The sequence below is a fragment of the Miniopterus natalensis genome, chromosome 6 (genome assembly GCF_054644295.1).
Source record: "Miniopterus natalensis isolate mMinNat1 chromosome 6, mMinNat1.hap1, whole genome shotgun sequence".
NCBI classification, from domain to species: Eukaryota; Metazoa; Chordata; class Mammalia; order Chiroptera; family Miniopteridae; genus Miniopterus; species Miniopterus natalensis.
The window spans coordinates 71,132,422-71,203,798 of NC_142086.1; the positions used below are offsets into that span (position 1 = coordinate 71,132,422).

Here is a 71,377-nt window from a genome sequence, read left to right on the forward strand (position 1 = left end):
GGACCAGTGTCCCAAGAAATATAGCATTTGGATGTCAAAGGGGCAGAGTTGAGAAGGCATCTACCAGCTGTTCTGGGAGGAACAGAGAAGGGAAATATTTGTGGGACATGTAGCAAGGACAAATTTCAATGTGATATGATTGCTGGTCATATGTATATATGATTGTAAATTAAATTATTTTAAAATAATAATATATCAACATGCTAAAAAGAAGTCACAATATACATTTAGATACAAAAATGAAAAGTTAACTGCCCCACCCTGCCTTAGGAACTTGTCTATTCTATATAGGACAGATGTTCTCATTCTTGATTACAAACTATGGAGATCTGAAAAATACAGATGTTTGGTTCCTTCCCCAGAGCTCCTGAACCACAATACCTATGCATCTGAGCAGCTGTATTTTACAAAATCTATAGGTGATTCTATGTGCAGCTAGATTTGAGATGCAATGGTTCATCTCCTTTAATTTGCTACTTATTTATAAAGTTATCAGGTAATTGGGTTTTGCTGAGAGTCTTTATTTTCATTCTAAGATCCTTTAAAATTCTGGGCTCTCATTTTGGTCTCTAAAGGAAATTCACACAAATCCGGGCAAGAATCTACTTGCTCCACAACTGTTTTTGTACAACGTTGGATCTTTTTGGCTCTAAGAGGAAGCATCTTGCAGGAAACATTTGTGAAATGTGGTTATGAAATCATGGTAATAGTAGCAACATTACCATGTTCATAAATCAGGAGGAAAAAAATTACCCATAAGCCCTTCATCCACCCCAATAAATCAAAACTACTTTCATTTTCGCCCGTGACTTTTTTTATCTGCTTAAGCATAAATACATAAACAATGGAAAAGCTGAGGAGACTCTCCAGTGTGTGGTTGCATCTCTCTGGGATTAGACCAAAATAATGAAAGAGCTGGGATTTCCAGATGCTTAAACAATTGCCCCAAATTATTTGGCTTTGAGCTTTCTGAAGAAATAAAAATACTTTTCGAATCTCCACTACCATAAGCTAAATGTGAGTGTTTTATTCTCAACCCAGCTACTTAAAACCCCCAAAGAATGTGTTTTCAAGTTCTTTCAAAGTATGCTTTCCAAAAGTTTCAAATCTATCTTTTATTTCTCTTTTATCAGAAGCTGATGAGTGTCTAAACAGTGATAACATATTGAAGGCTTTTCTTAGAGTGTGCAGCTCTGAGTTGCGATTATTTTAGGCACTTATTTTCAAATCTAAATATTTCTTTAATTTTTCTGCCTATAGGTCCTAAAAGATGAAAGTGACAATATACATTTTTAAACATGTAACTTAAATCTTTTCTTTATTGTTTAAAAGACTCTGTTTCTCATAGTTGGAGTTTGTGCACTGTGTTTGTGTTTTATCTTTAGACTCATGGATGAGTAACTTTATAAAACCCACGAAGCTTCTGAGTAATGGGAGCCTCTGCGACTCCCTCGGGTTCTTTCTGGCACGATGAATATTTCATTGTTTACCATTTGCTTCATGCTTTGGCATGCTCTCTGCCTCCCAATCCAATAAACCTCTGCAGTTTAAGCAGCAGCTTCAGCGGTGAGGGGGCAAGATTGGTTGGGATCTTCTGAAATCAGGCACAGGAACAGTTATCTAAGCTTAGTTTAAGATGAGCCTTTTGGACTCCTAGGCCCATAAAAGAGCATTCGGGAATTGGAGTTGAAATTTTATGAAAGGAACATTGCTTGATCCATGTGGACCTTCAGTGTTTCTGACCTAAAACTGTGACCCTTAGAAAATCAAATACGTTTAAGAATTTATAAGAATGTTCTTGACACAGAATCTAAAAACAATAAATGAGTTCAATTGGACACTGGCTTTATAAATTTACAGGGTACACTTCTTTGGCTACTTGCCCAGTGAAAAGTGGGATTTTTATTCTGGAGTTGCCTTGGGCATTCAATTCAAATGTCTTTAAGTATTAGTGACTTGGATGACTTCTGTCACTGACTTGGATGACTTTAGGCACCTTTCATGCTAGTAATAAGAAAACTCTATTGTCATCTTCTGAATACTGCTCCTCATTAAAAGCACATGCAGCTTGTCCCATGATACCTGAACTGGTCTAACCCATTTCCCCTAAGGCTCTTTTCTGTTTTGTGGGTCAGTGTTGCTGAAGCCACCATGCATGTTGTTGTGATTGCATACTAATGGCCTAGGTGCAGTCAGGATACACGCTTTGTTGTATCCCCCATTCTAGGGTGGGAGGAGTGGGAATCACACCTAGACATAGTTCAGTCCGAGTATGCCATCAGCCTCCCATAGCCCCCTTCATCTCGGGGTGGGGCCATTTTCCAGGGGAACTCGAATCCACCACATAATGCCCACTTCTTTATTCCCACGGGGAACTCATTGTCTTTCCCTATTCTGTTTGATAGCTCTCCATCCACAAAAACAAGGGGAATGTGTATTTGTGCACAGTTCCCTGTGACATACTGCACATGCCTCTGCTGTATTTTGAACATTATAACTGGAGACTTTTATAAGCATTTGACCATCAAGTTTTATTGTTACACAGTAATCACTTGGCCAGAAGCTGTGCACTACATGGTCTGATAGCCCAGTGGAAAGTATTTTCTAGAAATTCCTAACTTAATGATGCCCTTTGTAATAGATGTGACCCAAAAAAATAAGAGACAAAAGATACTAGAATATTCTACTCAGTCATTAAAAATTGGTTCTAGCCTGGCCAGGCGTGGCTCAGTGGTTAAGCATCGACCTAGGATCCAGGCGATCAGGGTTCTATTCCCTGTCAGGGCACATGCCCGGGTTGCGGGCTGCAGCCGATCAATGACTCTCTCATCATTGATGTTTCTGTCTCTCTCTCTCCCTCTCCTTTCCTTTCTCTGAAATCAATAAAGATATACTTAAAAAATTTTTTTAAAATTGGTTCTATTTGTTATCATATGACTAAAATGTTTCTTAGAGCAATGACACTCAAGTTTGCAGATTTCCGCTTGACCTTGTCAGATTTCAAAAGCAGAGGAAGTCTTGGCAAACACATAACTTTACCCCTTCAGGCATGTGATATAATCGTGATAGGAGACAGTATCTTTCTGTTGCTCTGAGCCTCTCTAGAGGCGCCAATGCATAATTGGATTTCTTCTTTTGCATAATTCATTTATTCATTCCTTTACCCCCAGGGACTATTTCTCCTTCTCTCCCCTTGTCATCGATTGTTACCCAAACTTTTCCCCCTTTTGAAGGAACGTTAGGTTCAGCCACTGGACTGGTCCAGGTCGCGGGCCGCAGCGTCAGTCTACGCGTGCCCCCCCAGTCCGCTCCTGTTCACGTGGAGTGGGGTTACACAGGCACTGACCCGGTGGGCTAGCTGGACCGCTGCGAAGGACAGCCGCGGCTGCTGTCAGCCTGGGTTTGCCAGATGAAGTGAAGGCACACGCGACCCATTAGGCCCTTAGGGATTCTGACATAAAGATTTAACGCTACAGGTAGAAATTTCTTGCTTAAGGATCATCCCTGCTTCACCCTGCTCCTAGGACCCACAGTTGCAGGCCTGGTCCCACAACCACTGCATTAGTTAGGAAAAAGAAAGTGGAGGTGACATGGGGAAAACTATATAGTGATACTAGCATTCTCCCCACTCCCTCTCCCCAAGCCGCCCTCCCCCAGAAAAGCAGAGGAATCTACCAAGTGGGGAGCCCTCTATCTTGAGTATGAGCACACACTGTACAAATGTATGCAGACTTCATGCCTTTATCTCCCCCAGTTTTAGGTGGTAAATGTTTAAAGGGCCCCTGCCATTTCTCTATCAAACCACTACTCTGAGGTTGATAAGTGACATGATATGTCCATTTTATGTGATATCTCTTTACCCACTTTTGGACACTATGGGCTGTAAAGTGTGTTCCTTACTCTGAAGAAGTGCAACTCAGTGGTCCAAATTGGTATAGCATCTTCTTCTGAAGTCCTTACATAGTGTTTTAAGCATTTGCATTACCACTGGGTATGAAAGCCCAGTCCAAAGTAAGTGTCTATTTCTGCCAGGACCCATTTATGGCCTCCCAGGGCTACTAGCAGCAGCCCAATATAGTCTTCATGCCAACGATGTTCGGGGGTCTTCTCCCTGGCAATCTGCCCCACAGCCACCTGTTGTCTCTGTCTTTTTTGCTGGCAGATAGAACAGTTCTGGTATGATCAGCCCATTTCTGCATTGCTGCAGCTCCCCCAGATCTACTCCTTTCATGGACCCAGTTGAACACTTCAAGCAAGTGCTCCTAGACATGCCCTTACTGGTTTCAATCTCCTTCCAGTCTGGAACAGAGGTTCTTCTGATGGGCATTGACATGTCCTATTTAATGCACCCCTTGAATTCCCATAATGATTTCCATAGGGCCATGCCTCATATGGATATTCTCTTAAAAATCCATTTTCCATTGACTTTCTGCCTGACATAAGGTAAAGCTACTGGCTACTGTCCAAGAGTCAGAATTCACCCAACTTCAGGACTCTAATTGCTGTTCAGTTCCTCCAGCACTGCAAAGAAAACGTATCTTCCAGCCCACTGAGCTGATTTGTTCTCACCTTCTTTAATTAGACTTTCCCCATCAGTTGGTCACAGTGCACAGCCTTCCAAACTGGTTGCTGCCCATCCACACTAGAACTGCCATCCGCGAACCAAGCGACTCTTTGTTGGTCAGTCAAGAACAGTTCATAAGACACTACCCACGTGTCAGTAGGACCTGGCAGGTCCCAAGGTGGAGGCTAGAGGAAATGAGGCTACCTGCTCAAGATACGATGAAAACCTCCTCGCATTCCCCCAGTAGCATATTCTTGAATGAACCATTTTCATTTTGTCCCAGAGCCCTTCTGGGCATGGGCTTCCTTATTGAAGTGTTTTTCCAACATCACCCAAGATATTATGCACATTTCAGTTTTTAGATTATTTTATGTCTGTCAGTCATAGAATCAGTTTCAATTAATGCCCAGTAATATCAAGCCAATATTTGTGTCTCAAATGACATGTACATACAGCTGCATCTGGCAATTTGGGGCCTCAGATTACAGTGGGCAGCATTCACAAGATGTTGCCATAAGCTCCAGTCTGTGTTAAGTATGAGTTGCAGATGCTTACAAAATCATATCTGAGCATTTATCGTAAGAGTCCAATATTGACTGAGACATTGCTTTTGCTGTTGTTACGACTCCCATTTAAATACATCTTTCTCTCAGCTAGTTTTATTATAGGTGCTAACAATACTCCCAGGTGTGGAATACTTGTCCTTAAATCCAAACAACCCAACAGATGCCAGGCTGCTCGCTTATTTCCCAGGGTAGTAATGACAAGTGTTTATTTTCAGTTCTCTGAGGAATGTCAGGGGTAATTCCTGCCCAGGTTGCACCTGAGAATTTCATGTTTGGGTGGGCTCTGGGATCTTTGCCGGATTTGTCAACCAGCCTCTGTTAGTCATGTGTGTTATCACTGCATTTAAGTCATCCTGGCTTATTCCTCAGTTTCTGATACTATCATGACATTATCAAATAGTGCAAAGCAAATTATGGCGGTATGCTGGTGAATTTAAATAACCCTGTGGCCATGCAGTAAGTGTAAATTGGGATCTTCCCCAAATGAAGGCAAACTGTTGTTGACTCTATTCTGAGACTGTGATCAAGAAAAATGCATTTGTAAGATCAATCACTGAGTACCAATGTCCTCTGGCTTGTACTTTTTGCAGTGTTGAAACCAGATCAAGGACTGATAATATGATAGGTACTACTTTATTTAAGCCTTGGTAATCTACTGTTAGTGTCCATGAGCCATCCACCTTTTAGTGATTACAGGTCAGAATAACCAGGCATTGTATTTTATTTTGTTTCTCATTATTTGCCATTTAATAAATCTATCCAGTAAGCCAATTCTTTGGGAGTTGGTCTATCATGTCAAAATTTATTGGTAATCTTTATCTCCGGGAATTGATGGCCGTGCAGCTGCTGTCTCATCTTAATTTTGAGAGATGAAACAACTAAAGTGCAGAGAGGTTATATAGCTTGATAGGTCACATAGCAAGAGAATGACAAACCCCATCATTCTATTTGAAATCAGGCCTGTTTGACTTCAAGGCCTTCCTCTTAACCTTTAGCAGCATCCTCTCATGTGAACAGATTCTGAACCTTAAAAACTAAAGCTTCTCCCATTCCCTTGGGAATTTCTTACATTATTCCATAAATAATCTTCTTTTTCTCCCTGTGGGATTGGGCAGCCCTCTCAATCTTTCTCAATTTCAGATGTGTGTTGAGGGTCCAGAGTATGCTCTTGGCTCCTCTTTGGACCTCTTGTCTGTATCCACCCAAGGACCTCTGCTGGACAACAGGTGGCAGTTCAAATAGATCAGTGATTCTTAAACTTGTCTGCACATTGGAACCATTTAGGGAGCTTTAAAAATTATAAATGCCCAGGTTCTACCCTAAAGAGCCTGATTTAATTGGTTAATTTCTGTCTTAGTCAGTCTGGGCTGTTATAACAGAATACCATAGACTGGGTAGCTTATAGAGGGTCCAAGATCAAAGTGTCAGCAGATTCAGTGTTTTATAAATGGCCACCTTCTTGCTGTGTCCTCATGTGGCAGAAGGTGTGAGAGAGTTCTCTGAGGCCTCTTTTATGAAGGCACTAATCTCATTTGTGAGGGCTCAACCACCATGACCTTATCACCTCCCAAAGCCCCCACCTACAAATACCATCACATTGTAGAGAGTTCTGGTCAAGATAGCAGAGTAGGTGGATGCTGTACTCACTTCCTCTCATGACCACATCAAAATTACTAAATTATAGAACAATCAACTTGGATAACCATCTGACAACTAGCTGAATGGAAGTTCTATAACTAAGGATATAAAGAAGAAGTCACATTGAGACTGGTAGGAGAGACAAAGACACAAAATGGGCTGACCCCAGACCCACATGTGGTGGTTGAGAATCCAGAGGGATTTCTCAGCTGCAGAGGTCCCTCCTGAGGAGTGAGGGTTCTCAGCCCCATGCTGGGCTTCCCAGGTTAGAACACCAGTGCTGGGAAGAGGAGCCCACAGAACATCTGGCTGTGAAAGTCAGTGGTGATTCCATCTGTCTGGGTGAGATGGAAGACTGCTAGAACCCAAGTGTCTTTTCAGAGAGCCAGCACACCAACTCTTGCTCACAGGCACTCATCTTGGGCTCCGGAGGAAGGACAGAGGGTCAGAGGGTTGCCAGAGACATACAGAGAGAAACTGAGTTTTGTTGCTTCAGGGTAAGGTCTGGAGGCATGGCTGCCATTGTCCCTGTGTTGAGCACCCCCCACACACATCACCAAACCTGATTCTGCATTAGCCTAGTGAGCTCTCCTAGCTCCACCCTGATGAACTCCACTAGCTCCACTTATATGACTCCTTGAGACCCTACCCCACTTGTATGTGGAACCTGAAGAACAAAATAAACGAACAAACTAAACAGAAACAGACTCTGATACAGAGAACAAACTGAGGGTTGCCAGAAGGAAGGTGAGTAAAGACCTGGGTGATAAAAGTGAAGAAATTGCCTGGCCAGCGTGGCTCAGAGGTTGAGTATTGATCCAGGGGATCCAGGAGATTGCAGTTTGATTCCTGGTCAGGTTTCTGTCTTGATTCCCAGCAGGGGGTATGCAGGAGGCAGTCAATCAATGACTGTCATCATTGATGTTTCTATCTCTCTCCCTCTTCCTTCCTCTCTCTGAAATCAATAAAGACATATTTTTTAAAAAATTTTAAGTGAAGGAGTTAACTACAATTTGGTAGTTACAAAATAGTCCCAAGGATATAAAGTACAGCATAGGGATATAGTCAATAATATTGTAATAACTATGTGTGGTGCCAGGTCGGTACTAGAATTATGAGGGGGGGTCGCTTTGTAAATTATATAATTGTCTAACCACTATGCTGCATACCTGGAACAAAAATATATTTAACGAAAGACAAATACCATCACACTGGGGATTAAGTTTCAGCATATGAATTCTGGGGGCACACAAACATTCAGTCTCCAGCACTTGCAGTGAGTTGAGTGCAAAGTACGTTCACTTTCCGGAAGCTATGAACGTAACCTTATTTGTCTCTGCAGGTGTAATTAAGTTAAAGATCTTGAGATGAGATCATCCTGTGTTTTCCCCAGTGGGCCCTAAATCCAATGACAAGTGACGCTTTATAAGAGACACCCGGAAGAGAGACACTGGAGAAGAGGAGAAAGAGAGAGGAGATGGGGGTGCAGATGGCAACCGCACAGCCACAAGCCAGGCAGCACCTGCAGCCCCCCGACGCTGGCCCAGGGGAGGCGCGGCTCCGCGGACCCCGATTTCGAACTTGCCGTCTGGGGCACTGCGAGAGAAGGCATTCCTTCCTGTCACGGGAAACTGGCACGGCTGGGGCATGGCCTGGGCACTGCACATTTTTAAGGCTCCCGTGGTGACTCTAATGTGAAGCCAGGACTGGGAGCCACTGGAACAGGACATTTCAAAAACCTCTCCCCTGGTGTTTTCCCTCAGCTCAGGGCCGAAATGCTTCCTGCAATATCGTGATATCTTAATTATATTTTTATTACCTCTTAGCAGGGTAAATATTTGATGCACTATGGAAACAGCCAGGATCCACAAAGTTGACGGTAAGGCAATAAAAAGCTTTATGTGCAGGTGCAGGTGTCTCTCTTAAGTGCCAGCCCGGCCCGGGAGCTGGTCCCCGGCAGTGTGCGGCTTCTTCGTCTGACCATGAGCGATCCTGCCCCTTTCTTCTCCCGCCCCCCGTCCCCCTCCTGCTGCCTTAGTCCAGGGCCCACCAAGCCCCCGGGAAGACAGATCTGAGGAAGGGGAGGGGGCGTGCCAGGGGCATGCCTGCGGCTGCCCTGTCTGCCAAGCTGAGGGCATGCTGAGGGGCAGGAGGACGTGGTCACCGGGAGCTTTCGGTGTTTTACTCTGTCTCCATGTTGGGGGGCAGGGAGGTACTGTTGCTAACGGACAGTCACCTTTCAATATAAACCTCGATGAAAAAGATGCTGACATTTTATAGTCTCTGAAGCTTATGATTTCTCCACCGTGCCCTTTCTCTTCAGAAATATATATATATAATATATATATGTATATATGTATGTATAGTGTCCCCAAAAATGTATTCACACACTTTGAATAATTATAAAGGCAGTGTTTACTAAAATACACTTAATTTTCAAAACTGAGGTGTTAAAGTGTGTATACATTTTTTTGGGACACCCTGTATGTAAAAACATGCATACTGATGCTGATATATACAACATGGATGACCCTCAAAAACATCATGTGAAGTGAAAGATGCTAACGCAGGTTAGTGGTTGCCTGGGGTTGGAGATGGGAATGGGAATTAACTATGAATGGGCAGGAGAGATCATTTTGGGGTGATAGAATTCTTCCAATGGATGAAAATGTGATGGTTGCACAACTTGGTAAATTTATTAAAAATCGTGGAATTGTACACTTAAAATTATTTAATGGTATGTAAATTACACCTTCATAAGTTTGTAGATATATATATAACCTAATTTAACCCTACTAGTGTCGGAGTACATGCTAAATTTTTATCTTTAGTTTAACACAGTCTTGGCAGAGGCTCCTTTCCTCTGAAGGAGTTGGGCACCATGTACCCATCTAAGTCTGTGAAGTCAAGAGGGCAACATGTGCTAGAGTAACCTGAGGCCCGGGGAGTTTTACTCACTAGGTCTTCAGGTTCGTCCAGGGCCTTTCTCTTGGCAGATAGTTTGGAACACTGGTTTCCTCACCTGTCAGCACCGAGCTGGGATATGTACAAAGGTCCATAGGAAAATCACTTTAACCATATTACTACTATAGACTCTAAACAGGGGATTGGTTTCACTTCCAGTATCAGTCAGGATGGATTGGTTATGCTGCAGTAACAAACAACATCCAAATCTCAGTGACTTAAGACAAAGAAAATTTATTAGACACTCACACTACATGACCTTGAGGGTTGATAGGGGGCTCTGCTTCATATCGTCCTTACTCAGGGAATCAGATTGACAAAGGTTCCACCATCTATGTCACCAGTGCTGTGGCAGGAGAAAGAAAAGTTGAAGAATCACATCCTGGTTCTTAAATGCTTCTACCCAGAAGTCACAAACATCATTTTCACTCATGTCTTATTGGACAAAGCAAGTCACATGACATCACCTAACTTCAAAGGAACTGGGAAATAGAGGGAACAAGAAGTGGGTGGATACCTTGCTGGCATGGCTCAGTGAGCGATCTAGGAAGTCAAGGTTTGATTCCCGGTCAGGGCACATGCCTGGGTTGCGGGCTCGATCCCCAGTTTGGGGCGTGCAGGAGGCAGCCGATCAGTGACTCATCATTGATGTTTCTATCTCTCTCTCCTTCTACCTTCCTCTCTCTGAAATCAATAAAGATTAAAAAAATAAATAAAAAGAAGTGGGTGGTCAATAGTTAATGCCTGCCACACCCCTTCTCCAGAAGAGAAGCAGTGGTAAGGATTCACAGGCTGCCCTCTGCTGGGTGAAAACCTTCCCATTTTGCTGGGGACTGAGTTTTCCTCAGGATGTGGCACTTTCAGTGTTAAAACTGGGAGTTTCATGCCATTTGAGATGGTCAGTCACCCTAGCTGTACATCCTGCCGATGGAGTATTGGAGGATCTCTCTGCCCATAATCACTCTTTCAGAAAATCTGCCCCAAACTCTTTTGGGACTTTTAATTAAAAATTGAGGTTACTACAGAGACTGCCCAAAGAGTTCTCAGTGGGCCCCATCTCTGAGAGGGGACTGGAGTACTTGTCTCCCCTGGCAGGGCCTGGAAACTTCCTTCACTCTGTAAAAGCCATCACAGCTTTAGCCTTTACCACTTGCATGAGGTTTTGGTTGGTGAGAGCCCATCTCTTGGAGCAGGGCAGCCACCTCATGATAGGAGAGGCCACACTGTGAATGGGGGGAATCCTTGAACCACCACCCAAAGGGACAGCCAAATTTGGAGTAAATTTGCATCCAAAAAATGACAAGGCAGTCTTTCCAAATTCTTCAGTAACAATGCTACCAGTTATCACACCATGGTCCAGGTGCATACATGTGCTATTTTATTTAAAAATTTTTTTAATCCCAATATAGCAAACAAGGAAAACCAGACTGGAGAGATAACTTGCCCAAGTTCACAGAGTAGGAAGTAGCAGGGCAAGGATCCAGTCTAGGGCTGCCTCTTAATCCCAAACTCAAATGCTTTGCTGTGCCCATCCCAGACCATGAAATGGGTCTATCCCATTCTGAACGGCTACCTGCAGCTGATGAAACTTGAGCCTCAGTCCTCTCACTTGCACGGGGCCCTTAATGTATTTGCATGGTGATGCATTTTATAAAATTTTCAAAAGTCATAAATGTTTATATACTTTTTCTGAAAGAGGGATTCCCAATTATACACTCTTCAGGCCTCAGCAAACCTGGGTTGACTCCAGATTGCATCAGACATGTCCTCTATTCTCCTCATCAACCTCTCCTTACGCTTCAGGCAACAAAAGGGCATGACTTTCCTCAGGAAAATCTTCCCCGTCTCCCTGTGTAACAACTTTCCCTCATTGTACATTTTCAGAGCTCTACATACCTCTTATTCATGACACCGAAGTTACAATTTTAGCATTGACTTGTGCATTTATGTGATTCAAGTCTTTCTCTTCTTTGAGACTGTCTACTCCATGAAGACAGGGCCCATGTCTTATCTTCTCTTGTCATTGTACTCACAGTGCCTACCAGGGTGCCTGGTACATGGTCAGAGCTCAATAAATGTTGCATAAAATAATATCAGAATATTGTGCATACTATACACATAAACATTTATTTTAGTTAAGTTTATTTTAAAGAATTTGTTGAATCCTTAGAAATAATTGGAGATAACTTGAAATTTTTCAAAATTAAGGCTGAGTGTTACTGCTCCACATTAATATCTAGATATATCTAGATAATATAGGTTAACACACATATACTCTAGTGGGGTCACCATTTCAACCTGGGAAATGAAACCTTAGTGGTCCAAGAATCTTAAAATATCTCATTTTAATACTTGACTTAGCTCCCAGAATTCCTTGAAATACAGATAGAAGAAAGCTCAGTAATTATGTAAGTGTTGGGGGTGGTTGGATTGGCACCAAGTATTAGACCCAAGGGGTCAGACTGGATGTGGGTTCAGCAACCTCAGTACTTGAGTTCTGGCTAGGAAAGAATTCAGAGTCAAGACTCAAACTATAAGAGAACATTTATTTGGAAAATCACAGAGGTAGAAGAAATGGGTGGAGGAAACAATTTACAGAGGTAAAGGAAGGGCCCTTTAAGCTTGGGAGTAAGGAAGGTAATGGTAACTCGCCTGGGGAAAGGAAGAGGGAGAGGGAAAGACGTGGGTGTGAGAGCAAGCTGGGTTCTCTGTCCTAAGGGTTTTAAGGGTGGAGATTTTAGGGGAAGTTCCAGGGGAAGATCTTAATAGATTATTCAGAAGCTTCCCAGGTGTGTCCTTTGAGGATGTAGGTATCCGCTGACTGATTGGTTGGTGCCAGGTCAGGGGATCATTATCCAATGCAGCTGGTCACGAGGTCAGCCATGGGGTCACTTATCTGGTTTTGCTGCTTTTCTGGGCCTGGAGCTGAAATACAACTGAGGCCTCGATATTATCTCCAGGGAGAAAAGGTCATGGGGTCCGAACTGCATGATATGCTAAGGGAGGAAAGGTCACCCTCGGGGTGATGGTCCACTCTACAGTTTTGCTTTGCTAGACACCCTGGGCTTTCTGCCCTGGTGACCTTCTATACCTGGCCGGCCGGTCATCCCTGCTCTGCTCATGTCTGTCTAACTGCCTACCACATAAGGAAGGAGCATGCGCTTTTGTTCTTTCTTCTTTCCCCACTGGAAAGTAGACTTGGTGGTAGAAATGGGAGAGCCGTTGTGATGGTTATTGCCAAACTAATTCACTGGGCTTTGAAGCCAGAACTGTCTGAATCTAGAGCCTAAGCTAAGTTAGGCTTTCAAAAGCCTTTCAAAGGCAACTGCATTTAGAAGAGCTTAGCAAACTCAGAGGTAACCTGCCCTTGGGAAGCAAAAAGGCTTTGGCAATGAACCTACATGGGGATGGATGTTGACTCCAAAATGTATTAATTGAGTGACCACACGCAAATTCCTTCATATCTCTGTTCCTTGTGTTAATGTACAAAACGTCCAAACCTGTACAGAATTTTTATGAGTTTTTTTTAGCCAAATTGACGACATATACTGGGGAGCAAGATCTCAAAATCACCAGAGAATAAGTCATGCAGCTTCTTTTATGCATTTGAAATTAAGGAGGGCCCGGCCGGGCGTGGCTCAGCGGTTGAGCGTTAACCTAGGATCCAGGCGACCAGGTTTGATTCCCGATCAGGCCACATGCCCAGGTTGCGGGCTCGATCAATGACTCTCTCATCACTGATGTTTCTATCTCTCTCTCTCCCTCTCCTTTCCTCTCTCTGAAATCAATAAAGATATATTTAAAAAAAAAAGAAATTAAGGAGGGAACCTAGGAAGATTACACGGAGGTGGAAGAACATAAGGTAGGGATTAGATTACCTGGTAGTTAAGATTAAGTGCTCTCTTGAGGGTGGTCTGCTTTAGAAGGAGGAGTCAAAAGAGGCATTTCAAAGGTGTTTAACCTAGAGGCATAGAAACAATGGACAGGTCTTGCTTAAGGCAAAGATAAGATTTTTCGTAAAGAAGTTATATGCCTGGGGCATGATTACCTACCAGGACTGCCCGGTTAGGAATTTATGATCAAATCACCCTATGAAGTTCCTTTCCATAAGCCCACTCCTCCATCCCCCCCCCCATGCTTTCTTACATGCAGAATGGGAAGGAATAACAGTAATTACCTCATAAGGGGGGGGGAGGTGAGGACCAAGCAAGACAATGTATGTGAAAGAGTTTAGCACTATTGCCAATTGCATTATAAAAAGCAGTAAAAAGTAATGATTATTATTGTTACTGGAGAAATCAGTGGGCCAGGTTTCCCAGACATGAGTGGGAGTGGGATTCTTGGGGTACAACTGAAATAAGCATTTTCAGAAGCCCCCATGGTAGAATGAGTTGTGGTAAAAAACCTTTATTTGCATGGATTTACATTTCTTGGGTTGTAAAGTCCCATGCCCCTTAAACCAGTCCTGAAAGAGGTAAAGCTGGGGTTCCAGTAGAGCCAAAAGGAGGGTCAGTGTCCAGAGCTTCCGTTCCATGTTGGAGATGGGTCCAGTCCAGCATCAGGTTAGTTAAAGTCCATTAGTCCATTGTGTGGAGCCCACATGGCTGTGGGCCACATGGGCACAGGGGAGCACTTTTCTTGCAACAGGAGTCCCAAGAGGGCGAGAGGGCTAAAGGCCAAGAGCCCAGAGAGTGCACTCCTTTGTCTAGGAGTTTAAATACTCAGGTTTCATGCCCTTGCAGTGGCCACTGACTCACTTCTAGGTGTGATGGACAGGTAAGCACCTTCCCATGTCACTCAGACCTTACTGGGCATGCATCTAAACTGCCTTTGTCCAGTCCCTTCCACCATCAATCAGTGGGGAACAGACTTGGAGAGTATTAAATTAGCAAAGCTGTGTAAGTGGCATGCCTATATTATCCAGTCTTCCCTTTACTCCTTTCCTGCCAAATAATAACCAGGTTATTATAACGGTGTCATTATGATTATAATTAGTCAACTGTACAGTGTTGATAGGACCAAAGAGGATTTGAAATAATATATTTAAAATGCTTAGAATAGTCCTTTGCCCAGAGAAGGCACAATGGCTATTATTACCAATACAAAATAGAAATGGACCCCTTTTCCCACTAATAAGACAAATAAATGAATATAAATAAAGATGTTTCAAATTTAGATGGGATGGTGATATTTATCATCAGATATTTGCAGAGCAGGGGCTTTATAAAGTTAAAAAATATAATAATCCTTTCTCTGCTGCTTTAGCTGAGGATTTATTTCCTTGGGCAGGCTTTGCCAAAGACATTTGACCTTGAGATCTCACCCAATTTAAAACCCTGTAGAAAAGTCTTTCACTTGATGTAACATCAATAACAAAAAAACCCCTAAAGTTAGTGGAATTCATAACAGATGATAAAAGAACCATAGGGTGTGGCCTACTGTTAAAAGGGAGATAAAAGGAAACTATTGTGTCTTTCTAGAGAAAAAAATAGAAGAGACTCATTATTTGAGAAACCCAAAATAAACATATATTTTGGAGGACCAAAGACCTGAATTCTGGGTCCTATCACTGCCCTTGCCTTTTAGCTGCCTTTTAATCTCCTGGAGCTAGAGTAGGACTTTGTAGAAGAACTTACAAAGTATGAGGATACATAACTAATAATTGAAATGGTTGTCATCTTAGTTCTTTAAAATAGTTCAAAAGAAACATTTAAGGTTTTCTCAGTTACTTTCTGCAGAAGACTCTAAAGAAGGAAATAATTTTAGTTTGATCAGTTCCTTCTATCTGGATTTCTGTGGCATTCCTTTATTGTTCATTAATATGCACCTCACCACTGCTGACATTAATTATTAACTTTTCCTGGTAATAGCTTTATCACACCACAAGGAGAGAAAGGGGGTTGCAGATTCTGGGACATACAGAATCATGGTGGGTGATTCAGTATAGTTAGAGGTGTATTTTGGGAGTGTTACTAGAGTAATAAGACTACCTTTTCTTGGAATAACACATTACGGTTTTCAATTTACTTTCTTATCCATGAACTCATTTGACTGTGGTCACAGGGTTACAGTATGAGGAACTTGAAAATTTGTGGCCTCAGCACTCTCAGGCCTCTCTTTTCCAAACTGTAAAATGGAGATAACACTACTCTTCTATCACACAGAGTTGTCCTGTGGCTCAAATGAAAACACATATGCATAGGAAAGCATTCTTCCAGAAAGAAGTAGATGGGAGTGCAGGTCTGTCATCGCTCTCTTTTTTAAGAAAATGTTTTTATTGATTTCAGATAGAGGAAGGGAGAGGGAGAGAAAGATAGAAACATCTGTGAGAAACAGCGATCAGTTGCCTCCTGCACGCCCCCTACTAGGGATCGAGCCCACAACCCGGGCATGTGCCCTGACCTGGAACTGAATCAACGGCCTCTTGGCGCATGGGATGGCCCTCAACCAACTGAGCCATGTGGCTGGGCTCTTTTTTTAAAAAAAAATTTTTTTAAGCTGGAGGCAGAGATGAAGAGAGGGGAGTGGTGCCTGTTGGTTGAGTGCCTGCTCTGTTTTAGCTCCCCTGCCCCCAGGAGCCCACTGAGTGGGAGGACAATAAATGGAATAGCTAAGTGACAATAGCGTGGAGAGTGCCCCATCAAGTAGTAAAGCAGGCTCCAGGCAGTACAGAGGAAAGGACAATCATTTTGGAATGGGGGTATATTAATGAAATCTTCAGAGAAGAGGTGAACAGAAAGGTGAGAGGTCTGTCATTCTTTGTGGCCACCTAGCAGCTGAGCCCCTTGCCTCTTTTGAAGACCCACCCCACTTCCTTCCCCTTTGGAGGCACACCCTCCTCTCAAAACTTAAACTTGAAATGCTACTCCCTTTCTGGCTTCCCCTAAGCCGGGCCCTGGCAACCTCCTGCATCTACCTCATGCCTTGGATTGGAAGCAAGAGAAATGGAGGGGCTGGGCCCACGTGGCTCCAGTGGTGAAGTCCAGGCCCAGTGATGGGTCCGCAGGCTGAGGTCCTCACTGAGCCCCTCTGTGGAGTGATTTGGCTGTTGTTCCAGACAGCAGAGTCTCAAATCTGGCTCTCCTGGAGACTCTGTGAACCACCAGATACCTTTTAAACCAGTGCCTCTCACACTGTGAGGCACATACAAATCACCAGCAAGTTGTGTTAGCTGTAGATTGGGACCAAGTAGGTCTGGTGGCCTGCGAGTCTGCATTTCTGACAAGCTCCCAGGTGATGCTGATGCCTTTGGACCATGGACCCCACTTTGTGTAGCAAGTCTTTACTTAATTTGTTTTCAGCTCAAACTAACACCCTGACTGATACAGATTTTGTCATCAAAAATGAGAAGGGAGGATTTGTACATAAAAGAATACCAAAACACACAAAAGGGAAATTTTTCAATTTTTTTGGAATTACAATTATCCATTGTGTTCTACAAAAAAATGCCCAGATGATATTTAATTTTAAAAATTAAGGTAGTTAAAATTGTGTTGAGCAATATTTTATTGTTCTGTAGCAGCCCTAGGGTCAATTGGAGACACAGTGATGTATCATAAAACTGGATTTGGAAATCACTCTATGAGGTAGTTACATTTTCAGGTGCATGATCACAATGGAGGTGTGGGTGTAGGAGACAGGAATGATAACTTCCTGGCTAAATTAGCTTTCCTGGAATCCCTCCCTCATACACTCCCTGTCTCATTAAGAAAATGAAGCAAGGCGATGGCGTCTAGGTAGATAAAGACAGAAGCAGAGGAGACCTCCAAAAACATACTAACATTTGTTGACATTAAAAGCCTAAAGACTAGCATCTAAGTCATCTTGGGTTACCATAACAAAATACCATAGCCTGGGTGCTTTAATCAACAAACATGTATTCCTCACAGTTCTAGGGGATAGGAGATCCACGTGCCGGCAGATCCCATTCTTGGCGAGGGCCCTCTTCCTGGCTGGCAGATGGCTTCCTTCTCAATTATTTACTCCCATGATGGAGAGAGAGCTCGGGTGTCTCATTTTTTTCTTACAAGGACACTAATCACATCTTGGGGGCCCCACCATCATGACCTCATGTAAACTCAATCATCCCCCAAAGGCCCCACCTCTGAATGCCATCATATCAGGGGTTAGGGTTTCAACATAAGAATTTTGGAGGGACATAAACATTCAGTGCATTACAACTAGATAAAAATTTTTCTAGATAAATGGTTTAGCTTCAATGCTGGGAGTCTGTCAGTTCTGGGCAAAGGTCGCTGCTGTCGGTGGTGTGTTTCACTGTAATGAGTGTATACCATGGTGAGCTCTGACTCACAGCAGACCAGGGGGCAACACTTTCCTTTCTTGGTGGAACCTAAAGGACCACACGTTTTGTCAGTTAGAGAAGTAGATGCATTGCAAGACCTAGGATGCCTTGAAAAGTACCATAGACAAAAAATTGGATGCCCTTGCTCTAGAAAACAAACACTGCAAACTCCAAGGTAGCTCAGAACCAGAGGATATATCAAAAGATTTCCACTGGCTAATATCAGTGCCCAAAGAACTTCTTAGTGTTGACTTCATGAAAATTCGTGCCTATATCATACCATTTTTGAGGCAAACACACACACAGAAACAGTTTTCTATAATATAAATGAAGATTCACAGAAAATGGTCAGGCAAAGACATGCCCAACTGAGATGAGTGACCCCAGGAAAGGAGTAAACAACCATCACAGCACATACAAATCCAAGCATCGGCTCCACCAACAGGTGTTCCCTAGAACAAGCCCCATTTGGGCCTTAGAGAGAGAAGACACATCATCTTCATGGACTGAACCAAATGTGTTAGGCAAAACAGTAAATAAATAAATTTAAATAAAAGAATGAGATGGAAAAATAATCATTTTATTCCATTTCTCTCCTTTCCCATTCAGTTGATGCCTTGGCCTCCACTCCCTCAGGCAGAGAGGCTAAAAACAAAGAGTCAAACAAAGTAAAGATAGAGAAGATAGGTCTTGGCCAGGTCTTCCTGATAATTAGTGGGACCCTGGGCTAGAGTACAAACAGATGTCCAAACGTGATATGTCTAAATATTCAAAAGCTGTAAATCAAGCTAACACACTGTTAAAAGATATATAGTCAGTCCTTCTGCTTTGATAAATATTCCTGTAAAATGATGGGCAGAGCCAGGTCAAGCTACAGTTCTGAGAGTCCAACACCGGTGTGGAGCAGCACCAGGAGGGCTGGCTCTGGGTCCATAGGGCACCCTCCTTGTGTTCTTTAACGTAGTGATACTTATTGCTGCTGGCTGTGTCCACGTGGCAAGGGGCTTTGTGCACACATGTGGACCACTCAGCTCCTATGTACAAGCTCTACCCACATCTCTTTAAACAGCTGCCCCTTGGTCTCAGCTTGGCCTGCTGTGTGCACTCCAGGGCTGTGTTCCACCCTTGGAAAGTTGGACTTGGGGAAAGGCCTGTACAGGCCCTGAAAATGGGCTCAGGGCCATCTGGACAGTGAATTGGGGTCTCTCATTCCTGACTTTGGTCTGTAAGTTGAGGGGGTGGTGGTGGACACAGGCTCTGGAAGGGCACATGCCGTGGGCCTCGCTGACTCCCCACCCTGTGGGAGGGTGGTTGGTGAAGGGCCATGGGGGAGCTCTCTGAAGCAAGGGGCCCAGGGCTGGGCTCCCTCTTCCACTGCTCTAAGTACTGTTCTGGGTTTGAGGAGTCCTGGGCTCAGGTTTTGATGAGTTAAGGGATTTCAAGGGTCATTTTGACTACATTATATGTAGAACCAAAGTCAGTGAGTTGGCTTCATTCTTCCCACTTTGTACTGGATATTTAAAAATACGAGCAGCACAGCAGCACCAAGACTTTCTCTTTTATGAGAGATGCCCAGGACTGGGGCAGAGAATGATGGATGAAACCAGATCCACCTTTCATCTCATCATCTCATTTCACTGGAAGAGCTGGCAGAATTGGCAACACTGTGCAAACTGTTCGTTCTTCCTTTCTTGCACAAGTATCATTAAATCTTCGTGTACAAATGATACGATTCCATTGTACTAATTGTTTCTGGTTTGGATTAGTTATTTATAGCTGCATAACAAATCACCCCCAAATTTAGCCGTTTAAAACAACAAACATTTATTTCATAGTTTGTGTGTGTCAGGAATCTGGAAATGGCTTATCAGGGTGTTGTTGCTCATGGTCTTTTATGAGATTACAGCCAAGCTGTCCACCAAGGCTGCAGTCATCAAAAGACTCAACTAAGACTGAAGGATCCAATTCTAAGCCCACTTATATGGTGGTTTTTAGGTTTTTGTTCTCACAGGCTGTTGGATCAAGAGCCTCAGTTCTTTGTGTGTCTCAGTTTCTTGTCATAACACGTGGGCCTCCTGGGAGCCAAAGGAGAATTTCAGGAAGGAGAGAATTTCAAATGAATCAATGGCATATGGAAAAGGGTACCTCAGTCTAGCAGCTGCAAGCTCACTGGAGAGTGGATGGGAAACCATGTCACAAAGTTGGTTCAGAAGCGAATGGGAGGGAGGAAAAGGGAGATAGGGCCAGTAGATCCCAAACCAGGGTCTGCCACAGGTGCTGGGTTGGGCCATCTGGGGAGCTTATAAAAAATATACCAGTTCCTTAGAGTTAATAACACTGTATTGTATATTTGAAAGTTGCTAACAGAGTAGATCTTAAAAGTTCTCATTACAAGAAAAGAAAAAAAATGTAACTGTGTGGTGATGGATATTAACTAGACTCATTGTGATCACTTCACAATACATAGATATACTGAGTCATTATATTATACACCAGGAACTATGTTATATGTCAATTATATCTCAATTTAAAAAATACCTAGGAGACCTCTACCATTTTTATTATTTTTTTGCAAGGAAGCAGAAGTTGAGAGAAATTAAATTACTTGTTCAAATTCCTATAGCTAGGGAAGGGCAGAGCTGGGGTTGAAACTCAGGCTCATCTGGAAGCCAAAGTTCCCTTGAGTAAGGGACATGCTAGCTTGGCTCCCCACAAACCTATATGAACATGAACACTGGCTCTCCACTGATAGCAGGGTGGCCCTCCACAGACAAGCAAACAATCATGCTGAAAAAGCAGGTAAAAACAGTGAACAGTGAGGGCCACCAATAGTCTAAGCAGAGTTTCTGGTACTTTTCTGCACATTGATATCACCTGGGATTTTAAAAAATACTGAAGCCTGCATCTCTATCTATTAAATTGGTCTGGGATAACATTCCAGGCATCCCAATTTAAAAAACTCCCTGAGTGATTTAATTTGCAGCCAAGTTTGGGAACCATACTGGTTTAATCCACTCATCCTTACAGTTTGGGGTGGGGCTGGGAGTCACAAAGCTCTTTAATCCAATGAAGGCTGTGGTCCCCCACCCTAGACACTTTTGTATTTAGATACAAAATGTGGCATAGAGTTTCAGGGCGTTTACAGATCCTAGGCAGCGGATCTGGGAACCCCTTGGAGGGTGGTGTCTGGTGGTCCAGAGGAAAAAACCCCAGATACAGGAGTATCCGACTCCAGTTACTGTGACGTGAGCTCTCTGTCTCCTCCAGAATGGCACTGGCCCTTCTTTACAGAGGCCTGGGCGTTAGTGTCACCAAGCCCAGTTCCCACAGGAGCGAGGCTTCTGACGAGCAGCCGCCGCGCGGCCGCTGTGTGCGACTGTGCGTGCTGGTGTGCACACTGGTGTGCGTGCCGGTGTGCACACTGGTGTGCGTGCCGGTGTGCACACTGGTGTGCGTGCCGGTGTGCACACTGGTGTGCGTGCCGGTGTGCACACTGGTGTGCGTGCCGGTGTGCACACTGGTGTGCGTGCCGGTGTGCACACCGGTGTGCACGCGCGGGTCCCCCGGCGAGCCGGCGTTTCCGTTACGAGGCTGCGGCCGCAGATGCTCCCCGGCGCCCCTCCCGCCCAGTCCCCTCCCCCGCGGCTCCGCTCGCCGCCTTCCTCCCACCCCCGGCAGCGTCGGCCGCCTCCGGCTGCGCGGGGCCGCGCGCGGCGCTCGAGCCCCTCCTGCAGCCGTCCCGGCGCGAGCGGAACGCCGAGCGCGCGGCGTGCGCGGGGCCCCCTCCCCGCCGCCCAGCGACCATGAGCTGCGGCGCGGGGGTCGCGGAGAGCAGGTGAGCGCCGGCGCGGGGCGGCAGGGCGCGGGAAAGCGGTCGGAAGGAGGAAGGGCAGAGCGGGGGGAGGGGGCGGCTGGGCCCCACATCGCCGCGTGCCGGCCGGGCTTTGCCCTGCTGGAGCACCCGGCCCCGGGCTCTGCGCCTGCCTTTGCCCGGGCGGGGCGAGGGCTCCCCGGCTGCCCTGGCATCCCGCTTCGGCCGCACAAACAAAGAGCCCTTCGACGGCCGCACCTCCCCGCGTGGGGTGCGGAGCGCGCGGAGGCGACGCGCCTCCACCCCGACTGCGGCCCCGTAGCCGCGGCCCGGGCTCGGCGGCAGCACCTGGCCGGGGCGGGCGGCCCGGGGGTCGCGCAGGTGCCCGCGCGGGAGGCGGCGGCGCGCGCCCGGGAGGCCCCGTGTCCGACCCGGAGGCGGGCCCACAGGCGGCGCTGCGGCCCGGCTTCCCCGCGGCTTTCCCGCGGCGCGGCGGGGGCGCGGGCGGCCGCAGGTGCGCGCGGTGCGTTCACGTCCGGGGGGAGGAGGGGGGAGGAGGGGTGGCCGCGGGGGTTGGTGGGGCGCGGGCCGCGGAGGGCGGGTCGCGGCGCGGCGCCTCCCTTGCCCCGGGTGGTGAACTCCCGCCCCTCGCGCCGCCTAGGTGACTCCCGGCCTCGGCTCGGCCTCCGCTGTCCTCGCCTGCCCCCGGCGCTCGGACTTCGGGTCCCGCAGTCCCTGCGCTCTCTGTACCCCGGACCCCAGGCGGGTGCTCCGTTTTTTTTTCTGAGCACTCGGCGCTTTGGCCACCGACTTTTTAAATAGCTGGAGTGGAGGGCAGAATTAGTTCCCTCAGCGTCCCCGCTGCCCCATGCGTGGAGCCCCTCACCCCTCCCGGCAACCCCGCACCCCCATGTGTCCTGCCCACAGAACTTTCTGCTTGAAGGACTTCAGCTATTCCTGTTAAAGTGCTTCTGTCATCAGCTCCACAGACCTTTAAAAGCCGCTTTCCACATGAGAATGTTTGTTAGGAACTGGCGTGGGGGTGGCTCTAACAGTGTTGTGGGCTGTCCAGTCCTCCAGAGGTGCCCACTGTCACAGGCAGCTGCCGTTGGAAGTGGTTCAGCAAAAGACACGTGATGAGTGGTTTGTGAAATCGGTCGTTTCAGTAACCCTGCAGTTAAGTGCTTGCAGGAAGTCCACCCAAAGCAGTGCAGAAATGCTGAGCAAAGATTCAGGCTGCAGAGAATTTACTTTTGGGACAGTCACAAACTGCAAAACAAAGTTTCTATAGGAGCAACTAGAGGAAGAAGAGAATGCCAAGGTTTAAAGTGTGCACGCCTCAGTTTTTTTTGTAGATCATTAAACATTTGGCCCAGCTTCTGTCATGGTGGAGGGAGGTGTTTTGTTCTGTTTTCCCTTTTTTTAAAACACTGTTGCAGTCAGGAAGACAGCCTAGAAAAAAAGTCTGTCTCCCCCCCCCCAAATAATAGTTTATTGATATTTAGAGAGAGAGGAAGGGAGGAGAGAGAAATATAGATGTGAGAGCCCAACAACCTTCGGCTGCCTCCTGTAGGCCCCCCTACCTGGATTTGAGCCCGCAATCTAGGCATGTGCCCTTGGCCTGAATTGAACTGGCCACCTCCTGGTGCATGGGACAGCTTCCAACCAACTGAGCCACACTGGCCAGGGCTGTCCTTTTTTTTTCTCCTTGTTGTTAAGAGCATGAGTAAAACCACACTGGAACATGAATGAGTCCACTTTGAACATCAGACACTTCTGAGAGGTTTCACTTAACAGCAAGACTTGTGAATTACTGTTAAAGAGAATGTCTCTAAAGTTTTTCCACAAAAACAATAGAGAGGAAGTGAATTGAAATATGTATGTGAAATTGGCACAGTTGTTTACACAAACAGCTAAGCTCTGTAGGCCACTCAGAATTACCAGCTCTTTTGAGTATTGCTCTTAAGATGTGGACCCTCCTCACCCCTTTCCATCAAAACTTGTTAGTTCACCGTCTCATCTTTTGGCCTCTTCAGGGAGGTTGTTGCTAATGTGTCACTTTCACATTTCATTGTGGCAACAAAGTCCATATAATTTTGTGTCAGACAAGAATGAGGCTCAATTCTTAGTAAATTGTAAAGCACCCTCCTGGTGTTTGCTACTGTTGCTTGTAATTTTTGGTAGCTGCACAATATGCCACTCTCATCACTTAGCCACTCCCACATTTTTTGGTCATTTAAGCTGTTATTTCTTACGTATTAAGGAATAGTCTCTACGTTATATCTAACCATCATATTTTGTCATTTAATTGTTCAATGACCTTTTTTTTTTTTCTTCTTTTTTTTTTCAGTGCAAACTATATGCCAAACAATATGTTGGATGCTGGGGATGTGGAATCCTTAGCTACACACACACACACACACACACACACACTCTCACACTCATACTCATTCACTCATACCCATCAGAGCAGTGCAGTAAAACCTTTAATCCAGTTGTAGGTCAAATGTTGGCTCAAGGAGGGAAGTAGAGAAGTGACCCCTTCGACTGGGCTGAGAGGTGGGAATCCCCCCCACCCCATGCAGCCCCAGCCCAGGCGAGCTCTCCTTGCCCACCCTGGGCACTTAGGATTTCTTTCTCCTTCCCCTTCCTCTTCTTTCTCCCCTCCTGTCCTCTCACTGCTGGAAATGTTCTTGCTGCCTCCCTCCTGCCCGCCAGCCTAGTTCCAGCCCTTTCCCATCTCTTTGGAGTACATTATGCAGAGAGCTCATTGACAGTTACAAGGAGGAGGAAGGGAGTAAGCTCTACCCCCTAATTCCTGTCCCCTTACCCCCGCTGCTGCCCTTTAGGCCATATTCCCCAAGCAATCAGACTTCTCACCTTCTTCCACTACCACCCAGGGGCATTCTGCATTCAGAACCATGACCTACAAAGCTAAAGAAAGCCCTAAATAGTTTTCCTTTCCCATGATGTTGGAAACCCTCTGTGTGTGTGTGTGTACGTGTACATGTGTGTACACGAAGCCATACAGAAAACACAAACATCTTAAGTGTATAACCTAATGAATTATCACAAAGTGAACACACTTGTAATCACCACCCAGTCGAGAAATCGAGCGTGGCACCCTAGAAGCGGCCTCGTATTCTTTTTACTGTCATATTCCTCCTCCCCAAAGGAACCAGAGATTAGTTTTGCTTACTCGTAAACTTTATCAAAATGGAGTCAATCACACAGTATATACCTTTCTGTGTCTGGCTTCTTTGGTGCAACATTGTGTGTGTAAGAGTGATACTTATGGAGCATGTAGCAGTTCTTTCGTTCCCATGGCTTACAGTCTTCCATTATGTGACTGTATCCCATTTAATTCACCTGTTCTATTCTCGATGAGAGCTGGGCCTGGTAGTTGTTTCCAACTTCTGCCTTCACAAATAATGATGTAAGGAATCCTTTAACCTTTTCATACCCTAAGAGCTGCCAGTTTCACCTGGTGTCGCTGGGAAAAGGGAGGAAGAGGTGTAGGTGAAGGAACAAGCCTGGAGAGCCAGCCCTGTGGATTTCCCATCTTGGCTGGAGTTTCGAACTTTCAGAAGTTCGAAAGCTGTGCTCTCATTCAGAGACCCAGACATAGAAGGAAAAAGCCATGGGATGGCTTCTATCATGGGCGAGTTGATTGGAAGTGATCTTTGGGGTGTTTTGAAAAGAAACGGGCGGCGATGGGAACCCAGCCTGGCTTGGGAAGTGTCCCCTAAGGGGATCGGTAGCTGGCAGCTCAGGATGCCTGCATCTTTCCTACCTGCCCCTCCTGCCCCCCACCTTCCCCTTGTCGAGTCCCTGATCTACCCCAGGGCCTGATCCCAGAGGGCTGGGCACTGAGGGAGTCCTGTCCCTGCCAGTATGGAGGTGGCTCTGTTGTTGGCTTCCAGAGCTTGCTTCTGAGTGAAAGCTGTTTCCCTAAGGTATGCTTTAAAGTTACCTAGCCTCCTGAGTGGGAGTTTTCATCTAGTCCACAACTTCTTGAGCAGAGCAGGCTGGCTTATGTGGCCTGGGGGGGAGAGGTTTTCTTTAGGGAAGTGCTGGGGCCCTTTGGACTCAACACAGGCACTGTCTGAACCTGCAGATTGCCAGGGGCCCTACAGGGTCAGGCAGTCCTCACGGAAGATGTGGAAGACAGCAGATTCTGGGACCCAGCACTATTGACTTCCTCCTCTGCTCTCAAGTTTCAGTTATTCCTGGAGACTGCCCAGCCGACTGAGTGGTTACCATCAGTTTGGTTACACAGTTAGGGTTTCTCCACTTCCCTGTCCCTCCTCACCTCCCGCCTTTCCCCCTGACCACACTTGCTTTTCTTGTGATCCTGGTCTTCATCATCCTTTTCCTGCCTCAGATAGACTCCCACCCTTATCCCCCCCCATCCCCTCCCCCGCCAGTTCTTCCCCTCTTGTCCATTCCTGCTTGTTCTCTGTGGCTCAGCTTAAATGTCAGTTCCCCTGGAGCCCTCCTCAATTCCTCAATCTTACACAAGCGCTCTTGTCTTCTCTCAAAGTACTTCTTGTTTCTGATACACGAAGACGTTTCCCCATCAGGCATATAGTTTCTCAAAGGCGCAGACCCGTTCGCTTTGTTTACTGGGCCTAACACACAACCCAAACGTGTCTGTCAAATGAGTGAATTGATGTGTGAGCCAGGAGGCTGTGACGAGTTGTAAGATTGTCTCTGCTTATAACTTGCTAGGTGATCTTGGGTATATATTCACTGGGTCACTCCTAGAGTCCCATCTCCCCGTCTAAAGTAATTAGACCTGGAAGATCTTGTAGGTTCCTTTTGGTGTCAGCTTTTTCTGACAGAGCGTCCTTTTTGGGGAACGGTTGCACTTGAAAAATGCACTATGGCCGTAGCATCATCGTTTCACTGACCTCGTAGTTAGTTACCTGCCTTTGTTCTTAACAGAAGAGCTCAGTTCTTCCCAGTTCATCGTAGCCTATTCTGAGCTAACGTTATAGCTTACATTTGTTTTTATTTTGCTTTTCCAGGATCATACACATTTATTTTCTGATTTGTCTTCCATGAATGTGCCTCTTGGGCACACGGTTCATGTGTCATGTGTTTTGTATCCCCCTCTGCCTAGAATAGCACCCGTTAAATGGTAAATAGTTAGGTGTTTGCTAATTTGGTAAAAGAGATCCGCATTATAGAGAATGTTACTTTCATTGCTGTTATGCTCTGGGGACTATAGCTACTTGGTGATGATACAGGTTAACTCTAGTTTGTGACTAATATAAACTCTTTTCCACTTTCTTTAACCCATTTATTTCTTATGTCTTATTTCCTAGAAGGTGTATAAGGCCTAAATGAAGTAAAATTCTACTTGGTTTACTTCTGGTGAAAAGTTAGTTAGATGAGGTTTGGGGCTCATTGTGGATTTAATTATGCTTGAAAACTTTGTATTAGTTACTGTAATGTAACTGTACTTGAGAATTACCTTCACAGGCAGTAGGAGCTTTAGGAAGAGAGACTGGTAAGTGTTTTTCTCTTACAAAACGTACTGGTGAAAGCTTTGGGCATTGCAATCAGATGGAGCAGGGTTCTTAGATATGTTCCCCAAGAAATTTTGGTCCTTATTTCCTCATCTGTAAAATGGGCATAGTAGTGGTTCACTGCCAGGCACTAGAAAGGTGGTTGTGATGAGCTAATCCACACAAGCCAAGTCCTTGGCTTAGTTTCAGACACACAGTAAATGTTAAGTAAATATTAGCTACGATCATATTGCAGTTTTATTTTCACTTAAAGCATTGTTAGAAATCTTTAACCAGGGCCTGGCTGGGTGTGGCTCAACGGTTAAGCATCGACCTAGGATCCAGTAGATCGCGGTCCGACTCCCGGTCAGGGCACATGCCCGGGTTGCGGGCTCGATCCCCAGTCTGGTGTGTGCAGGAGGCAGCCGGTCAATGACGACTCTCTCATCATTGATGTTTCTCTCTCTCTCTCCCTCTCCCTCCCTCTTACTGAAATCAATAAAGATATATTTAAAAAAATAAAAAACACATCTGTAACTGGGGAATCGTTAGTTACTGAGCCAGGTTTGAGTGCACCTGTTCTGACACTGATACCAATCTGTGTAGGCTGCACAAAGTTAAGCCGGGCGCCGAGATGGGAGAAGAGGCTCCCTCAGAGGTCAGAGTGTCTGAATCCTCGGTCCAGCTCCCTGCTTCACCAGCCTGTGTGGGTTTGGCCAGTTGTTTTAACACCTCTGAGCTTCGGTGTCCTCTGCAATGAGGACGGCAGTGCTTGCCCTGTGTTCCCGGCAGTTACTGGGAGGAGCTGGTGCATTCGTGGTTTGAAAGGGCTTTGAAAGTGCTGACATAAGGTACCTACGCGAGGATTTGGTTTTGCTCTAGGTTTCATCTTGCTGTAGCCATGACTTAATTCCAACCACAATTTTGTTGTTTTACTCATTGGCACCTATTTTAATATAATCCATGTGTTTTTTTCAACAAACATGCAATAAATACCCTCATTTAATATTACCCCCTTAAAGTCTTAAGCCTGTTCTTTAAATCCCATTGTACCTCAGAGATTTTACTGTTCCAAGGTGTAGGATCCCCTCTCCCCCATCGCCCACCTTCTACTAAGGGAAAGATGTAATAAGGTGGGGCCTGGAAGCTGATAGGCATAGAATTATACCTAGTAATAGTGATTGAGTCCTGATCAAAATTAAGGAGTTTTAAGTGCTATTAAGTAAATGTCCATGCCCCTTCCCTACTGATCTCTAGTCCCTAAATTACACTGTGAGCATCTGGAATGGGTGCTCTCTCTCCAGGGCTACTCTGTTTTTTCTTATAACAGGCCACATGGGAAAAACAGAAAGGAAGAGAGTGTGGGGATCTAGCATCCATGGAACGGCAAGGACCCTGGGGGTCCTGCAGGGTCTGCTTCCTCCATCTGGCCGTGCAAGGGGCAGAGCGGCTGTCTTGTGGGTGGGCTCTTCCTCAGGTCTAAGCCTGTCTCCCATCCTCCTAAACTGTCAGGTGTTTTGTGCAGAGAGTTGGCCTTCTGCCCCGCAGCCTCACTAATCTTGTCTTGGACACCACTTACTATCACCTACTTCATGGAGAGAATAAAGGTTTTATACAGAGGTTTCTGGGTTTTAGCAGGAGGTCTAATATCTAAGCAGATGTATACACGTCTGGAAATAGAGATAAGCAGCTGCAGAAAGGGGATTATGAAAATGCCAGTTAAGGGGAAAATGTGCTTTTGTCATTGAGGACACAGGAGCGGATTTTAAGCAGACATATTTTGTAAAATAAGAATGGCTCTAATTCCATGTTCTCATAATTATTTTAAAATTGAAAGGCACAGTGGCTACATTATGACAGGTTCAAATCCAGAGGAAAAAAGATGTAACGCTTGGCTTGCTCTCTTATGCATTTCATTGGGAACCATATTTTTGCCTTTTTTAGTTTCTTGAAGCATTTCCTAATTTTGGGTTCTCCGCCACTCTCTGACCTTTTGAGCAGGAGTTTAGGATTAAAAAACAAGAGGATTTAGGTCTGAAAATGAGAATACAGGTATTTCATAAAATCATAGAACTTGGGAAATACCATAAGCTGGGAAAGTTTACCAGTATAAAATCTTGAGTCAAGGAGGCTTACAAAATCTGGGGGTTCCCACTAACGTGGACAGAGAAGAGAAACAGCAAGTACTCTTTTTGCTGTTTTCTTCCTCAGTTTACTTTTACTAAACTGAGAAAGCAATTGGGATTTGGGGGTGAAGCGGTAGAGGGTGAGGAAATGCATGGTACCTGGCAAGTACCTGGACTTTGACGTCATAATGGACGTCATAATGGGGCCACGTGACTCCTTTTCTTATTTATTAGCTGTGTGACCTTGAGGAACTAAATTAACCTCTTTAGGCCTTAGCCTCTGCATTTGTAAAATAGTCTTCATAGGCTAGAGGGATTATTAAATGAGAAAATAAAGATTTTCAACACCCATAAGTACAGATAACACCATTGTTTTCTTTCTGCCTTTTCATTTACTCAAAGATTCTGGTTCAGTGGACCAGAAAAACTATTTTTAGTGGGTATCTGATAGAGTTTTAATGGTCCTCGGACCACACCTTGAGCAGTGCTGTTCTTTACGGATAAGTAGGAGTTTGGGCATTAAGGGGGAGGATAGGGCTGTCACCATGCACACACAACTCACAACTCCAGGGGGTACCCCTACATCATTGTACACATCCATGGAGAACCCAGAGTTGGGGTACATAACCGACAAGGTCACAGGCAGTGACCCTGGGGGGCTTCACAGAGAGTGGTGTGTGTGTGAGAGTGTGCGATATGTAGGGTGTGCTTGGGACACTGAAGATCTTTCACTCTGAGGCAGCAGGCAGGGTGGGAGACAAGGGAGCGGTGTGGAGGTCCTTGTGTGCCATGCCAGCAGACTTAGGAGGCAGTGAGAAGCCACAGAAGGGTTTATGCAAAGCCACGGTTATAAAATGCTGATGGTCACATGAGGGATGAGCCACGGGAGAGACTGCAGGCAGGTATGATAATTAGAAAGAAATTATATCAGCCAACCAGATGAGAGCCAGTGAGAGAGAGAGAGAGAAAGCTCTTGAACTGAGGCAGAAACTGTATGTTGAGGAGGGGCCGGTTATGAGACGTGTGCAGGAGAGGCTCAGTGACCGCCAGGTCCCAGGCACATGGAACTCAGGGAAGAGGCCTGAGAAGGAGGTAAAGATTTGGGATCTGAAGCCTTGGCGTGAGGGCGAGCACCGAGGCAGTGAGGAGCAGTAAGAGGAGGGTGCACCGTGTGATTTTGGGTGTCAGTCCCCAGGACGCTGGAGCAGATGGAGCCAGGAGATGGAGCTCGTGGAGAGAGGAGAGGCCCCTGAGACAGGGGAGGCGGGAGGCGGGAGCAGACCAGGTGAGGGTCCTGAAAGCCATGGAGGAGATTGTCATCTGCTTCATCTAAAGAGAAAGAGATCACTAAGCCCATTGGGTCTGCCAGGCAGGAGTCATTGGTGGCTCTAGCTAGAATGGTTTCGGTCACACAGGAGAGCAGGAGCCAGATGGCTTTGAATCTAGGAGGGACTGGAGAGTGCGAATGTGGAGGCTAAGCTCCTTTGTGAACAGACTGGAGGAGGGCAGAGAGCTCAGGCAGTGGTGAGGATGGAGCAGGGCAGGGACCTCTTAGTTAAAATGAAGGGCCTCTGAGCCCGTCGTTTCTCAGGCATGCTGATTCTGAGGGGAGAAGCCAGAGAAGCAGGGTGGTTAGACCTGGGAGAGGAGAGGGACCCGGGAGAGGCTCTCAGAGGGAGCCAGGTGGAGGGGCTGGAGGCCGTGCAGGATGGGCGGTTAGGATGGTGTTACTTACAGGAGAATGACCAGGGGAGGCTGATGGCTGGGCGTGGCCGTGGCCGTGCTGTGAACCTGGGAAGGTGTGCTAGCTCCTGTGGGTATACCAGGACAAGGAGTTCAAGGGCGCACTTGATAAGCTCCCTGTGTCTGTGTGGTTTGGAGCCAGGCCGTGGAGACTGAGGGGCAGGAGGAAGATTGAAGGGGAGAGAGTGCTTTAATCTGCAGCATTTCTGGAAAAACATAATACAGTGATCATTTTGAAGGTTTTCACAATTGTGTATAAAATTGGTATCGGTTTCTAAAACTGTTTTTCTTTTCTTATTCTAGTGATGGTCACAGTGCCTCTCCAGAAGAAAAAGGTATGGTGCTCTAAGCCAGAGTTACCGAAAAACGGAAACATTAGCAGTTTTAGAAAATGACTTCTTTATTAGTTTCACTTACTGGCTGCAATCGCTTTGTTACTGTCATGCATTCACTGACTTATAGGAATGCATTAAAATAATCATTAGGATAGGATGACAGGATATGTCTTTTTTTAGAATTTTAAGATTATTTTTCAACAGATATTTAAAAAGGTGAAATGTAAAGAGTTTGGGCCTTTGTAGCTTTTCACAACTTTCATCTCCTTTTAAATTCTGGGACTAATGTTCTTTTTAACTTTATTTTAAATTCAATAAAGTAAGTTTAGTGAAGTATTATCAACTGAAGTCTATAATTTTCCATGTATGACAACTAGGTGTTTACTAGTTGGGTGTGATCGTCAGTTTTATACACTTGATGGAAACAGCAGCACAGTTCTGCCCTGAATCTCGTTCAGATAAGAGCTCTCTTACTGAAGGGATAAACTAAGTCTGCACCTGGGTTTGGTGTGGGACTGCTCAGGGTCAGGTTTACTTTTTGACCTGTGCTGCTTGTTGGAAAGTCTATAGAACGTGTGTGGGGCTCTGTTTCTTGCTTTGGCCTGTTCTTTGTCCCATGCTGTGTGGCTGAGAGCCATTCTGGAGGATGGTCCCGAGGCCACTTGAGGGGTCGTCTGTGTCACTTGACCGCAGACTGACTTGGAAAGTCCTCAGCCCATCCTTGGGCCACTTTCTTAGTTTTGCAAGTTCTGTATCCCTCTTGTGGTTCCTTTTTTTTTTTTTCAGTTCAGAACAATAACCTGCCCAATAGAAGTATTATGATTACAATATAATAAAGGTTTCTGTAACATTTGGCTGGAATGTGCAGTGCATGAGGATGCCAGGCATCTGTCAAGGCTGTGGTCAGACCTGGTGGGCTCTCCTGCTTCGCAGTGCTGACCTGAACCTTCCGCCTGCATAGACATCCCCTGCGTTGCTTTTGCCCCTGTTTCTATCTGCCTGAGATGCCTCTCCCTGCCCTCACATTTGGTCTCCAAGACTTGTTTCAGCTCAACCAGATTCATGAACTTGTGCTGAATCCCTCATCTTCAGTGACTGGTCTCCATTTCTCTCTTGGGCCAGCAAAATACTGGCCTAATTTCGTACTGTATTGTTGTGATTTCTTGCTGTAGTTTGTCTAACACAGCTACTCCTGCCCTCACAGCTGCATTAACCCATAAGCTGTTTTCTGAGGCATGGCGTTTTCCCTCATTTCTGCAGAGTGCCCATCACCCAGTGGACATTAAGTCAGTGTTTATAAAATTGGGGGACAGTGGTCTCTGCCCAAGCCCAGGGGAATTGGTCAACAGTAATTAAGCCCCTGCCGTTCATCAGCCCCGTGTGGATGCCTGTTCCAGGTACAGGGGAAATGGAAGATTGCTGGGGCTGTCTAATTGAGCATAGCATCAATACAGACACGGGCATGGTAACTAAGGAGCAGTCCTTCCCCACACAGGAATGTTCTTGCTTTATTTCACATTGGAGGTAACTTCTGCCACCCCCTTCTCCTCCCCCATCTGTAATTTCTTCATTCCCATGCCCACTCATGCTGGTCTAGACTCCTGTTACTTCAGATCTGAATCTCTGCAGTGGCCTCCTAGTGTGAGGCTCTGAAGTCTAATCCATCCTAAACATTAACCCTCCAGTAGCCACCAACATCTCGGGGTACCACCAGGGCCAGTTTGAAGCTCTTATGTCATCTGTGTCGCCATGTCATCCCCTGCAGGAGAACCATCAGGGATGCCAATTCTTCCTAATTGCAGTCAAGGCCTTCCCTGGTCTGGTCTCAATGTCTCCTGCCAACTTCAGAGCCTTAGCTTCAACCTATTTGTGACATTTCACTAAATTGTTGACAGTCATTTGCCTGGGGAAGAATGTTGATTCCTTGGTATAGGAACACCATTGTCTTCCCTTCAGTTACAAAATCTAAAACTAGGTGCTTTTTTTCCCTGCTTTTTTTTCTGGTGTCAAGTTACTTAATTGCCAGGGATGTTTTTAGGGAGCTACTGAACTGATCAGAGAAGCAATGCAGCTACTTTGGCACAAAATTCACAGGTTATCAAGGAACCAACCAAGTAAATCTCAAGTTTGTTGGCTTTCTGTTCTCCCTCTACTGGAAAATGCTTAAGCTTTCTTGGTCTAAATCTTTTAACCCCTGTGAATATGGCATCATTTGCATTAGTTTGACATGCAGGGCTGCTGTGGGTCTAAAGAGGTGATTCAATTTTTTAGTAGAGGGTGCTTCTATTGGCTTAGTGGCTTTTAACAGAAAAGAATATAATATTTTATTTTATGCTTGTATTTAAACTCTTAAACATTTCTTTCTTTCTCAAAATTTAGATTGCCCTAGCCCAAACTTAGACACTTCAAAGGAATCTAAATCAGGTAAGGGTAAATACTAGTAAATTCCCAAGTGAAATATTTATAAAATAACCTATTCATAGCAAGATAAATTACAGTTGATTTTTCTGAATCACTTCAAACAATGTGAGTGAAAGGTAGTGATTTTCATCTTTTTACTTGAAAGAGTTGAATAAATTTTAAAGTTCTGTGATTACCTATTCTCGTGAAATCAGTTACTTTAAAGTTTGATGATAATGCTGTGCTTAGGCAATTAGGTCATTTTTAGACTGGCCACACTAATCTAATACAGGGTCCTCTGTGAGCCAAGCAAGGTGGTAGACACTTGGCTGGGGTAGTCCTGGGAGGCTTCCCAGAGGAGTGATAAATTGGAGTAACAGGACAAAGATGGGGAAAAGTTGCCTTAGTACAAGAGATGTGCAGGTGTAAAGGCCCTGATGTGGGAAAGTGTACAGTGCTGCTTCCAGAGAATGAAGAAGGTCAGATAACTGGAAAGGAGGCTGGGAGTGGGAGTGGGACAGTAGTAGTGGGGGGTGGGGGCTGGAGAGGAGCCTGGAGGCACGTGGAGGGCACTCAGAGAGGTTGGAGGAGAGCCAGGACAGGCTCCATGGGAGGGTCATGTGGGCAGGGGGAAGTGGGTGGTGTCTTTCCCTCCGGATGCCATGGGCCTGGGGTTGAGCACGCCATTGGGGAAATAAAAGATGCCAAAGTAGTTGTAGAAACAGAAGCTTGATTGCAGTGGGCAGAGGTGCTGAGCTGGGGGTGAGGAAGTGAAGGGAGCATTCTTTTCAGTAGTAGTTGAACAACGTGTGCTTCCATGAAATGGTATCTACATTCCAGAATCCTGCACTGTCGTATCATTGAACTTGTGCCTGGGAACCTTCTAGATGCCCAAGTGCAGGGGCAAGATGGGAGCAGTAGGGAAGGTCAAGGCCGGGCAGGGCTTGGGTGACACCCATATAAAATGATCACCGCCGGAGTGAGAGCTGAGCTCGCATTTAAATGGTTAAAGTTTATTTTGCCCATTTCCAAAGGAGAATAAGCCCCCCTTTATGTGAACCAGACTAGTTTTGGATTTGAGAATTGACTGAAGGAAGAAATCAGTTGAGTTTGGATTTCTTTTCCAATGTGTATAATTACAGTAGTTCCTGCTTTTTATTCGTTGTGTCCCATGGCCTGTGTTTTCATTTAGATGAGGACAGCAGTTCCGAGAGCAGCTCTGAGAGTGACTCTGGTAAGTCACGTGTGTTTCTATTCCTTTAATTCAGGTGCAACATTTAAACCCTTATTTTTAAAGTCACGCACACACCACTCATTGTTTGAGGACATATCAATTTCTAGCATGGTTTTGTAAAGTGCTGAAAAAGTACTTACATGGGAAATAATTCTGGTTGGCAAGCAAAGTGGCAAAACAGGATGCTCTGAAGAAGAAAGGCAGGAAATGGTTGCTGTTGGCGAGAGGCAAACATTTTACCTATTTCCCCATCGGCCTGTGTTTTCTCTTAGCTGTCATCTGAATCTGACTTGGACTTTTTTTTTTTAATAGATAATGAGGAGCCAAAAACAGAAAAAACAAGTAAGTACATCCTTCCTCTGATTTTTTTCCCTTTTGTTATTGAAAGGAAGAAAGAGAAGGTTAGCCTTTCGGAGTTTTTAAGTTGCACGTTGCTTGTTCACAGTCTTTTTTCTGTGCAAAACTAAGTTAGACACGAGGCACCTTCTAAGCACTTTGAACATTGGCGCTCCTACGCTCGGACCACAGGGACTGTGTTCCCCGCACTGACGCTCAGTCTCTGCTTGTGGGGTTCTGCTCTTACGGTTTCCCCAAGGAGAAAAGGTTGAGACCGAATCTGATCTGCAGGGTGGCCGCAGGGGTGCTGGTTTCCTCCCATGGTGGTCACTGCTCACAGATGATCGCAGAGTAAACAGTTTGCTGCCGAAAACGTACCATTTGTGGTCTGCAGTTTCTGGCTTGCTGTTCTGGCTCTTTGTGAGCAACTTGAGTATGAAACCACTTTTAAGGACATAGATTCTAAATATAAAATATGGTTTGCGTCTAAAGTTTCGTGAGTGACTCAGCTTATATTTTCACTGATTTTATTATGCTGTAGGATTTTGTCCCAGTTCTTAGAGTTTGATCTGCCCATGAACACAAATACTATAGAAGGCAGTCAGGGCTTCTTAGTAACACTTAAAATAACTGAAGTCTCTTCACTCGAAGCCCTTTTGTATACAATCTAACTCTCTGCAGTTTCCCAATGGGAATCTCTGAAGGAAATTGTAAGCTCTTTGCAGTCTTCTTGTGTATTGATAAGAACCTGTAATTACCCCTGTTTTACACTCGAGTAGATGTCCATTCTGATACCCAAAAGGGAAGAATGTGAACCAGACGTCCTCCTTGCTGTCCTGTTTATACGTTAATTGATGATTTCACCCTTCAAAATGTGGTAATAAGTCCAGCCTCCATAGATTGGATTGGGGTAGAAATTAAAGCGCAAAATAGACCCAGAGACATTGAAGCATACAACAGACTGACATATAGCAGAAGGAAAGGGGGGCTGGAGAGATTAACCAGAGAATTTACATCCATATGCGCATACCCCATGGGCACCGACAGTAATACGGTGAAAGCCTGGGGAGGGGGCGGGTGGGAGGAGGGTAGAGGAGTGGGGTGGGGAGGGGACACCTGTAAAACTTTCAACAATAAGGACTCCTGCTCAGTTCCTGACTCCGGGTCAGCCTTGGGGGCGAGCAGCGCTCCGGGTGAGCTGGTCAGCGAGGAGGGTGCTTGCGAGCACCAGGCCCTAAGCCCTTCTTGTCTCCGCAGATGGGGAGCTGGGAAAGCCTCGCGGCGAGGGCGCTTCCACTCCGGGTAAGGCCAGGCGCTGGGCTCGCCCTCTTATTTGCTCGATTCACCCCGTTCTCCCCATGCCGTGCTGTCAGGAGGATTTGTGGGTCCAGTTGCAGGATGACGGGAACAGTGGCTGCTGTGTGAGAGCACCCAATAAAGACTTGCCCAAGTGGGGTGCGCTGAAGCTTGAGTCACACTCAAACATTTTCATGCGTTAGACCCACAGTGGGATTCACAAATGGGTTAACGTGCCATGTGCACCTGAGTCAACTCTCAGAGAGGTTTAAATACAAGTTTAGAGTTCCTGTTGGTTGTGAAGCTGAAGGTGTGTTTGAGTAGTAGGTGATTTACCCTGTGATTGACGTGTGCCAACATGAGTGATGATATCTTTTACAGCTAAAGAACGAGGGGATAGAGAATCGCCCAGAGATCATTTTAATTCAGGTATGAACTTAGGTTTTCCAAAACAGTCTTTTAAATATCATTATTGCAGAGGGGCATATATACCTTTGAATTTTATAATCTGGGCATATCACATATATTGTTTAAAATTTTAAATTTGAAAATGCCAATCACATTCATATAAGTAAAACTTTGTCTCTATTATTTAGAATTAATTAAAATTGAACCTCACTGTGAACACTGTCATGCTGAAAATGTAAGTATCTTTTTATTATAAAATATTATTCTCTTATTTAAGAAAACATTTACTTAATCTATTGCTTATATATATTTCATATGTACTTTTTCTCCAGAAACACCACGAGCAAGTAACCCCTAGACTCCTTTCCGGGGGACAGTTTTTGTAAGTAATTGTGAATACAGGAGACTTAGTATCATCGGTAATTTAATTTTCTGCGTAAACATAATCCCAATTAGGGGAGACAGAAGATAGCATAACTAATTTCACACATTGTATGTAATTACTTGGATTATTTTCTTTGGTAATGATGCTTCTTCAGAATGCTACAGAGTTTCTTTAATGCTTTTGAATGAAATTGAAAACATAAATAGTTTTAAGAAGTCCTCTCCTAACCAAACATTAGGACTAAACAGGTGTTCTTATCTTTCCAACGCAGACTGATGGTGGACATGGAGGGAGTTTACGAGTGCACGAAAACTGGTCTGATCTTTGAGGTTAACAGAAAAGTTAACATCAAGTATTGCATTTTGTCCTGGAGCAAATACGCACACCTGGTTGTCAAGCCCTGGGCTGTTGGGGGACCCTTGTTTGATGTTAAATGTGACCCAGCCTGTCTTACGTCCATTCAGTTTCCACATTCCCTCTGCTTGGGTCGTAAGTACTTGTTTGCTGTAATTTTAATGATAGTGTGTATGTGTGCAATATTATAACACCTGGAACACTCATTTACCTTCATATTTTAACAGGCCATGATGCCAATATGACATTCAGAGTCTTACATATAAAAAATTCCAGCGCCTCATTAGAAGGTACTGTGGATCATTCTCCAACCCATGTCAAATGGCACGTGAGCTCTCTTTCTCCTGTGGGACCTGTTATTCAAAGCGAAGAGACATTGTACCACCACGGGGCTGTGATTCTGTACAAAGTCATCGACCATAATCCATCCTTGTCTTTTCGCGTGTACATAGCGACCAATAACGAGTCCTTCATCAAGGTAAAGCCAATAAAAATGAATAATAAACGTTGAGTACTTTGTGTTCAGACATTACACCACATTTAGGCCTGGGTCCTGTTCCTTTTAAGTACCCCCCCTTGGGTCTAATTTGGCACTTACCCCCAGAGGTTATAATGTTAGTGCCTGGGTGTGCCTGAGTCCTCAAATCCACAGAGTATGGTTGCCTGTACATCAAGAAGACAGCAGTTGGGGAAGTGGCTCTCCAGGGGTGGGGTTGGCCCAGGCACGCAGGCCTGGCCTTGGAGAGGGTTGTCTGTTGGACAGCCGAGGCCAGCTGCTTTTCTGCAGCATTGCTACTCAAGATGTGGTCTGGGGACCAGGGGACCAAGACCATCGGCATCCGCTGGGGAACTTGTTAGAATTTTAGCACACTCTCAGCCCCACCCCAGACCTACAGAATCGGAACCTGCGCTTGGCAGGATTCCCAGGGGACTCGTGCTTATTTTAGAGTGTGAGAGGTACCTGTTCCAGAGTACATTGGGGAGACATTTAAAGTCTTTGGGTGAAGTATAGGGTAACTTGAGATTTCCCATTGTCCTATTGCTCCTCAGATAAGATGGGCATCCCAGGTTAACTCATTTGATTCAGAGCAATGTTTTGGATAAAAATTGACCTATGGTTCATGGGCTCAACATTGTGGGTTTTATAGTAGCAAATATTCATGAATCACTTATTGTTGAGGGAAGAGGAGGGGTTTGGATGTTCATAATGGTTCAGTTTTGCAGTATGTAGAATCAGGCTGTGATATTCAGCCCATTTTCTGAACTCCCGAATAGATTAGAATAGTCACTGACTCTCCTTTCCTGCTTTTAGCCATTGTCAGCACACTGGAAATGGCTTAGAGGTGGGTGGAGAACAAATGAACAAAGCAGTGACTCAGAATTATACTTCCAGGTTTTAGATCAGGGTTTGACATAGTTAAAAATATGAGCATTAAAAAAATCCAAAAACAAAAAAAATAAGCATTAGATCTAAAGTGTGCTAATTGATGAGTTCTAGTTAAAGTTACAGAACTTACGTCAAACTATCTACTCCCAATGGTTTAGGCTGTAGTATTTCCTCGACTTTAAAAAGTTATACTGGTTATAATTAGCAATATATATGAAAGTTGAAACACTTCATAGTAAGTAATAGGCTTTTAGGTAAAATCTGCTTCCTGTAATCTCATTAAAGAGAACACGTTCGATTGGGAAGCTCATCTTCAAAATGTATAAAAACAATCCCACCTAACGTATAATTAGCATAGCTTTGGAATAAGTACTTTATATTTTTAAAAGTAAAATTCATTCAAAGAGCATTATTCATGCTTTCTGGGAAGCTGGGTAAGGAGCCCTTGTGTCAGCAAACAGAGAGGAGGTGCCACTAGAACAATAGGGAGCAGGGCACAGTGAAGGTAGGAAGTCCTTCCTGGCTACTCTTTGATGCTTACATTCTTCTTGGCTTGATTTTTTTCCTATGTAGGAAAAGATTTCCTTGAACTTTGCCTGCAGGAAACCTATATTTCATGTCAGTTGTACAGCTGCCTTACCAAGAGAACCTGTGCCAAAGGTTACCTTAACCTCTTTGGGCCATTCGAACAATCCATGCAAAATCAGTGTCCTCTCCAGGGCCGTGCTAGAGAGATTGTTGTGACAGTCAGGATGGAAACAAAGTGCTGGGTAGAAGCAAACTGAGTAAACTGGAACCCAGTCTAATAACATAGTTGCTTTCCATTCCTATGGTGGGCGTGTAATTAGTACAGGTGTCTAATGCTAGTGCTAACTTGATTTTCTCAAATCCTTCAGAAGCAAATCTTTGGTACCCCGCAAGCTACCTGTGTTGCTTTTGGCTGTAGAGCTTTTGCAGAAGGATGTTTGGAGACTTAGGAGCCTGCGGTGCACATCGAAGGTGCCTGGGCCTCTGCAGCATTTTTTTGAGAGCACTGTGGGAGTTATTCGTGCTGTCACTTTGGGGGAGGAAATGAAGATCCTGCAGCCTGGAGCTGCACGCCTGGGTCTCTTATAGCTCTTACAATTGTTGGTGCATTTCACAACCAAAACCTATTTCCATCTTTAGGATATTTCCAAGTCTGTAAAGCACTCCTCTAAGAAATTCATGAAAATCGACAAGCCTCCTGTTTGCCAGAAGTTACTGCAGAATGGGAAGAAATACAGACTGGTCAGTGAACCAGAAGCCGACATCACCCCCGAGGTATATCTTTTAAAAACCAACTTGGAGTAGCAGCAGGGATGTATATTTCTTAGCCATGGTATTTTGAAGGTTTCAAAGGAATCCATTCTGTTCTTATTTTTTATGTCCTATTTATAAGAAAATAGTTATTTTGCTAATCTTGTAGCTTATTCCAAAGATGCTTTGAATTTAAGGATTAGTCTGCAGCCATTTCAAAGATAGACTAGCCAATCACTTTCCCTTTTAAAAGGTTTTAAATTTTCTTGGATGTTTTATTAAATTCTTCAAACAGTGTTGGCATCAAAGGAATGAAAACCTCAAGTTTTATTTGAAGTGACAGAGCATTTAAGGTTAATGGAAAGGAATCGCTAACGGGATTTTGGGCTTTTTTTACTGGAAGGCATTTGAAAGATAGTTATGGGAATATATTACCATTTAGATTTAAACTATTTGCTGTATACACCATGGCATTTGTAAGTGATTTCAGTTTCTTGTAATGGCTGAGTTGTTTTTAAAACTTATTTTCATTATGTGCTCTGAATGTGTGCCATAGCTTACCTAACCTAGAGGTCCGTGTGGAAATTCCTTTGGTGCACCTCTTCCTATTTCTTTTATAGTATGTGAAAAGTTGAAACATGTTTTGATTCTGTTATATTAAAATATGAAGCAAGAAAGAGCTGATTGTAATGGTCTATTTTGCATTTTTTTATTGTATTATCAGGGGCCTGGTCTTCTTGGAAGCAATTAGGTTACCAGCCTTCCATAACTTTTGAATGCAGACTGTCTTGTTCTCTTTCAAAGGGTCTCTTTGCAATCAGTGTCATTTGAGCCTTACAACAATGCAGCTGTGGAGACTAATGTGCAAAGCAGGCAGGTGATCAAGCCACACATCTGGGCAGCAGGAGAGCCGGCCCCGAGCCCCATCTGCCCTTGGCTCCTAATGCCGTGGTCTTATCACTGATTCTGAAAGATTGAAACTCAGCCCTTCTAAGCTGATCAAGCCCTAGACAGTACAATTGACAATCATAAGAAGCAAGTTGCAGCCTTGTCTGGGAGGTGGAATTTGATTTGAAGAGTTTACTTAGGACCGCGATCTTGGCCTTTGCTGCATAATGGAGTCCCTGAGGAGCTCTAAAGAAGCCTGTGGCCTGGTCTCACCTCCAGAGATACTGACTTAATTGCTCCAGGAATGGCCTGGACATAGGGCTTATTAAAGCTCTCAAGGTGACTGTGATGTGCTGCCAAGGTTACCACGGAGAGAGGGAATAATACATAGTGAATGCGTGAATCTGCCTAGAAGGATCCTGGGATGGTCCCAAGAGGTTTTTCTTACAAAGATGGTGGCAGCTAGAGGACTTTAAATAGCCTAGTTTTGTCACTAATTAATTGGGCATGCTCTCTTAACCAAATTTCTGGCATTTAAAATGGGGATAATCTCCCAGGATTACTCAAAGGGTCATATAAGTAGTTTAGGGGCACTCTGAAATTTGTAAAACTCTGTGTAAATCAAAAGTGTTCTTATTAGTTTTATACCATTAATGATTTGTTCAACTGACATTTATGAAAAGTGCCCATTGCCGCCTGGCCGGCGTGGCTCAGCGGTTGAGCATCGACCTATGATCTGTGAGATCGTGGTTCAATTCTAGGTGAGGGCACATGCCCGGGTTGCGGACTCGATCCCCAGTAGGGAGCATTCAGGAGGCAGCCGATCAGTGACTTTTATCATTGATATTTCTATCTCTCTCTCTCCTTTCCTCTCTGAAATCAATAAAGATATATTGAAAAATATATATTTTAAAAAAGAAAAGTGCCTATTGTCAATAGTCCTGGGATAAGAGCTAAAAATTAAAAAGCCAGAAAGTCATGAGCTTTTCCCTCCAAAGATGCCAGTGTAGAGGGAGAATTACTGCATTCCTGAAAAACAGGGGTGGGGAGCCTTTTTTCTGCCAAGGGCTATTTGTATATAACATCATTCTTGGGCCATACAAAATTATTGTATGAAAAAAACTAGATTTATTGAATTTTGATTCCTGCCTGCAGTTGCCTTGGCAGGGCCAGACCAAATAATACAGCCTGCGGGCCGGATATTTCCTACCCCTGCTGTAAAGAAATAACTTTCACATAATGTGGTATCACCATCGAGTTGAGTACAAAGTGCAGTGGGTTTTCAGGAAGGTTCCCATGTGTTGACATTTGTTCTGGGTTTGGAGGGTGAGGGAATCACTGGAAGAGGGCACAGTAGTGCCTAAGTGAGGTGATGGGATGTGCCACTGGGCTCGGCATGGGGATAGTTCCAGGAAAGCAGAACACAGAGGGTTTTGGGAAGAGTGGGGCCAGGGGAGGGCAATATCTACGCTTTATAGGCCCTGGTGACCCTTTGAAGGTTGTGAGGATAAAGCTAGTGATTTGGGATGGAAAGGGAATGGGACCAGTTAAGGCCATTGGTTTATGATGGCAATGCCCAGGCAGTTCAGTGATGCACAGGCAAACTGGAGATACTGTGGGCTGTGTTTCAGACTGCCACAATACGGTAAATATAGCAGTAGAGTGAGTCATAAGTGGTTTGGTTTTCCAATGCATATAAAAGTTATGTTTATACTATGCTGTAGTCAGTATTAAGTGTGTAATAGTATTATGTCTAAAAAAATGTACATACTTAATTAAAAAATATTTTCTTGCTTAAAAAATGCTAACCATCAGTGACTCAAAATGGTTTTTCTGGTGGAGGGCCTTGCCTCAGTGTTGATGGCTGCTGAGTGATCAGGGTGGCAGTTGCTGAAGGTTGGGGGTGCCCGTGACACGTTGTAAAAATAAGACAACAGTGAAGTTTGCCACATAGATTGATTCTTCCTTTCATGAAAGATTTCTCTGTAGCATGCCATTGCAATGCTGTTTGATAGCGCTTTACCCACAGTAGAACTTCTTTCAGAATTGAAGTCAGTCCTCTCAAACCCTACCTCTGCTTTTCCAACTAAATTTATGTAATGTTCTAAGTCCTTTGTTATTTAAACAGTCTTTACAGCATCTTCACCAGGAATAGATTCCTTCTCAAGAAAATACTTTTTTTGCTCATCCAACTCCTCATTCATTAAAGTTTTATCATGAGATTACAACAATTCAGTCACATTTTCTGGCTCTACGTTTAATTCTAGTTCTCTTGCTATTTCCACCACATCTGCAGTTACTTCCTCCACTGAAGTCTTAAACCCTCATAGTCATCCATGAGGGTTGGGATGAACTTCTTCCAAACTCCTGTTAATGTTAATATTTTGATCTCTTACCATGAATCATGAATGTTGTTAATGACATCTAGAATGTTCAATTTTTTCCAGAAAGTTTTTAGTTTATCTTGTCCAGATCTATCAGAAGAATCACTATCTATGCAACTATAACCTTATAAACTTGTATTTCTTAAGTAGTAAGACTTGAAAGTAGAAATTACTCCTTGATCCATGGGCTGTAGAATATACGTTGTGTTAGTAGTCATGGAAACATTAATCTCACTGTATATCTCCATCAGAGCTCTTGAGTGACCAGGTGCATTGTCAGTGAGCAGCAGTGTTTTTGAAGTAATCTTTTTTTCCCTGAGCAGTAGGCCTCAACAGTGGGCTTAAAATATTCAGTAAGCTGTGTTGTAAACAGATGTTCTGATATTTATACTGTGTTGTTCCATTTCTAGAGCACAGGCAGGGTAGAGTTAGCATGACTCTTAAAGACCCTAGGATTTTTAGAATGGTAAATGAACATTGGCTTCAACTTACAGTCACCAGCTGCATTAGCCCCTAACAAGAGAACCAGCCTGTCCTCTGAAGCTTCGAAGCCGGGTATTGACTTCTCTCTAGCCATGAAAGTCCTTTCGTCTACATTGTAATCTATTGTTTAGTGTAGCCACCTTCATTAACTAAGCTAGATCTTCTGGATCACTTGCTGCAGCTTCTACATCAGCTCTTGCTGCTTTACCTTGCATTTTTATGTTATGGAGACGGCTTCTTCCCTTAAACCTCTGCTAGCTTCAGACTTTTCTTCTGCAGCTTCCTTGCCTCTCTCAGCCTTTATAGAGTAGAACAGTCGTCAGGGCCTTGCTCTGGATTAGGCTTTGTCTTAAGGATGTGGCTGGTTTTTGATCTTCTCTCCAGACCACCAGGCTGTTTCACCTTCTTAGCATTCGTGTGTTCACTGAAGTAGCATTAAATTTCCCTGAAGAACTTTCCCTTTACATTCAGAGCTTGGCTAACCATTTGGCGCAAGAGGCCTAGTTTTTGGCCTGTCTCAGCTTTCGACATGCCTTCCTCACTAAGCTTAATCATTTCTAGCTTTTGATTTAAAGAAAGTGAGAGATGTACCACTCTTCCTTTCACTCAAACACTGAGTGGCCGTTGTTGGGTTATTAATTGGCCTAATTTCAATATGGTTGTGTCTCAGGGAGTAGAGTGGCCTGAGGAGAGGGAGAAAAATAGGGAAATAACCAGTTGTTGGAGCAGTCAGAACACACAATATTTACTGATTAAGTTTGTGATGCCCCAAAACAATTACAGTAGCAACATCAAAGATCATGATTGCAGATCACCATTACAAATGTAATAATAATGAAGGAGTCTGAAATACTGTGAGAATTTCCAAAATGTGACACGGAGACACGAAGTGAGCAAATGCTGCTGGGAAAATGGCTCTAGTAGGGTTGCCAAAAACCTTCAGCTTGGAAAGAGCGTAATATCTGGGAAGTGCAATAGAAGAGGTTCGCCTATACTTTAAAAAAAAAAAATGCATTTCTCCCTCTGGGCTCCCTAGGCAGCCTGGAGAGGAACAGAGGAGGTGGAAGGCAGGAGGCGGTCTGTGTAGCGGTTAAGAGCTCACACTTTGGCGTCAGGAGGTGTGGATTCACATTAAGTTCCACCACTTCCTAGATGTGAAGTTGCGCAAGTTAATTTGCTTCTCTGAGGTTCTTTACCTGTAAAATAGCAAAAAGAGGATTTGGTGGGGGAAAGTGGTGTTCAGTGAGGGAGTGTGGATAAAACACGCAGCCTAGTCTGTGCGTGCTGAGCCTGTTCCAGGTTGTAGAATGATCTTAGCAAAACATGGAGAGGAAGTTCAAGAGCGCTTAACGAAAGGGCGTCCAGTGGGTGAGCACACGGTCTAGTTTGGCAACAGGAAACATGAAATCAGGAAGGGGCTCAAAAGTTAGCTTTAGGAAAATGAAGCAGAAAAGGAGTTGGAGTAAGGGGGTGGGTTGGATGGGGGGTGGGCGTGGGCTAGAAGCAAGAGAATAAGGGCGTGTGATTGAGGAGTGGGATTTCCAAGGTCAGGGTGCCAGTGAGCGTTAAGCAAGCGTGAACCCATCTACTTGTCATCATCTGTTATTTTACACTGTATGTTGTCAATTAATGAACACAACTTTTCCATTTTAAAAAGTTCACTTTTTCTTTTTTTTGAAAGGAAATTGAATTTGTGGATGGTTCACTTTTAAAATTGAAAAGTTACGTTGAAGTTTACTTGGAGCAACCAGTGGAGTTTAAATTACTGTTGGTTGAAATGGATTCCGACGAGATTGTATGGAAAGCAAAACTGAGAGAATGTAAGTGTTTCGTATCTTAAATGAAACCTGGTTTGTGGGTGGTGGGGGTGGGAAAGCAAACAGAGTAATTGTCTCGTCATCATAACATTGACAGAGCTGATGAAGGGAAAGGCCCCAGCTCCTGGGACAGAGGTGCGGGCTCTGGTTCTTAGGTTCCCATGTCCAGCCCTTGGCAGTCAGTGGGTGGCTCAGTGAGTGTGCGTGTGTGCGTGGGAGGGGTTGGACGGTGGAGTTGGCTTTTTCTTACCACTCCGAGGTTGAGATCTCAGATATTTTAATGTGAATTAGGGGTATTGTGATATTCTCTTCTGGGACCTGGATGCAGATCTGCATCTTGGCTGACTGTGTGGCTCATTTGCTGATTCTGCCCCTTCGGTCTTCAACTGATGGCTCCCACTCTGGGCGATGACAGCTCTGCTGTGGGCCCCCATACCCTGTTTAATTTTTTGGTGCTGAGAAGCCCTCTGACAACCTAGACCATCCTCTTCTGCTCTGGGACAAGTGGGGGAGGACTGCAGCCCATGGGGATCCCCTCTGGAGAGGGGAATTTCAGGGGACACTAGACAGCTGTCCCTGGCCGCCTCCTCAGGCACATCTGAGCTTGACCTCCAATTCTAGTTGAAGGGAGTTTTTAGAGCAGCAGACATGTGAGTAGTGACCACATTTTGGCACCAAAAGGGAGGCAGAAACAGTGGGTTTGGGAGTGAGGTCACGTGGTCTGTAGCTCCAGCTCTGGAATTAGCCAGCTCCGTGCGGGATTGTGGGCCAGTCTTTCACCACTGTGGCTGTAGCATCCTTACGTGCACATGGCACCGAGCTTCCTCCTGCCGGTGCCACATGTTTGTAACAGAAATTTTCTTTGCATCAATTGCATTTTGGATTATGATACCTTAACTCTCTCCCAGTATCCCACGTAGTCCCGTGTTGACTCCAGTATCCTCAAAAGCAGCGTGAGTGGCCAGTGCCAGCACCGGACATGAGAAGAGCTGTAGCCCACTCTTTTATTTCTTTTGTCCTTCAGAATTTTTATTTGGCCGTGCATGTGTGGTAACATCAAGGACCTGTGAAGTGTTTCCTAAATCTCTCCACCATCTCAACAGCACTGGAGTCCTTTCTCAGCTCATCTCTTTGTGCCCGTTGGGTTATATGTGGGGCCTGTGTTTCCTGTCATGTCTTTAGCCTTTAGAATGAGACCTGATCTAATGATTTTGGAATTCTCAGTCCTAGCTTAAGCACGAGCCTTTTCAATAGATGCGATTGATTCTGATTCTCTAGATTATACCCTTTAAGTTAGCCAGTCTGAAGCAGACCTTATCCAAGCTAAAATTACTTGCTTGTAGAGTCTGGTTGGGATTCTTGTGTTGGGGATCGTATGTTTCTCTTGGTGTTCATTCATTTGTTCAAACAAATGAACCTGAAAGATGTTACTTGTTAATCACAAGTGCTGTAGCAATATTGCTGTTAACACATAGCCACCTGTATAACTGACGCTCTTCTGGGCTAAGAATAGCCTCTCTGTAGTTTTAAAGACCACTTGGTAAGACCTCTCATGATGCTTGATTTTTTAAAAAACTTCTACAATGATACTGCCTTGTAAGATGTATTTCGTCTTTCTTATTATTTTTTTGGCTGAGCTAATGGTTAATTGAGTAGTCACCACTATTAAGGCATCTTCACTAAAGGGACCTATAGAAGGCCTGTGTGAGACGTAAGCACCTCCTAGAGCAGCGGCTGAATTTCACACAAGGAAGGTGGTGTGAATCACAACAAAGTGATCAGAAGGAACCCCAAATGCAGTGGTCTCCAAAGTACAGAAGGAACATACGTGAGACTGTTTTGGTGGAGTACATATAACTACATTTAAAATTAAAAATGTTTGTTTTTATGGCTTCTTTCTCCATGGGGCAAGTGATGCCACTGTTGTATTTACAGTCGTCATAGATTTAAAGAAATACTGAGTAAGTAACGTTTCACCTGACGTGTGGGTATGGCAGAAACCTTGACAGTGGTGTGTAGAGGGCTTGAGTTTGGGAAACACTTGCCTTACAAGACCTGTCAGGAGGAGTGTTCATTATTTATCTAAAAATTCAAGCCCAGTGCATTTGCGCACATACCAAGTGAAACCCTAAACTCATATGTGAACCTCAGAGAGGCTGCCAGGACCCTAGAGCTTCACATACTTTCACAAATTGATTTCTTTAATTCTAATTTCATACTGTCTTTTCTAAGTGATGTTTATTGTGCTTTAACAGGTGACTGGGTTCAACATAACCGGAGTCAGAGCATTTCAAAAAGTAGCACAAGTGGTAAGTGCTGGTAACTGGACATTAAGCGAGTCGTATCCACACTTCCGTTCCTCCCACCCACTGGGATTTTTATTTTTCTGCACAGAGGTGGTCGCATTAAGGCTCTGTAACTCTCTTAATCATCTGAGCAACCTTGGAATCTGTTTTCAATTGGTTTCTATCTGAATGATGATTTTTAAAAAAAAAATGCAGATTGAAGTAATAAACATAATGGAAAGCCAATTTGTTGATTTTTTTTTTTTAAGGTAGCAGGCGACGTAAAATAAGTAGCACCCTACCTGAAGAGGAGGTCTATGATAAGAGAATGAAGCAGGTTGACACTTCAGGTTTGTAACAATATCCTCAGTGGCTATAAATCATTCCCCTGGTCTCCCCCGTCGAAATTCATCCATCACACACACACTCGGGTTGGTCGTCCAGGAGCCACGTCCAGCTGTGCGCGCCTGTGTCCCAGCTCCTCAGGCCTGGATGAGGGTCCTCCTCGGCCTGCCCCAGCCTGCTCTTCCAGCTTGATTCCCCACTCCTCACCTTCACGCAGCAGTCCTGCGGGGGGGGGGGGGGGGGCCCTTACAGTCCTCAGGGGTAGGGTCATAGCCTGTCCACCTGCACATTTCCCATAGCACTGAGCATGGAGCCTGTGTAGAAGACAGTGAGCGTTGCTTGAATGAATGGAATTGTGAATGTCCATGTGTGTGTTCATTGCTTCTTAGCTACTTCTGAGTGGAGCTCCTCCAGCTCAATTATTAGAGGCAGGTCTCAACCTAATTTCTTTCAATGAAAAGGCAGAGACCAAGACGCGGTAGTTGTGAAAATATAGTAGAGATTTAAAACATTTAACAATACTCACTCTAAGGAGCCAGGAGATGGAGTTCTTCATGGCTCAAAATGCAAGTCCAACAAGAATTCACAAATCTAAGTTTAAAAATCCAGACTCGAATTATATGAGGCAAGGTCTCAAGCATTTGGGGACCTCATGTAACTCTCCAAATTAACCCTTTCATCAAAATACCTTTTACTATTACTGTAAGAAGGTGTGAATCTCTAAAAGCAGACAAATTCTATAAAGTGAAATAAGATATTTTACAGTTTATAGAGCAGGAGGCTGTGAGAATGAAATATATGTGATTTCACTGTATATCACTAGAAACGTTTTTATTAAGTCAACACCAAAATAAGTGAGGCTCTGGAATTATGTTTTAAACCTAATTACACTGAGATACAATTTTTTCCAGTGCTATTGAGATACAATATACAGATAAAATTGTATATACTAAAATGTACAACATGATGATTTGGTATACATACACATTGTGAAATATTTACCAGTCAAGTCAGTTAATGCATCCATCACCTCACAGTTACTGTTTATTTTAGTGGCAGGACCACTTAAGATCAGCAGAATTTAAATATACAATGCGGTATTACTAACTGTAGTCACCGTGCTGTACATTAGGTCCTCAGAAATTATCCATTATCCCTGAGTGGCACATAGTTTTGTGTTAAATTGATTTATAGGACACGTTTTTCTTGTTTCATGCAATTATTGGGCTATTTAAAATGAGCTCAAATACCAAGTAGCTAGAAATAGCATCAAAATGGTCAAATACACCTAGAAAAATTAAGGATTTCCAACCTTCTTGGAGTTGACAATGTAGGATGTAAGTAAACAAATTAGTAAAGATTTTTTGTTTGTTCGTTTAGGTATTTCTGTAACATTCTTTGAGATACCCAGTCACTAGCTTGGTAGTTTGAGACTCAGTATATCACTGTTGCTTTTCAAAATAGGATCAGCGCTCAACCTTAACAAAATTACTTTGAGATCTTGTTAAAATTTAGGCCGAGAGTCTCCTACAATGAGTTTTGGGGTGGCCTTGAGAACTTCCATGTGCAGTAGTTTTCACTGGCAGTTCTGGGAGCCAGGAGCAGTCGCCCGTGTGCCAGGAAACCACTAGAGGGCGCGGGCATCTTTACGAGCCCGTTCTTCAGTCTAGAAAGTTAGAGAGGAAACCAGGTACAGATGTGAGATTCACATTAATAAGTTGTCCTTAGAGCAGAGGTGTTGCATCCCAGGAACTATTTTTCTCACTCCTCACTCCCTGCTGATGTTCTCTCCGGTGTTCGTAGTGCCTCGAGGGTCCTTACCCGAAACCCTGCAGCCCGTGAGTTTGGCGTCAGCGTAGCACAAAGCGACCGCCGAATATCTAGTTTACCGATAGGGCTGATACTTTTTATGGGGCCAGTGGTTTGCTTTGGCAATTATATGCCCTTCTAAGATTATGACAGTTTCTTGGAGATCAACAGATACTCTTACAAATACCATCCTGTGACTTTTCTGTGGAATGTTTTTCCCCTAATGCCGGGAGATGGCATAATGGAGACTTCAGTTCAGAGCTCTTGCTAACATTTAGATAGAGAGACAGAGTGGGCAAGGGCAAAGCTGTATCTTTTTCTTTTTGAGCCACATCAATTATTTTTGGTATCTGAATTTTTTTTTATTCCAATCTAATTTGTGCCACTTCGTAAAAGTCTCATGTGTAATTATTATGCACAATATACCCCAGTTTAATATTATATAAGAGTTCCTGTTAGTCCTTAAGATATTTTGGAAAGCAGGGATTTGGGGGGGGGATTTAAATATATTTTAAAACAGTTACAAAGTTACAAATATAGCATCCTTTTTAATAGAAGGAGAATACATTGTCATTGTAAGTGGTTATAAATGATTGACGTGTTGAGAGGAACTACTGAATTCCTCATCTGCTTTTAGGTGGAGCAGAGACCCTATTAACAGACGCTCAGTTGATTACCCTTGCTGGGAAGTTGGGCAAGGACTGGATAAAAATTGCCATTGTCAGCCTGGAGTTGGACATCAGCGATATTGATGCTATCCGGGAGAAGGAAGATGATATTACAATTTGTAAGTTTAGGATGCTGAAAAAGTGGCAAGAAAAGCAGCAGAGTAATGCCACAGTCCAGAATTTATATAACTGCTTGAAAAATGTCTCAGCTGAAGTCCAAGATGTGCTGGAAGGTGAGCCTGAAATTTTCTTAAACCACTGACTTGGAATCAAGCCATGTCTTTGTGAATAGCAAATTTCTGCTGGAGAATGTGTTGCTTGTTTATTTATAAGCTTGTGTTCAGATTATTATGCAAATGCAGAAGTAAGCTCGTGGGCTGCCATAGTCTGAGTCATGATGATTTGTGCTTGGACTGAGAGGAAGGGTCGGATCCCAGCTTGAGTGCTGGCTAGCTTTGTGACTAAGCAAATTCTTAACCTAACTCTAAGCCTCTCTGTTCCCATCTGTCAGATGCAAAAACTTCTATGTACTCGTCCGTTGTAAGGATGAAAACAGGTCATGCATGTAAAGCTTCAGGCCGGTAGTGAGGCTCAGTAAGGAGTAGATATGAATGTCATGGTACTTGGGACATCTGGTAGCACTGAGCCTGCTGGGCCTTCCTGGCACTGAAGCAGTGCTCGAGGAGTCCACGGGGTGGCACCAGTGAACCTCAAGTGGCAAAGGGGAAGGAAAAAAGCAGAGCCCTAGAGGCCGAAGGGGGTTGTTTTTTGTCTCAATCTAGAAAACCACAGGGTTCCTTCCTTTGTTTTTAAGCACTTCTTTTTTGTGGTTTTGATTTTGTTATATCCAAGGTCAAACCAATTCAAACTTTGATTATTAGGTATTGTTATCGTAGTTAACAAATGCAGCGTTGCCTCTCAGAACCCTCGATATAAGCCAGAGAGAGGTGTTTATTTGGCATGCTACTTAACTTTTTATTCCAAAAAGGATGTAAAAGTGTGTAAATACCCCAGAAATTTATATGGAAGTAAAAGCACTCCGTGCTCCCTCAGGACGCTTTCAGAGGTGGTGGGCAAGGCTGCTGAACTCCCCCTGTAGACGTTGGGTGCACAGGCCTCAAGCAAATAGGAAAACAAGTTTCAATATCAAATTTCTCATTCTTATGCTTGGATATGTTGAAATTATGTAAATTTGAAGGCCCACATGTGGAAATCTGCTCATTTGCATGCAGCAGTGGCCACATCGTGCTCTGATAACCACATATCACAGTGTCTGACTCAGAAAATCTCTCTCAAGCCCCTTATAACGGGTTTATTTTGTGGGTTTTTTGTTACCTTTTTGTCTGCTCCTGACCTCATTGACCCTTGACTTGCTGATACATTAGAAATACAAGAGGATGCCCGGTCAGGCATGGCTCAGCGGTTGAGCGTCAACCTAGGATCCAGGTGATCGGGGTTCGATTCCCGGTCAGGGCACATGCCTGGGTTGCGGGCTCAATCAATGACTCTCTCATCATTGATATTTCTCTCTCTCTCTCTCTCCCCCTCTCCTTTCCTCTCTCTGAAATCAATAAAGATATATTAAAAAAATAAAAAAAATACAAGAGAGTTTGTGACATTTTTTGCAGTGAAGGGACCATACAAACTTATTAGTCCAAAAAAAAAAATCTTCTGTGAGTTAAAAACAAACCCACATCCCCCCAAATTTACCGTTATTTTATGCCCTCCCGTAGCCAAAATACCTGGTTAATTGGCTGAATTTTATATTTTTATCAATATTAGAATATTTTAGTATCTTGTAATCATAGCCTTTAAATTACAGTGGCTTCTCTTAAGCTCAGGAAAACTCAGCAACTTCCAGGAATTCCTTTTTTTTCCCCCCCAGGAGTTTCTTTTTTAACTAGACAAGTGATTTTATTTCAATGCTTGCCTCTTTTTGTCTCAACAATGAATCTTTGAATTTGTTTAATTCTCTCTTTTGTCAGGTTTCTTATAGGGAGTATGAAATTTGGAAGACGAACTGCAAAAGGAAACCTCAGGAACTTTTATCTGCAAAACACCATTTCACCTGGTCATTGGGTATAGACTTAATGAGATCTTGAACTTCACAGACTCTGGAAGCACCTTCTCTACAGCCAGTCACTCTGTAGCCCACACTATCCATGGACAAAGAGAATGTAAAATTTTGGAAAACTTGAGGAAGAAAACACCTTTATAATATCAATATTTTTTTTCTTTTTTGGCACCTCTTGCTCACACCATCCCACCAGCTCCGCCACCCAAATGAGTATAAAATGACTCAACTCAGGTGAGAAATGTGGTAATATTCTTTTTGGAGTAGTGTGGACTATGAAATTCTTACCAAGTGTTTGAAACATTTTTTGCAATTAAATAGTGGTGTACTTGTATGGATTTAGTTTAGCTTCTATCATATTGACAATAATGAAAAGAGGTTCCTGTTCTTTCAGCTTCCACACAGAGAGACACACTGTACCTCTGGGTACAATGCATCTCTTTATGTGGGATATAATTTCTGTATCTCACAGGACTATCTTGTCTGGCTAGTGGTCTGTTAAACCGTTAAACCAGTCATGTTGCCTGGTCCTAGAGGGATTAGAAAGGAATGTAATCCTCTCCCATCTCAGTGTTGATGAGCTTGATCACAGTTGGTTTCCTCACCTTACTGGACAAGTTCAACTGGGTCCATTATCAGAGTTGCTGCAATTTTCACCAACCTTCTGAAATCACCGGGCCAAACACTACATTTCTTGACTTTCACCCTAGGATCATTTACTTCCCGGGTGGGGAGGGTAGCCTTAGCAGGACCAAGGGAAAACTGTCATCTCTTCTTGAAGAAGACTTGCCCCAGGGAATTATTAATGGGTCACATTGGCTCTTGATAATTGGTGAGATGTTTTTTGTTTGTTTTTTGTATGTATAGATACTGTCACTCTCCCAGAATCATGCCTGTGGTGATTAACATTTTGAATATGTTTTGTTAACTTATTTGAAGACACTATAAATTGCCATTAGTCTTCAGTCATTAGCTGGAAAGTAAAATAAATCTCAATGAATTAACCAGAGAAACACACTTAACTGTTGTTTTGCCTGTGAAGAACAAATTTACTTTATAAAAAATAACGTATTTTTAATTGTCCAGGATCCTGTGGAATTCAAATCAGTGTCACTTCAATGAGTTGTTTTTTTTAAAATTGTACTATATTTTAGGAAACACGTGGTGTTTTAACATTCAGAAGTGTAAACTACTTTAAGGACTTGACTTTTTAAATGTTTATTATTTTTTATATGTTGTTTTTCAAAGAAAAGTATAATTTCAGAGGTGCTTTGTATATAAGCTGGTTTCCTAACAATTTTCAACCTCTTTCATGCTATGGATGAAGGGAAGGAAAATAAACCTGCATTTGTACCGTGCAAATGTAGCTTCTTTGTGTTCGTGTTTACTTGCTGTGACCTCGACTGGGTGTTGGTTGGCTTTGGGCCCAGTGGCCCAGTTCTTGGACTGAGGCTGAAGTGAGTGTAACCCCAGGAAGACTGGTGCACCCGGAGTTCGCATAGGTCTCACTCCAGGAATGCTTGAGAGTTTCCTCTCCACCCCTGGCGATGGGAAGGTATGTTTTTATTATAAACCAGGTGGTTTCGTATTAGTTCCTCACCTGTGCTGCTCTCTAATGGGATTTTTCTGCATGTTTGGAACTCATTTCACTGTATTGCTTTAGGGCAAAAGTTTCCTCCCCTGCTTTGTCACGTGGAAGCCGTTTTTCACTGTTTTCTAAAGAGGACACTGTCACTGCCGATGTGTCAATGTGTCCTCATGCGGGGGCTGGTTTCAGCAGTTGGCTGGGAGTCGTCGGGTGAGTTGATGCGCTGCTGGCTGAAGGGCACGGTCCCAGCTGGGTAACCTGGGAGTCACTGCTGGGATTGCGTCTTTTCCAACCGGAGTTTGAACATTTCTGATAGTGGCCCTGTAGATGCTGACACTAAAACAGAGGCCCTGGGGTTGAATTCTGAGCTCGGGGTTCTGCAGCTCTCCCGGCTTCTTCGCTGGGACTCCAGCTCTGCCCTGGGCCTCCCGGGGACTGGGATCCAGTCTGTCCCTGTCACGGTGTCGTTCCCCAGTCGGGCAGCCTGGAGGTGGCCAGCCGTCATTCTCCTGGGGAGCCCATCCTTGCTGCTCGCTAGGACCCCCAGCACTAGTCGCACAGATAGAAAGGGGTACGCTCTGCATTGACAGCGGTGTTTTACTGTCGAGCAGGTTGGGAAATTTAGATGGTTTTGTTCCTTGTAAAAGCCTAACTGCAGGGAGGAGCTTAGACGAGTTCAGTGAGCTGAACATTCCCTGAGCTGTAGAGCCGTTTGTGAAAGGAAGCCTCACCTGGAACCTGCACTGGCCAAGCACTCGAAAGTGGCCCTGCTCTGGCGGGCAGGGCGGTGGGTGAGTCCCTGGGGCTCCTGAGGGGTTACTGAGGAGCCCTGCCCACCCCGATCCTCTCCTGTGGGGCAGTGTGGGAACCAGCTGATGATATGACTGAGAGGGCCTCTCAAACTGCCGCCTGGGAGTTCGTTTCTAAGATATCTGCAAGGGGAAGTGGTCACTTTCCAGTTTACCCGTGTGGTGTGTTGGCACATTGTTTCTGAAGGACAGTAACCACATAATCCCAGATGGTAGATATGTAAGTTATTTAAATCAACAGGCTTATGAATTTTAGACCCCCCTCCCCAATATCAGCATGTATAATTGTTTTGAACCAAGCAAGCCTGTGCATTTTATAATTTCTAACGTTTTTTAAATTGGGGATAATTTGATTTTTAAAGACTGTAAAGACTTTATTTATTCCTAGATTAGAAAAGAAATGAACAAATGGGAACCCATGAAGATTTGCCTTTCTCTTTCCAGCATGTTTGAGCGCCAGGGCCGGAGGACGCAAATCCACGTGTAACATGGCGTTTCCTGTATGGAGGTTCTCACAGTGTAGTGAGGGCGAGAGGAGATGCATAAAAAACATGATGATGCTTGTACGGTTATGATGAAAGTGTCCCATGACTTACTGTGACCTTAACAGGGGAGGCTAAAGGGAACATTGGTTGTGTGCACAGGCTGGACACTCCTGGTGTGCAGACTGCCACTGTGTCACTGTCCTCACATGGCAGTGGGTGGGGTGGATCTCTCTGCGTATCTCCTAATAAGGGCATTAATCCACCACAGAGACTCCATGTTTATGAGTGAACTAACTTTCTAAAGTCCCCACCTCCAAATACCATCGACGTGAGGGTCAGGGCTGCCACATATGAATTTTAGGAGCACCCAAACATTCGGTCTGTAGCAATATTGTAATGCACTTTGCCTTGAACTAGGAAGCCAGAAGTATGCTGTACCACCAGATGCGTAGTCCTCAAACGGTCACCACTGGCCCAGGGAGACACACAGCCTCTGACCAAGCTGCCTTCCCTTTTTGTTCCTTTGTTTTCTTTCCTCCTCAGGGTGTCTAAGGCCTTTTGCATCTCTTGAGTGGCCCATTACCCACCTTTGGATGTCTGGCTGGCTCGCTCCCCAGAACTGTCCCTGTTCCCCAAAGCTCCGGGCCCTTGGTTGGGGCAGCTGTCAGCTGGTTTTCATGTTAATTTTCTGATTACGTCATTCTCATGTGTGAGAAACACTGTCACTGTTTATTTACATTTAAAAAATAACCTGGTAAACGAATTTCTAACAGGCCTAAAAAAACTAAATTACTTTGCTCCCCACCCTTTGTTCTGTGAAGGCCAGGTCTCTGCTTTTTGCTGTGGTATCTTGCAGCAAACTGCCTCCTATCAACACCCTCAATATGCCGAGTGCCGTGGAGAGGCGTCCCCGGCACTCAGGTCTTTAAGCAAACAATCTGACAGTTTAAAGCAGTCGATGTTGAGAACTGACCAGATGCCAGCACCATACAGTTATTTCATCCTCACAATAGCACTGGGAAATAGGGAGGGGCTACAGTGTTTTGAATTTCACAGATGATAGTAGCAAAGAGGCTTCAGCCAATTTGGCCCGGTTGCCAAGCCCAAAGACTAGTAATAATTTTCAAAAATTGCTCACATTTATTGCATATGTATTACGTGCCAGGCCGGTGCTAGTGCTTGGCATGAGTTGTTCCATTGCACCCTCACACTGATCTCTGAAGCAGGTTCTAGTATTATCTTCAATTCTTGGAACTGGAAACAGGGAGAAGTTAAAACATAGTCCTGTTCTGTAACTTAGAAATCGCAGACCCAGGCGTAGAGAAAAAAGTGGAAAATGGACCACGCCATGAAGAATGGGATTAGTTGTGAAGATGTCTCTTGGCCAGACATGTTTTTGAAGCGTATGTCACGGTCCTTTTCAGAAACCAAACTAACCCCTGCATTCGTCTGTATAAACCAGTCCACGGGACGGACGATCTGCTTGCCTCTCCTTGTTCTGGGCACAAATGAGATAAATCACCATCCCATGTGAGGAGTCTGCAGTCCCAGCCCCATCACAATCAAAGCTGCTGAACCCCCAGAAACTGCACTTAAAGACAAGAAACTCCTGTCTGTGAGTCACTTGAGGGTCACTCCAGCTTACGGAGGGATCCCTAAAGAAAAAGACATATGTGATGGGGTCTGGCTTCCAACAATTTCCATCAAGTGGGGTGAGAATCTGAGAAATGAGTATGTGCCACACAGATGAGGACCTGGGGTGGCCAAACACATCCCCCTCACAGTTCACAGGGATATGAATTGGATCTGATAGGGAGGATTCACATGAGGAAGGGGGGCCCCCTCTAAAGAGTTGGTTTCCTAGGGGCTTTTCAGATTAAGGAGGAGTATGATTATCAGTCTAAAATGACCTGTTATTCCGTCAAGTGAATCTTTTAAAATTCACATGGTTTAGAGAATTAAAAAGATGGGCTTTAGTAGTTGGGTCATTAAGAGCACCTCCCTTAAGCCAAAGCAAGGCAATTATCCATGTGGTTCAGGCAGACATTCTATATAATTTAAGGCAAATGGACAGTTTTTCTCATTGTAATTTAGAAACAACCTCCCCCTAAGGGCCCAAAGGGTCATGAAAATTAGAATAATTTAACTAGAAGGCCTCTTAATGATGTTTTTCCCAGTTGGAGGATATTGTTATGTATTTGTCTAATGCACAGTATGTTACGGGGCTGTGGCTAACAGGGATAAGCATTCCCCTGTATTTTAGATTCAGATGTTGAACAAAAATAAAGTGACTCACTCGAGGACCTCAGCATTAAAAGGTATCTTGCCTTACCAGGCTCCCTTTAAAGTAGATTAAAGTTATTAGGAAATGGGTAAGAATATTGTGGCAATCTTTACAAGGTAATTTTGTTCAAATTTCATCAGCGTTTTCCGTTTCCCTACAATGTGTATTCTAACACTTAAAGTATTCCAATTACATTAGAAAAATGTGAAAGTTACTTTTAATTCCATCATTTTATTTTTAGAACAACATAAGGTATTTCTCATCCATTTGAAAATAAATACTTTAATAAATAGAACATAAATAAATATAAGTTCACATGCCTTCATGAACACAAAATTATATAAATAAATATTTTAAAATAAATTATGCTGGAGTGTTTCGACAAACACTTTGATATAGAAATAGAAATAGCTTATCAATTCTTGTTCTGAAAAAAAAAATAGTGAAGAAAATTTCCATCCTTAGCAATTTGCTCATGAAAACTTTAAAAACAACTTAGCCATAGTAAATGTGGAATATACGTCATGAAAGGAATCATTTAAATAGAGTTGTCACATGTTCAACTTTTGGGTGGTGACTAATGTAAACAACATGAAAATTACTAGCTTAAGTAGGATTAGGTCAAGCCACCACCTCCTGCACAGCCTATAAAAATTTCTTTGGTTCCGATTTTTATAAAAATGACTTTAAAGCTGGGAGAGACCCCAGCTTTTTAAGAAGAACTCAGATAGCTCATCATTCGATCGATGGTCACTGCACGGATTCTGAAAGCATGAAGGAGAATGCAGAGCTTGACTTTCGTCTTATAAAAATCCAGCTCTTCAAGGGAGGGTTTCTGTGGCACAGCCTCACTGTTGAAATTCAGGGCCTAGAAGAACAGACAGTGAGCGTGACACATGCGGTATTCCAAAATTAAGACATTCACCCATAAATGTGGGGGAAGCCAGCACGTCTCAGAGCCCGCAACCCACACGCTCATTACATCTCAACGCAGCCCGGTCTACTCCCAGCTAGATGGCCAGGCAGAGCCCGAGAGAAATTCTCATTATCCAAGCACATGGATCTTCAGTGAGCTCGGGAGAGACCCTGAAAGCTGTTTCGGAATCGTCAGAAGTTGCATTTTAGAAAGGAACGATTCCTTGAAGATGACATCTGCTGCAATATCTAATTAATCCATAAATGTTGCATTAGGAAGTGAAGCCCTTTTTAGAGCAGGGAGGTGATGGACTGCTATTGACCAAAACTATCAGTAACAGATCTGTTTACTACAGAAACTCATTTGTGTCAAATAAACCTGGCAATGGATCTCCCAGTTTTAGCCCTTTGATTTGATAGCTCAAAGCAAGACCTTCTATTTGCACAATGATCGATAATTCCACTTGTTCCTGAGAAAATGCCTAAAAGAAAGGTAGGGTGGGTCAAGTCCTCCCTCTTTACAGAAGGAGAAACTGAGGGAAAGGGGGAGCCAATGGCTTGAGTATAGTTGTCTGGTTATTGGTAGAAATTATTCCAGTGCCCAAATCACCTGACTCTGTCCTGAAACTGAAATTATTATCTACAATTCTGTAGATGGTAACATTTGTTGATACTTGCATGACATTCAGTGCCTTTCAAGCAAGTAATCTGGCGAAAGAATGAAAGAAAAAGATTCTTTTTCAGACAGTGGTTTCTGACACCGTATTTTTATCCCATGCCCTGGTCACCAAGGCACTCACCCTGCTCTTTCTTGTGTGAATATTTCTCTGTGTCGTATTAGCATCGTGTGCTATGATGATTGAGAAATTACAAAGCAAGTTCTTGCCTATGAGTAACACTGTGGCTATCCCCGGGTGATAGGTCATTCTTTTATTTCATTCACACTTTGGTTGAGAATGGGTCAGACCCAGGCACTAGCCCTGCTTGTTTTCTCTGGCAGTGTTTGCAGGTTTGCCTGCTGGCCCCTCACATACACATCCTGGAGCTTTTGGAAGTGAGTTAAGAAGCACAGTGCAATCCCTTTGGTGGGGGCTTAAATCCTGGCTCTGCCACTTGCAAGCTGTAGGATCTCGGACAAGTGGCTAACTCTCTAAGCTCCGGTTTCCTCCCTTGTACAGACCCCATGTGGTTGCTGTGAGGACAACGTAAGGAAATGTATGAAAACGTTTGCAGAGAGCCTGGTTCATGCCACGTGGTCAACAAACAGGTGGCTGCTTTTCTAAATGTGACCTGCCTGTGTTTGCTCTTTCTCTAGAGGACACCCTCAAGATTATAGCTCTGCAGGGGCTTTAGAAGGAGGGATTTCTGGCCTCTCCCAGTCCGGGAAGGGTGGGCTGACCATATACCTCTCCATCAGGGACCCTGGCTGGCTGTCTCAGCATAAAGACGGTGCCCTCACTGATAGGATGAAGGCCTCACCTGCATCAGCTCATCAATAGCTGCCAGCATGTTTTGATCCAGAGTGATCTGCCTCTTAGGATCCATCAGAAGCTTTGCATTTATGGCCTTGAACTCTACCTGGTACATCTTCAAGTCCTCATAGAGACTACTGAGGCACAGGGTCTGGGCAATATGACAAAATGGGGAAGAAACCATTGAGATAGGCTAGAAACGTTTCCCTGCCCCTCTCCTCCCTGTTGTATTTGAGGAAAAAGTTCTGTGTCTCACCGTCATAAAAGAGGCCTTTCTGGATGCCAGGCAACTCCCATTCTAGAAGAAAAAATAATGAGATATCAATGGTATAAACTCATAAAATGGGCTGAAACCTTTAATTATCTGACTTACAGTTATGAGAGAGATCCCTCTGGAAACCAGGCAACTCTCATTCTAGAGAAAAAAAAATCACACATCCAATATATTAATTTTTAACAAAATTTTCTGACATCTCAAGCATATGTTTTTTTATGTGGTTAAAAATGACTAACAAAATTTACCACCTTAACTATTTAATTCTCACCCAAGGATATTCTTTCCCATTGCTTTTTCAGAGAGAGTGGAAGGGAGAGACAGAGAGACAGAGAGAGAGAGAAACATTGATGTGAGAGAGACACATTGATTGGTTGCCTCCCGCACGTGCTCTGACCCGGGCTGGGGACCGAGCCTGCAGCCCAGGGCACGTGCCCTTGGCCGGAATCGGACCTGGGACGCCTGAGTCCACAGGCCGACGCTCTAACCACTGAGCAAACCAGCCAGGGCCCATCGTAACAGTTGTTAAGTTCAGTGGTGGTAAATATATTCACATTGTGAAAAACCATATCTCTTTTTATAAATTTTTTTCAAATCTAACTTTGAAGTGGGACCTGTTCAAGTTCCATGATGGTAGAGACCAGAAACATGCACATTTTTATAAGAAGATGAAGCCAGGATACATGGATTTTAATTGTATGACGTGCTTTGGGAGATATGTCCGTACCGTGGCTAATTCCAGTGGTAAGCAGGCCTCTACCGTGCTGGTTCTATCTTTTGTGATATCTTCATGATCGATCTCTTCAGAAGTGCAGGAGTAGAATTCTAGAGTTTGTTTGGCCTGTAAAAATCATAAGGAGAAACCCCGGCTATAATATTAATAAGGTACCTGGGTCGCCATACCCTGGGGTGCCAACAAAGCCAGAGCTGGCTTCCCTTGGCCTCTATTCCTTTGACCTGTAATAAAGTCAAGGTCTTTAGAACACAAAAGGAAACAGGTCATTGATACTGTCCCTCCCTCCTGTCCCTTTGCTTTTAGGACTCGTTTCCCTGGATGACATGTTTTTCCATTGTGTAAACACTATAAATCATTTCAACAGGCTGTGCTAATCAGCATCTATGCCACGCTGTGACACTCGCTCCTGGTGAAGACGTTTTTTTCTTTTGCCAAAGCTCCTGTGTTTTATGAATATCTTTTTCAATGACAACTTCTAAAGGGGAACTGTTACAGTCACACTGGATGGATATAACAAACATGCAGCCCTAAAGACAAGTTGAGATTAAATTTGTGGTACACACACACACACATACACACACAGATGTCATCTTACAAGAGCCTTGGAAAGCACTGGTGAATATAATAATGAAATTTATCTTAAGAAGTTGATGACTTTTTGATTGAAGATCAAGATCATTTTTCCACTCAACAAGTCTGGTGTGTGCCAGGCACTGTGCTAGGCACTAAGGAACATGACAAGGAGGAGGACTGTGTTCTGTCCCCCAGGATTCCAAGTTCATCCGAGGGGACAGGCAGGTGCCCAAATGCCTAGGAGACATGCCAGCTGGAGAGAAGAGCTGAGAAGGGTAAGGGGGTTCTGAGAAGGGGGTGGAAAGGGGAGCAAAGGCCTCACCAGAGATGGGACATCTGCAGGAGGAGGGTTAGGGTGTTGATCAGCAGAGGTGGGGGAATTTCAGGCAGAGGGAACTGTGTGAGCTTGAGAGTGCAGAACATATTTGGGAACAGTAGTGAAATCCCCATCTGTGGTAGGCAGACTAATGTCCCCAACACACACCACCAAATATATCCCCCTCCCAATCCCTGGAACCTGAGAATATGCTACGCTACATGGCAAAGGGAGATTAAGTTTGCAGATGAAATTAAGGTTGCCAATCAGATAGGCTTAAAATTGAGAGGTTATCTTGGGTCATCTGGGTGGGGCCAATGTAATCATTGGGTCCTTATAAGTAGAAGAGGGAGGCAGAAGAGTCAAGGTCAGAGTGATACAGCATGAGAAAGACTCAATTAATTGGCCATTGCTGGTTTTGAAGATGGAAGGGGCCACATACCAAGGGATGTGGGCAGCCTCTAGAAACTGGAAAAGGCAAGAAAACAGAATCTCCCCTAGTCCCCAGGAAGGGTTACAGCTTTGGTGACACCTTGATTTTAGCCCTGTGAGACCCATTTTGAATTTCTGACCTCCAGGGATGTAAGGTAATAAATTTGTGTTGTTTAAAGCCATCAAGTTTGTGGTAATTTGTTACAGCAGCCATAGAAAACAAATACCCTGTTTCTGGAGGTGCTCAAGCAAACCTGGGCAGTCACTAGACTGATGGGGTTGTAAAAAGTTAGGTTTGGAAATGTGGGCGCCCTGTCGTAGTTCTTCAGATCTTTTCAAGAGAAATTGGAAATTTGGGTTCTTTTATGAAAGGTCCACTTTTCAATGGCATCAAACTAAACAATCAAAATAAAACATAAAAGATATGGGCCAAACTCTACAAATCTGTGTGCTGGATACAGCCTGTGAATGGCATGCATTGGCCACCTGTTCTCTGCAGTAGCCAGCTATTTGTTTTGGCAAATTTGACACAGGAATGATATAAAAAACATCCAACTGAGTTCTGCAATTCCTGACCTTTAGTGCTACATCTGGGGGAAGAGTCAGCCTTTTCATATAAAGCATCTATTTAAATTGGAGCTCCTAAATTTTATCCACATTGAACCTTTCTTCAGGAATCACAGCACTTACCGCTGCAGTTTTCCTTTGGTGAGCCGCCTTTTTAATTAAGATTGATTGAGCTGTGAGGAGCAATTGGCAGCGCATCATGAAAGATAAGGGGAAAAAGACTTCTTTCAGAAGGCCTTGTGGCATTGAGCTTATTTTAAGATACTCATAAAACAACCAGCTAAAAATATTCAAGAAAGATTTGCTAGAGAGCAGGAAGGCAAAAGAACATCTTTGAAAACATCAGTCTTTGGCCCTTGCAGCAAAAGCAATAGCTATTAGAGCACTTTTAAAGGGGAAAAAATACATATATTTTTTGCATTAAAATATGAAACCTAAAAAATGAATGAAGCTGTAAATAAAATTAGATAATTCTCTGCCTAGAAAATGAAGGCTGGGTGTGCACAGTCGCAGGCTCTCTGAAATGTGTTGCTCTGACAACGCACCGAGTGGCCAGACTGGAAGCTGGGGAGCCGCGGGAGGGGCAGCCTCCATCTCTGCAGCCCCCAGAGCGCAGAGGCTGCACCTAGTAACGGCTTCCTGGATTGATAAGTGTGTCAGAGAAACAGTGTGGGCCCGACACAATTAATTCCATCTCTGTTGGCAGGCACCAGGGAACACTGTAAATATCCACTTTCCTCTGTGTAGACACAGCCCAAAGGAATGCCATTATAATTTATTACCACTCTTGCTTTCTCTGGAGACACAATTTCATGGAGACTCTTTAGCTAATAGTTGGGCCATTTGTAAAGTTCCCTCTTCCTCTCTTGACAGCTCCTGATAAACTTCCACAGTTTCCCTGCAGGTGACTAGGGGCTTGGAGAAGCCCCTTCCCTAGAAAGGCTGCTAAGTGGGAACAAGGACGTTGAAAAGCTCACCTTCTGAAGCGCGTGGCTGACGGTCTTCAGCAGGTTCTGGGAGTGGCTGACACACGGAAACATTGCCGGGCCTGCCGTGGCTATGGGCAGGCTCCTGGCCAGGCCGAGGTGTAGGACCAGGGGGACCACAAGGAAGAGGCCTGCAAGGGAATGCAGCGCTGGCTGGGGCCGGCCGCCTGGTCTGGCCTGCCTCTGCCTCCCACCAGTTCTGCTTCTCTCCACCCACCTACCTCTTCTGGGTGCCAGCCGCCCTGCCCCTTGAACCTTCCTCAAACACCTGAGAGATGAATCAGGTCCTGGGGAGGCAGTGCTCTATCCTAGGGTCAGAAGCCAACTCGCAGCAAGGACCCCTAATGGGCTCCGGCAAGGGTGCTGGACTCAGCCCTCAGCCGGAAAAACTCCCCATTTCAGCAGGGGGAAACTGAGGCCGGTGGCGAAGGGCCTGCCCAGACTCACACGCAGCGGGGTGACAGCGCCTCGCTTGGCAGTGGGCCGGGCTCTGCCCTCTTAGAGCTGCAGCTGAGGGGCCCTGGGCAAGAAGCCACCCCTGGGGCCTCAGTTTCCCACTCGTCACCGGGCTTTTTCAGCAGGTGAGGGGTAAGCAATTAAGCCTCCCGCCCCCTGCCTTCTCCCTCGGCTGGAGCTGCTGATCTCTCCAGCCCGCCCGCAGCCGGCCCTCCCGCCCCACTCACCGGGCGGGCGCATGCTGAGCGCACGGAGCGGACGGCGGGGCGCGGCAGGTGAGCGCGGCGGCTGGGAAGCCCGCCGGGGGGTCACATTTTTATAACTGCCCCAGGCGCTCAGGACTTTCCCCGGACTCTAGTCTCTTGCTTTCTGTCTCTCTCGTCTCTCTCTACATCAGCTTCTCGGTGACACGTGGAGCTGGGACCGGGGGCTTGCGCGCTTTCGGATTAACTCCCAGCCGCGGTCGGTGGGGACGGCCCCGCCGCCTCCCGCCGGGCCCAAAGCGAAAGCGAAATCCGCGGAGCCGCCGCGCCGGGCCCCAGGCTCGCCCGACCCCCCGCCGGCCCCCAGCCCGCCCCCGCCCCCGGCCCCCAGCCCGCCCCCGCCCCCGGCCCCCAGCCCGCCCCCGCCGCCCGCAGCGCCCCCTCCCGGCGGAGCGCCGAGCCGCGCGGCCGCTGGGCACCTGGCATATCCAGGGCGCGCCCTGCTGGGCCACCACCGAGCTCTGTGTGGGGTGGGCAGTGTATTAATTTGTTCGTTAGTTCATTCGTCCGCCGGTCCGTCCGTCCGTCCGTCCATCCATCCGTCCATTCATCCAGATGGTCCACAATGTGCCAAGCATGTGCCGGACCTTGTGCCAGGCCTGGGACACCCAGCGGTGAACAGGTCCCTGTGGGGCACTCCCATGTCAAATCTGACTCGGTGGGTACTATCTTAAGCATGAAACGGGATGAAACAGACTGACTATGTAATAACTGCTGTCTTAGAGAATCCAGATTCTTACAGAGTCCAGGAGAGAATCTGACAATTTAGTGGGATAGATGCACAGGGTCCTGGGAGAAGCCCAGGGAGAGGGCACCTCAGCAGGAGCAATGGGGGCAAAGAAGCAGCAAAGGCTTCCAGGAGCAGAGGCCCCGGCCTGAGTGTGGAAGGATGAGTAGGCATTAGACGGCTTCCAGTGGGATGGGCTGCAGGTTCCAGGCGGGGAACAGGGATCAGCACAATCAGGGAGGGGAGAGGGCAGTGGCTCTCTAGGGGTCCTGCTGTCAGGGTGTGAGACTGGACAGACTGATGGGGCTGTGCCATGAGGGTAGTAAATGCCATGCTAAGGAGTGTACATTCTGCCGAGGGTGGTGGGGAGCCTTCCAGAGTTTTAGGCAGGAGATATGGTCTGATTTGCATGGTGCAAAGATTTCTGCAGCAGTAGTATGGAGATGGATCCCAGGGGTCAGCAGCGGAGCAGAGGGAGCAGGTGGGAGGGTGAGGCCAAGGCCCCAGTCAGAATGGAGAACAAAGAGGGGCGGGAGGGATTCTCAGGACAGGGACCGGCCAAGGCTTGGTAACTCCTCAGGTGTAAGGGCCAGGAGACACTGAGAATAGTTGAATGGAGGTTGTTCTGGTTCCTGCACAGGGGTTACTGTAAGAGGGGAGAGAGTCTGGAGGAGACAGTGAGAAGTTCCATTTTGGATGTGCTGGGTTTGAGGTTCCTGTGGACTTTTTAGTTCACTCATTTCTACCACAAGCATTAGTCACCCTGGGTGTCTATGGAAGGGCGGGGTGTGTTTGGTCACCCACTCACAGCTTCTGAAGGGTCACACTGCACCGAGGCACAGGACTTCACTGTGGAGCTGCCAGTGTCCGCCTGGTGCAGAGCCACCAATCTTGGATAGTGCTAAGCCTCTCAGAACGCAGGAGGGAAGAGTGGGTGTTTCCTCGCCCTCTCTCCTCTGGGTCTCCATTGACTGGGATAGATGAGACCACTGTAAGCCCTGAGGTGCTACCATGAACACTTGGCTGGGCCAACCTCTACGAAGACGGGATGGTGAAGCCAATTAGGAGAAAGCTATGTCAGCCCCCGGTCTGATTCCAGCTCTCTCAGTTGTTGGCATCAGGCCCCCTAGACAGATCATTTGCTCAAAGATGATGAGGCACCCACCTTAGGGACTTTTAGATATATGTAAATGAGAGCAATAGTTGATCACTAAGGCTCCTTCCAGTGCTACTGCCTGTGAATTCCCCCATGGGGATAGAGACCAATGGGTTGTCAGAAACAATTATATTCAGCAGATTGTGTGAAGCAAATGACGGGTGCAGAGCTGTGTTGTTGCCATGGGGTTTAGGATGGAGTTAAATGTACTTAAAGTCAGAATGAAGTCAAGTTTATCACAGTTGAGCTATTTCTCCCCTGGAAGGCTGTCTCCTATGGAAAAGTAATTTCTGTGGCATAAATAATCACAGGCCTCTGCTCAGGATGTATTCTTGGACACCAGACAGAGTTTCTAATCTATACTTTTGTGAAACAGTTCTCTGATGTGCTGCACACACTGTGGCTAAAGTGAACAAAAAACTTCTTCTGGGATAACATTACTTTTCTACAAGAGGCGTTATTTGACCCAGACACTTCTACACAGTGTCTGACATTGTATTGGAAGTCTCGACCAATGCTATAAGGAAAGAAAAGGAAATGAGAGGTTTAGAAATTGGAAAGGAAAAAGCAAAATTTTTATTATTTAGAGTTGATGTACAGAAAAGCAACAGAAATAATAGAGAAAATAATAGAACTAATAAGAAAATTCAGCAACTTCACTGGATACAAATATCAACTAACAAAAATCAACCAGGTTCTCTACATCTGCAACAACTAATTAGAAAATATAATAAAAATAATACATCAGATAATAAGTAATAAAGAAGATACTATTCACTATAGGAGCCAAGTTATATAAAGTAACTGCCTGTAGAGAGAAAGGCAATACAGTGGTTAAGAGGATGGGCTGTAAATTATATGAATTTAGGTTCTGCTTCTTGTGTTGTTACTGTGTGTTCTTGAGCAAGTTACTTATCTCTCTGGGTTTCTCATCTGAAAAATGATAATAAGAGTACCCATATTTTGGGTTGTTGTGTTTATTACATGAGTTAGTGTAAGTATAGAATAGTCTTTGAAATGGAAATACATTCCATACTCTTGGGTGAAAGACTTAATATACTAAGAGCTCAATATATAGTATCCTTTAGTTAATTTACATAGTCAATGCAATCCCAGTACAAATTACAAATAAAATTTTCTGGGGAACTTAATGCTAAACCTACTCTAAAATATATAAGAATAAAAGCTTATGGCTATCTAAGCTAAGTTTGAAAAGGAATCATGAAGATGTGGAAGTTGCACTTCCTAATATAAAGACATAGTTCAGAGCAATAGTAATAAAAATAGTGTTTGACAAAAGAACAGTTAAATGAACTATTGAAATAAAAATAGAGCAACCAGAACAAACTTGTATATATGAGTATTTAGTATCAGATACAAATGACATCCAGATTAATGAGGGAAGCAAGGATTATTTAGTAGAAAGTACTCCATGTGTGATAAAAAATAAAACTGGACTCCAACCTAAAACAAAGTGTAGAGCTGAAGCCATCGGGAAGTAGATTAAAGACAAAATGTGAAAAATAAAATTATTACAGTAGTAGAAGACAATGTAGGAGACCATCTTGTCACTCAAGAGTGGGATAGCCCTAGCTGGTTTGGCTCAGTGGTTAGAGTGTTGGCCTGCAGGGTCCTGGGTTAGAGTGTTGGCCTGAAGGGTCCTGGGTTCGATTTCAGCCAAGGGCACATACCTCGGTTGCAGGCTCGATCCCTGACCCAGACAGGGACACACGCAGAAGGCAACCAATCAATGTGTCTCTCTCACATCAATGTTTCTCTCTCTCTCTCCCTCCCTCCCTCCTTCCTTCCCTCCCTTCCACTTTCTCTGAAAAGCAATGGAAAAAATATCCTCAGGTAAGGATTAAAAACAAAAAAGAGTGGGACAAAATACTGATAAATTTGATTACATAAAAATTAGGATTGTCTGTAGTATGATTTCCTGTTAACCATGGACAGAGTTAACAGACAGCTGACAGATTAGAAGAAGATATTTTGCAATGCCTAATACCAATAGGGAAGTAAACAGGAACTCCTGTAAGTCAGAAAGAAAGAAACAGAAATCCCAGTGAAAATGAGCAAAGCATAAGAACAGCGAGGAAACCCCAAAGGCAGACCAGCATCACGAGACACTCAGATATATTATAATCAGGAAAATGCAAATGAAAAGAATGAGATACCATTTTATAACTGGCTGGCAAAAACGAGTATATGGATACTGACAAGTGCTGGTGGAAATGCAGGAGTCCAGGGCCCTTTATATGATGCAGGTGGACTGATGCAGCAGCTATGTTGGGAGGCACCCTGGCCCGGCCTGGTCGGATTCAGTGTATGTACACCTGAGGACTCAGGATTCTACCTGGGGTGCATATCCCAAAGGGATTCTTATCCAGGCCCCTAAAGAGACGTGTGTAAGGATGCTCGTTAAGTCACGGCAGTGGTGGGGAGTTGGGGGCAATCTAGTTGCCCACTGCTGGGGAAGTGAGTAGGAAAAATGCGAGGGACCCAGTTCGTGGAGTTTCTGCAGCGGTTACAAGTGATGGGCTGGATGTATAAGCAGCAACATGGACAAATCTTAAAAACACAATACTGGGTACAAATATAAGGTAAAAACAGAATAAGATCTGTACATGATACTAGAGGTGGATAATTAAGCCCCTTGGAGTCGGATTTGGTTTGGAATTCAAAAAATTTGAATTTTAGAAAGGGAAGAAGCAGCATGTCATGATTGAACACAGTATTTCTGCAGCAACGTGTGGGAATGGTTACATGAAGTGGGTTAAGAGTACAAATAACCTTCTGTCCCTTGGGTTAGAATGTGCTCCTGAGTTTAAGGAAACACTTTTAGTGTCCAGAGCTGTGTAGGTTTCAGAACTGCAAATAAGCGATTGTGGACCTCTATTTATTTAAATAAGAGTATATTAAAAATGATACACATCACACAGAGATACTTCCAAGAGACACAGAAGCATGGAACAGACTGAGGGATCTCAGAGGGATGATGGGGAGGGGAGAGTGGGTGGGGAGAGATTAATCAGAGAACTTACATGTTTATAAGCATAACTCATGGACACAGACATTGGTCTGGGGAAGGCCTGGGGGTGGGGTGGATGCGGGGTAGAGGGGATCAATGGGGGGGAAAAGGGGACACCTGTAATATTTTCAACAGTTAAAAAAATGAAAAATTAAAATTAACCCCCCCCTCCAAACCCAAAAAGATATATGTTAAGCACATTAGGATAGATCCCACTGAGGAGTGAGGGGAATGAGAATGAAAAATGGGGATAAAGAAAATACATAAATACCTGCAAACACACATATAAGAGAAGGGGCTGATGACATCATTGATTGAAGAATATGATCAATTTAATTCTTTTCATCTAAAGTCCTTATTCTGCCCAAAATGGAGAGAAGAAAAGACCCCCTTTGTAATAGCTGTTTACAAACTTCCACTGTAGTTTGGTGCATTCAGAGAGTTTCTCTATTAGTTATTTCTTTCCCATTGACTTTGAGCAACGGGCCAATCTGGGATCTCACATAATAGTTTCATCGCTGGGAGTCAAGGGTCCTTTTAAGAATTTGGCACAAAATATTAAGGCCCTATACCGGGGGTTCTTGACTAGAGGTGACCTTGCTTCCCTACATATGGAGACATTTTGGTTGTCATAATGGGGGAGGCTGCTACTAGCATTTAGTGGGTAGAGGAATGATGCTAAATGCTGCTAAACATCCTACAGTGCACAGGAGAGCCTTGCCCCTCCACCCAAACTATCAATAGTGCTGGACTGAGAAACACGGGCCTATATGAGGCCGATAAGTGGTTCAGGATGCCCGCCTTCATCGCTGTTCTTGGTATGTAGACAGTTCATAGTCAGAGGCCCTAAACACAAGACTTTGGGCTGTAGCTGTATCTTTTTTTTTTTTTTTTAATGTCTTTATTGTAATTTC

General features: G+C 44.5%; 2 protein-coding genes across 2 annotated transcripts; one reads left to right on the top strand and one right to left on the bottom strand.

The window, feature by feature from the left end:
• The first annotated feature begins 34,377 nt into the window (after positions 1-34,377).
• Positions 34,378-54,759, top strand: LOC107539312 (uncharacterized). Its single transcript, XM_087817822.1, has 15 exons — positions 34,378-34,441; positions 35,044-35,196; positions 35,509-35,538; positions 36,790-36,834; positions 37,210-37,257; positions 37,425-37,471; positions 37,569-37,618; positions 37,893-38,110; positions 38,203-38,453; positions 40,530-40,664; positions 46,077-46,215; positions 48,468-48,521; positions 48,767-48,847; positions 51,289-51,552; positions 53,305-54,759. Exons 1-15 carry the CDS (start codon positions 34,378-34,380, stop codon positions 53,313-53,315), a joined length of 1,590 nt encoding a protein of 529 aa, XP_087673948.1. The 3' UTR covers positions 53,316-54,759.
• Positions 54,760-59,259: 4,500 nt separating this feature from the next.
• Positions 59,260-65,526, bottom strand: IL12A (interleukin 12A). Its single transcript, XM_087817823.1, has 7 exons — positions 65,514-65,526; positions 64,822-64,961; positions 61,948-62,061; positions 61,320-61,361; positions 61,203-61,244; positions 60,954-61,097; positions 59,260-59,427 (listed from the first exon to the last, which is right to left on the bottom strand). The coding sequence occupies exons 1-7, from the start codon at positions 65,524-65,526 to the stop codon at positions 59,272-59,274; spliced, it is 651 nt and encodes a 216-aa protein (XP_087673949.1). The 3' UTR covers positions 59,260-59,271.
• Between the last annotated feature and the right edge of the window lie 5,851 nt (positions 65,527-71,377).

Coding starts and splice junctions, on each gene's coding strand:
- LOC107539312 (XM_087817822.1), top strand. CDS start 34,378: ATGTGCAGGTGTAAAGGCCCTGATGTGGGAAAGTGTACAGTGCTGCTT. Junction 48,522..48,766: donor TTCAAAAAGTAGCACAAGTG/GTAAGTGCTGGT, acceptor TTTTTTTTTAAG/GTAGCAGGCGACGTAAAATA. Junction 48,848..51,288: donor GAAGCAGGTTGACACTTCAG/GTTTGTAACAAT, acceptor ATCTGCTTTTAG/GTGGAGCAGAGACCCTATTA.
- IL12A (XM_087817823.1), bottom strand. Junction 62,062..64,821: donor TCAGCCACGCGCTTCAGAAG/GTGAGCTTTTCA, acceptor TGATTTTTACAG/GCCAAACAAACTCTAGAATT. Junction 61,098..61,202: donor GAAAGGCCTCTTTTATGACG/GTGAGACACAGA, acceptor CATATTGCCCAG/ACCCTGTGCCTCAGTAGTCT.